Genomic DNA, 72,089 nt, shown 5'->3' on the forward strand with positions numbered 1-72,089 from the left:
CTACAGGAAATCGCAACAGGTAATCTGCTCTAAGATTCCTGCCTCCAAAGACATGAACAGCGTCAAACTGGTACTGTGTTAACCGAGATACCATTCGAAGGATCCTAGGGGAGCAACACTTCCCGTTCCAGCCCCAAGGATATTAATGAGAGGTTTATGATCTGTTCTCTACAAGAAACGCCTACCCCAGATATAAGGTTGAAACTTTTTGATGGACCACAAACAAGACAACAGCTCCTTCTCTATAACATAATACTGAAGTTCACCATTTCTCGAAACCCTGGAAGCAAAAGCGACCGTGTTTTCCCCACGGACGGGACTGGCGGGTGACCGGCCTGGACTGGCGGTGGGTGACCGGATGGGACTGGTGGTGGGTGACCGGCCTGGACTGGCGGTGGGTGCCCAGCCTGGACTGGCGGTTGGTGCCCGGACGGGACTGGCAGTGGTCGACACAATAACACTGTAAGGGGTTTTCTCAACTGCCATTCCAGATTGCATCATCAAATGTATGTGTTGGCCTGCACCGCCCCCGCGGAATGCGTTCACCGCCATAGCGGCGCCAGTGAGTGATTATTTTCAAATGATGCGCCGTCGTGGTAGCGCGCACATGCGCTTGCCGATGTGTGTAAGTGACGGTCCGTGCACATATAGCCAATGGGAACAGGTTACGCGTTGCGCGTAAGCGCATTCAAAAATTGCGGAAGACGTGCACCGCCACACCAATGCGAGTCATTGGCTCTTTTTGAATGATGCATCCAGGGAAAACCAATTGCTGCAGACGTGTGCCACTGATATGAGCTTTGGGCCCTATATTTGTGTCAAGATTTTCAGAACGCATTCACTGCTTCCAGCCACTGCTGCCTGCGAACCATCACCTCCACCTGCTGCTTCAGAGCTATCCAACAACTGCTGCCTGCGACCGTCACCTCCACCTGCTGCTCCAGAGCTATCCAACAACTGCTGCCTGCGACCGTCACCTCCACCTGCTGCTCCAGAGCTATCCAACAACTGCTGCCTGTGACCGTCACCTCCACCTGCTGCTCCAGAGCCATCCAACAACTGCTGCTGTAGTGCCACAGTCCTGGACCTTGTCATGTCGAGAGTGCGAGAGATCCGGTCTCGTCCCTTCACCGCAGTGGAGCTGGATGTCCTTGTGGACGGTGTGCTCAGCCACTATGAACGGCTCTACGGTGCCCCCGGACAGGTGGTAAGTGAAGTGGGTAACATGTTGGTGGGCATGAGGTGGTCACTGACTCCTTGCCTCTGCAAGCTTGGCGGTGTGCTGTGGGACCTTCACACGTGTTGTACTGTGTATGGCTGCATGTAGATACGTGTTTCTGCAATGTTTATGAATGTGAAACAGTCCACTGACGTTCCCCTCTTGTCTCCCATCCTGGTAGGTGAAGCTGCACCTTCGCAAGACCGTCTGGAGGACCATAGCACGTGATGTACGGGCAGTGGGGGTGTGCAATAGACGACACACACACTGCCACAAGCGCTGGGACGACATATCCAGGCTCAGCAAGAATGTTGCGGAGATGACACTGGGGATCATTCCAAGAACAGTCCGCCTTGCCCGACGCACCATGACACATCTAATGCACCGCATAATTGCTGTGACGCATCCTGACCTGTCCGCCCGGCTGAGAGGGGATCAACAGTAAACTAGCGGTAAGCAGACTGTATGTGTCTGTAACTTGTGAGTGCATGCATGTATTCGTGCTCAGGCACAGTAGTGACATCCGTGGTGCGTATCTTTTGCATATATTGCATGTTGGTGTCATTAGCGGAGTGAGCGGTAGCACCCATGTCCGCCAGGTGGACATACCACTTGCTACGTATTTGAGGGTTCCAGGACATGCCGTTGAGGTGTGGTGTCCCATGGCATGACATGTGTGGTGGTCTGCATGCACTTGCCCTGTTTGTATGATGTACATGTTTCACAGACACCCACAGATCTATGATGTGAGGATGTGTGGTAGGGGTGGTTCGTGTACAGGATGGGTGCTACATGTCAATCGACTGTAAGGAACGGTGTGACTTTGTAACCTTCAAAACGTGAGTGTGGCACTTAGGTTAACATCTCTTCCCTCTCTCTTCCAGCTTTGGCCGAGGGCACTGATACACAGACGACGGAGAATAGTGGTGGCAATGCATCCGGATCCGAGATGACACACACGCACACTGACACTGAAGAGGGCAGCCACGGAGAGGGGGACAAAACCGTCCCTGAGGACTCACATGTGGAGACACCATCGTCCTCATCCTCAGAAAGTGTTGGTGAGTCAGCACTGTTGCAAAAACAACAATTGATGGACAGAATGCAGAACAATGTCATACATTCACCCCAGTACAGAGATCTGGGCCTAAATCCATCGTTTTTTTGCACTCCACACCACCCCAGTTCAGACATGGCCATATGCAAATCAGCCTTGACCCTGTGCCTCATGGGAACAGTCTAGCCCGAACTGCCAAGCCATGTCTTCCCTGGACCGGAATCAAGCATCCTAGGACCGGTTTCTGGCTATCAGCCGTCTTCAGCCAGGATAGTTTGACTCCAGTGGTGTGGAGAGCACTGGACTCCCGTCTGAGCATACCCGTCCCACTCGGGGTGACAAATGCAAAAACAACAATTGATGGACTGAATGCAGAACAATGTCATATATTCACCCCAGTACAGAGATATGGGCCTAAATCCATCGTTTTTTGCACTCCACACCACCCCAGTTCAGACATGGCCATATGCAAATCAGCCTTGACCCTGTGCCTCATGGGAACAGTCCAGCCCGAACTGCCAAGGCATGTCTTCCCTGGACCGGAATCAGCACTGTTGTCACAGACAGGGATTGGGCAATCAACACCTTCAGTCGGGACACAGCACACAGGGCCCACACTGCCACCCACTGCAACATGTACTGCTCGTGCTCGCCAGAGGAGCGGGAGCAGAGTTGCCTTCGGTGCAGGCACCGCAGAGCCTGCCCCTGTGACACAAAGTGCACTTTGTGCGGAGGCAGTAGATCTGCTGCGACAGCTGTGTGTAGGGCAGACCAACATGGTCAATGCATTCCAAGACCACGATAGGAAGTTGGGGCAGGTGGTGGCATTCATGGAGGGGATGCATGGCGATGTTTCTGGTCTCCACAGAACAGTTCAGTCATTGGCAAACACTGTGTCTACAGCCATTGTACAGTCGTATAGACTGTGCTACTTCAGTACCACCATCCACACCACTTGATGTTTCAGTGGAGAGTGACTTATCAGACCAGGCCTCTCATTCAGGTTATTACACTAGGAGCAGCCACAGGCAGCAAGGCAGGGCACGGAGGGCACAGACACCATCCCCTAGGACTGGGATATCTTTCTCCGAAGACAACGTGAGCTACACTGGAGTTGACACACAGGATCATCACGGGGTGTTGGGGGAAATGGATTCACATACTACACAGGCATCCCCCACAAAAGTAACTCCCAAGGCAAGGGCACAGCCCAAGTCCAGGGACACTCCCAAGGACACTACCAAGGAAAGGGCACCTCCCAAGAGCAGGGACACTCCCAAGGACCAGGACACTACCAAGGAAAGGGCACCTCCCAAGAGCAGGGACACTCCCAAGGTCAAGGACACTACCAAGGAAAGGGCACCTCCCAAGAGCAGGGACACTCCCAAGGACAAGGACACTACCAAGGAAAGGGCACCTCCCAAGAGCAGGGACACTCCCAAGGGCAAGGTAGCTTCAAAGGAGAGGGACACTACAATGGACAGGTCTGCACCCAGGGACAGGGCACCGCCCAGGGATCATGGACAATCCAGAGACAGGACACCTCCTACGTCAAAGGCACATCCCATGGCCAAGGGTTCTCCCATGGACACGAGCACCATCAAGGACAGGCATATATCACCCTGGCTGCACTGAGGCTGATGTTTAAGGAACGTACAACACATGTGTCAGCGGTGGAGTCCCCCCATACCTCTACTCCCATCCAGGCCCCACAGAAGCAGAGGAAGGAGTACACGGTTGTTGCATCCCCCATTACACATGATGCAGAGGGCAGAAGGCAGGCCCACCGCAAACGGCAGGCAGGGTCCAGCACATCCCCAGAGAGCAGACCACCACAAGCACATGATGCACCTTTGATGTCTGATGATGCCACTACACTTACCAGTCCAGTCATGTCTGGGCAGCCCATACATTTCACAAAGAAACGGAGACACACAACAGTGAGACCTGACCACCCCAATGTCGCTCCACTACAGCTGTCCCCAGCTCCCAGAGCCACCCTGCCTCCTGGCCCATACAGCCCTGTGGCTCATCATTTCAGTGGTCCTAGTGGGTCAGCTGCAGTTCACTCTCATGTGTCAGATAGTGGCACTGTGTCTATTGTACGCTGTCATGCATCATGTAGTAGCACTGTGCCAGTTGTGCCCTCTCCTGTTGCAGGTACTGGCACTGTGTGTGTCCGCCACTCTCATGTGTCAGATGCAGGCATGGTATTTATCGGTCAGTGTACAGGGACATGTCCTGGCAGTGTGTCTGGTTCTATGGCTCATGTGTCAGTCAGTAGATCGGTGGCTGTGTCTCACACTCCTGTTTCTGGTGCTGGCGGTGTGTCTGGGTCTATGGCTCCTGTGTCAGTCACAACAGCTGTGGCTGTGTCTCACACTCCTGTTGCTGGTGCTGGCGGTGTGTCTGGGTCTATGGCTCATGTGTCAGTCAGTAGATCGGTGGCTCTGTCTCACACTCCTGCTTCTGGTGCTGGCGGTGTGTCTTGGTCTATGGCTCATGTGTCAGTCAGTAGATCGGTGGCTGTGTCTCAGACTCCTGGTGCTGGTGCTGGCAGTGTGTCTGGGTCTATGGCTCATGTGTCAGTCAGTAGATCAGTGGCTGTGTCTCACACTCCTGTTGCTGGTGCTGGCAGTGTGTCTGGGTCTATGGCTCATGTGTCAGTCAATAGATCGGTGGCTGTGTCTCACACTCCTGTTGCTGGTGCTGGCGGTGTGTCTGGGTCTATAGCTCATGTGTCAGTCAGTAGATCGGTGGCTGTGTCTCACACTCCAGTTTCTGGTGCTGGAAGTGTGTCCGAGGCGAGTAGTTCAGGCACTCCCCCAGATTCTGTGTTGTGAGGTTTAGTTGCCATCACCCACATGTAATTTTACTTTGTGTGTAGATTGACGAATGTAACCACCCTGACATTATTATTGTCCTTGTGCCGGGTCGCTTGACACATGTACTTGGGTAGCCAGTGATGTACCTGCTCTGTTGGCCACAATGCCCTGTTGCTGTTCTGAAACTGAATTCTGCCCTCTCACGTGCTGCCTGTGATGTACCTGCTCAGTTGGCCACAATGCCCTGTTGCTGTTCTGATACTGCATTGTGCCCTCTCATGTGCTGCCTCTGATGTACCTGTTCAGTGCAATGGACTGTTTTTGCACTTATCCCCTCTCACATGCTGCCTCTGATGTACCTGCTCTGTTGGCCACAATGCCCTGTTGCTGTTCTGATACTGCATTCTGACCTCTTATGTGCTGCCAGTGATGTAACTGTTCTGTGCAATGGACTGTTGATGCACTTAGCCCCTCTCATTTACTGCCTCTGATGTACCTGTTCAGTGCAATGGACTGTTGATACACTTAGCCCCTCTCATTTACTGCCTCTGATGTACCTGCTCTGTTGGCCACAATGCCCAGTTGCTGTTCTGAAACTGCATTCTGCCCTCTCATGTGCTGCCTGTGATGTACATGCTCTGTTGGCCACAATGCCCTGTTGCTGTTCTAATACTGCATTGTGCCCTCTCATGTGCTGCCTCTGATGTACCTGTTCAGTGCAATGGACTGTTGATGCACTTAGCCCCTCTCACGTGCTGCCTCTGATGTACCTGCTCTGTTGGCCACAATGCCCTGTTGCTGTTATGATACTGCATTCTGCCCTCTCATGTGCTGCCAGTGATGTGACTGTTCTGTGCAATGGACTGTTGATGCACTTAGCCCCTCTCATGTGCTGCCTCTGATGTACCTGTTCAGTGCAATGGACTGTTGATGCACTTAGCCCCTCTCATTTACTGCCTCTGATGTACCTGCTCTGTTGGCCACAATGCCCTGTTGCTGTTCTGATACTGCATTCTGCCCTCTCACGTGCTGCCTCTGATGTACCTGCTCTGTTGGCCACAATGCCCTGTTGCTGTTCTGATACTGCATTCTGCCCTCTCATGTGCTGCCAGTGATGTGACTGTTCTGTGCAATGGACTGTTGATGCAATTAGCCCCTCTCATTTACTGCCTCTGATGTACCTGCTCTGTTGGCCACAATGCCCTGTTGCTGTTCTGATACTGCATTCTGCCCTCTCACGTGCTGCCTCTGATGTACCTGCTCTGTTGGCCACAATGCCCTGTTGCTGTTCTGATACTGCATTCTGCCCTCTCATGTGCTGCCAGTGATGTGACTGTTCTGTGCAATGGACTGTTGATGCACTTAGCCCCTCTCATTTACTGCCTCTGATGTACCTGTTCAGTGCAATGGACTGTTGATACACTTAGCCCATCTCATTTACTGCCTCTGATGTACCTGCTCTGTTGGCCACAATGCCCTGTTGCTGTTCTGAAACTGCATTCTGCCCTCTCACGTGCTGCCTGTGATGTACATGCTCTGTTGGCCACAATGCCCTGTTGCTGTTCTAATACTGCATTGTGCCCTCTCATGTGCTGCCTCTGATGTACCTGTTCAGTGCAATGGACTGTTGATTCACTTAGCCCCTCTCACGTGCTGCCTCTGATGTACCTGCTCTGTTGGCCACAATGCCCTGTTGCTGTTATGATACTGCATTCTGCCCTCTCATGTGCTGCCAGTGATGTGACTGTTCTGTGCAATGGACTGTTGATGCACTTAGCCCCTCTCATGTGCTGCCTCTGATGTACCTGTTCAGTGCAATGGACTGTTGATGCACTTAGCCCCTCTCATTTACTGCCTCTGATGTACCTGCTCTGTTGGCCACAATGCCCTGTTGCTGTTCTGATACTGCATTCTGCCCTCTCACGTGCTGCCTCTGATGTACCTGCTCTGTTGGCCACAATGCCCTGTTGCTGTTCTGATACTGCATTCTGCCCTCTCATGTGCTGCCAGTGATGTGACTGTTCTGTGCAATGGACTGTTGATGCACTTAGCCCCTCTCATTTACTGCCTCTGATGTACCTGCTCTGTTGGCCACAATGCCCTGTTGCTGTTCTGATACTGCATTCTGCCCTCTCACGTGCTGCCTCTGATGTACCTGCTCTGTTGGCCACAATGCCCTGTTGCTGTTCTGATACTGCATTGTGCCCTCTCATGTGCTGCCTCTGATGTACCTGTTCAGTGCAATGGACTGTTGGTGCACTTAGCCCCTCTCACGTGCAGCCTCTGATGTACCTGCTCTGTTGGCCACAATGCCCTGTTGCTGTTCTGATACTGCATTCTGCCCTCTCATGTGCTGCCAGTGATGTGACTGTTCTGTGCAATGGACTGTTGATGCACTTAGCCCCTCTCATGTGCTGCCTCTGATGTACCTGTTCAGTGCAATGGACTGTTGATGCACTTAGCCCCTCTCATTTACTGCCTCTGATGTACCTGCTCTGTTGGCCACAATGCCCTGTTGCTGTTCTGATACTGCATTCTGCCCTCTCACGTGCTGCCTCTGATGTACCTGCTCTGTTGGCCACAATGCCCTGTTGCTGTTCTGATACTGCATTGTGCCCTCTCATGTGCTGCCTCTGATGTACCTGTTCAGTGCAATGGACTGTTGATGCACTTAGCCCCTCTCATGTACTGCCTCTGATGTACCTGCTCTGTTGGCCACAATGCCCTGTTGCTGTTCTGATACTGCATTGTGCCCTCTAATGTGCTGCCTCTGATGTACCTGTTCAGTGCAATGGACTGTTGATGCACTTAGCCCCTCTCATGTGCTGCCTCTGATGTACCTGCTCTGTTGGCCACAATGCCCTGTTGCTGTTCTGATACTGCATTCTGCCCTTTCATGTGCTGACAGTGATGTGACTGTTCTGTGCAATGGACTGTTGATGCACTTAGCCCCTCTCATGTGCTGCCTCTGATGTACCTGTTCAGTGCAATGGACTGTTGATGCACTTAGCCCCTCTCATGTGCTGCCAGTGATGTACCTGCTCTGTTGTACCCAGTGCCCATGCTCTTGAATACTCTGAGATTATACACCTATTATGTTAAATAAAGCTAGTAAATCATAATTTCTGATTTGTCGTTGTCATTCCTGGTTGTGTACTTCAATTGTGGATATATTTGTGCGATCGTCAATGTAGTTTCTCAGACATGACACTCCCCCTTCCAACGTCACAGCCATGACAGTTACTCCCCTTCCGACTGCAATTGGTGTGTCGGCGTACCTGCGTCGTCGGCGATGATGGTCCATGACTTGCTGGTGGTGGAGCACGAAGAGTATCGGAAATGCGTGTAGCGCTGGATCCATGACAGCGATCTTCTTGTGATGTGTATCTCCGCTGTGGTGATTCCGCCGTGTTCAGGCAGGTTGTTTTTCCGCAGCGATATTATGTGTGTTTACCGTCATCGTGATTTGGAGGACGCTAGGAGACGTCATTCCGTACGGCGGTGTATCTGGATTGGGTGCGTCCGCCGCGGCGTCGGGTGTACTTCCGCGGCGGTGCGTGCTCTTCTGCCGCATACGGAAATTTGACAGTGTTTCCCATCCTAATATGGCGGACGGAGTGTCCGCGGCAGGCGGACAGAAAAAAGGCTTTTTCCGCCTACTCCAGGACGGCGGTCGTCCTTCCGTCCGCCATCCTAATGAGCCCCCTAGTCTTAAGTTTGAGTATAGAGTCTTGGTAGTCATCAATAACATCGTATGGAAGATGATTAATCCCAGGAAGATGCTTAAAGATTGAACGAACTTCAAATACGAGAGAATGGAGGAGAAGGTATTTCTTATGCTTACAGGCACCAATGGCTCCCAAATACGTCTGGAAGGCATCAAACCAGATCTCCCCTCAAACAGGAGGTTCCCCTGGGGATTCTACAAAGGAAGGTGAAGGAGCTACAGATTGCATGACTAAACAGAAAGCGGAATAGAACACAACGTTGGGTGTGCGAATCACCGCGTCGTTATCCGCATGAGAAGTGTTTAACTGGTGTAGGATGGTGTGTGAATCACCGTGGTATAACATGTTCGCAGTTATGTAACTGATGTGAGTAGGTGTGCGAATCACCGTCGTTAGAAAAGATTCCCACCGAAAGCTCATAAAATGGTAATAAAAGGATCCCTGATCAAATATCGATAACAAAAACACCGACCTACAAAAACATCGCCGCAAAAATATCGTATACTAAAATATCGTCACCATATACTTAAACAAGAATTTACACAAATATCGATATTTTATTATCGACTAAAAAAATATTGTTTTAAATTATATCGACAACAAACATATCGACTACAAAAATATCGAAAAAACATAAATTAATATGAAACACTACAAAAATATCGACACCACTATTATCGACTAACACACAGCCTATTAACGAATGCAAAAAATATCGACAAGTTTATTTAACATTAAATACACACTCCTCTCAACAACATAACAATATAATTCTTAATACCTGTTAAATTAATACTAAATAAACATATATAAATATAGTATATATTTAAAATACGTATAAAGTAATTATTAATACACCAATAAATATAAACATACTTAATAATACAAAAAATGTTATTGAGTATATTTGAATTAACACACATTACATATATAAACAGTATTTAAATTATAAAGCTAACGTACACATTGTATTATAAAACACAAACAAAACATATTTCATTATATACTACTAAATAATACATAAAACACCCTCAATTAAAAATAACGGATACCAAATTCAAAGTAAACTTCTCAACCAATACATTTAAAACAAAAATCCATCAACCAATCAAAATTCAGAAGTACTTAAGTAGCTACTATAAAAACAATTACATAATTAACTACAAATTACCATTTTTGGAACAAACACGAAGAAAAACGGTTACTTTTCTGAAGAGAAAAGAAAACTTACCTAGACCAACTACTACAACATATTATACAACAACACAAGTAAGTAAATTCTCATTTTTTGTACTATTAAAAACTCAAGAACCTTAGCTAAACTCCCTAAAATATATAAATTCTTGTTTTTTTTAAAACAAAACTTCCTATCAACAACATCAAAAATGAAGAAATGTACAAAAAAAATGTCCAACCTTATCAATACCTACATAGAAATGTAACAAAAAAAAAGCTTTACCAAACTAAAGGTTAAAATGAAATTGTCTAAGCTGTAAATAAATACAAATATAATACACAACTAATACAAATACTTATTTTTTCAGCTTTAACAAACTTCATCTACCAAACTACATCTACAAAAACAAAAGCTTCTACCAAATCAAGTAAGTATACTCACAGTTTAAATAAATATTAACAAAAGAGAAATAACTAAATATCAAACAATATCATTAATTACAACTATTTTCTACCACAACTACAGGAATTACAACAGTGAAACTCCAATAAAAAGAAATAAAGACATCAGGAAAACAGAAAGAACAACATTGTAAGTATAATTTTAAAATTACTAATTAAAACCTACAAATTAGAATAAATGTATTGCATATTTACTAAAAACACATATATATGTCTTCACAGATATATCCTAGAAATGGCAGAAGGAGCTATTTTTATAACATCTCAAAAAGGAAAAATAATGCTCAGCTACATGGGTTATACCTACACCCAAGAAAAAGTAAAAGATAACAAAACAAATTGGAAATGTAGCAAATACTATTCAACTGCATGCTATGGTAGAGCGACAACTGTATATAACAATGTTGTAAATGTACGAGAGCATAACCACCCACCCAATGTGACTGAAGTAGAAGTAAGGGAAGCATTAGAAACACTGAAAGAAGCAAGTACAGGCTCCCAACAAACAAGCACTGTAATTTTGAAAAATGTACTAACCAAAATACCAGAACACGTAACAGGACAATTACCCTCAATCCCAAATTTGCAACGATTGATAGCTAAAACTAAAAGAGCATCTGATCCAACTCCACCTCCACCCCAAAGGTTTCAAGAAATTAAAATATATCCTGAATATACTATTACCCATAAAGAAGACAAATTCTTGATGTATGATAACGGAACTTTTGAAGTGTGTCCAAAACATTTTTATCAACTTTATACCATCCATGGTGAATACCAGGAAACTAATATCCCCTTAATTTATACAATGCTGCCAAATAAAACAAACGCAACCTACATAGAAATATTAACAACAATCAAAGAATTAACAGATAATTACTATCCACAAAGAATCATAATAGACTTTGAAATAGCTATGATACAAGCTATACTAAAAATATATCCACACACTGCCATACAAGGGTGTTATTATCATTACAATCAAAGTATATGGAGACACTTACAAAAATCTACCTTAAGTATAGAGTACTCTACAAACAGTAACTTTGCTTACCAGATCAAAAAATTAATAGCACTAGCATACGTCCCAACAACAGAAGTGGCAAATTACTACAATGTATTAATTGACAGTCCTTTATACCGCACTAATGAAAAAAAAATAACTTCCTTCTTAGACTATTTCGAAGACACCTGGGTAGGAAGATTACATCGTTCAGGTCACCGCAGACAACCTAAATTCCAAATTCCCTGGTGGAATGTCTACGCTAGCACAATAGCACAAAAATCCAAAACCAATAACGCGGTAGAAGGATGGCATAATGCCTTTCAAGCCACAATAGGGAGAGGACAACCAACACTTCACAAACTCATCCAATGCATCAAAAAAGAACAAAGCTACCAAGAGCTAAGAATAGAACAATCTTTATCAAAAATAGGACCAAAACTAAGCAAACAAACAATAAATATGTACGAATATCTCCAACAAAAAAACCCGAATGTACCCAACTATTCAAGGTCTAGAATACATAGACCTAATTGCAAAATCCATCCTTTAATAAAATACAAATAGCAAACCATAAGAACATATCTAACACATATCAATGTTTTTTTTTTTTAATATTAGTTAAATTATGTAATTTGAAGTAAAATATAAATTAATATCACAAGACATAATATAAATAATAAAAAAACAAATCCACAAATAAACATGACCCACCCCAAAAAAAGAATAAATAATAACTTACGGTTCTGTAGCTGTAGAATATGTCCGAAATAGATCCTTTAAAAAGTAATCCAAACAAAAAACAATCCACATAGTGATGACAAACCCCAAAAAATTTAAAAATACAACTGTTTAAAAAGATTCCAACGTAGCAATCCTCTCGATAACGAAACCATAAAAACCCGTAACTAAATCACTATAAAAAATGCAGCAAAATCCCGAAAAATAAAGAAATGTATGTAAACTAGTAAAAAACACTAGTAACAACAATTTCCTGTATTTTAAAAAAAAAAAGCGAGAGCAATTTCGTCCGTTCAACAAAACGGTGACCTGTAAATAAAGTACATACAAAACCCACCCATAACAAATAATAAACCCACAAATCGAATAAACAACATATAAAACGTATGAATATACATAAAATAATGATTTAAATCAAAACATTAATATTACATTCATATTAGCTACTAAACAAACTACGCTATCACTAACGTACTTAAACAACACGTACATTTTACATAATCAGTTAAATAACACACATAGCAACACATATAGACTACTACTAACTAAAAAATACCTTAAAAGTAATTTAAAACTAATTAAAATCAAACTTACATTAAGAAACACGAAGCAGCTCCCAACCGCGAGGTTCCGTCTTCACAAATGACCCAAACAACGATGTAGATAGTGTAAAAAGTGAACTAAGAAAAACAAAATGGAGGCATAATTAAAACAAAAATAGGACTACATCCCCATATAAATTAATAGAAACAAAATAAAAATTGTTTAAAATGTTGTTAAAAAATTGTTATTATTTTTGAAATGTGTAAAATAAACATATTAATATTGTAAAATATACATTACTTTATATAAAAATAAATATATTTTAAAAAGTAATGTATATTAAAAATGTTTATAACATTAACTCTTTATTTACTTATAATAAACATATTGTAAAAAATTATGTATCTACTTTTGTAATTGCAAATTGTTTATAAATTATTTAACATATTAAAATGTATTTAAATAAAATAAAATGTAATATGCTAATTAATAAAACATCATATTTAAAAATGTACAATGTATATATATAACAAATACTGCAATGTTATACATCATGAAATCCAAATGTTATTTTTTTTACATGTATAAATGTTTTCATTTACAAACATAAACAACACAATAAATACTGTTTATTCTTGAAAAAATGTTACTATGTTACTTTATAATGATACATTCATGTGAAATAAATAATAAAATGTTACAAAAATGTGTAATTCTTTTTTATGCATATGTTATTAAATATAATCTATTAAATACTTCAAAATACATTTCAGAATATTGAAAGAAAAGAATTAAAACAATAATAATTTCTAGCTATTTATAATATTGTAATTTAAAATATTCACAACATTTAAATCAGTATTATAATTCAAAATACCATTAAAGTAAAATAAAACACTATATAGTAACTCAAAAAAAATACTATTCTAATTCCAAACTCTAAATAAATCACTGACAATGCTAAACATTAAACCATAATAATTTACTATTCTAACTCCAAATCTAACATAACTCAGGGAAAGTGCTGGACAGTAAACCATAATAATTTACTATTCTAACTCCAAATTTAACATAACTCAGGGAAAGTGCAGGACAGTAAACCATAATAATTTACTATTCTAACTCCAAGTGCAACATATTTCAGGGGAAATGCTTGACAGTAAACCATAATAATTTACTATTCTAACTCCAAATGTAACATAACTCAGGGAAAGTGCTGGACAGTAAACCATAATAATTTACTATTCTAACTCCTAATCCAACATAACTCAGGGAAAGTGCTGGACAGTAAACCATAATAATTTACTATTCTAACTCCAAATCTAACATAACTCAGGGAAAGTGCTGGACAGTAAACCATAATAATGTACTATTCTAACTCCAAATCCAACATAACTCAGGGAAAGTGCTGGACAGTAAACCATAATAATTTACTATTCTAACTCCAAATCTAACATAACTCAGGGAAAGTGCTGGACAGTAAACATAATAATTTACTACTCTAACTCCAAATTTAACATAACTCAGGGAAAGTGCTGGACAGTAAACCATAATGAATTACTATTCTAACTCCAAATCCAACATCACTCAGGGAAAGTGCTGGACAGTAAACCATAATAATTAACTATTCTAACTCCAAATGTAACATAACTCAGGGAAAGTGCTGGACAGTAAACCATAATAATGTACTATTCTAAATCCAAGTCGAACATAACTCTGGAAAAGTGCTGGACAGTAAACCATAATAATTTACTATTGTAAATCCAAATCCAACATAATTCATGGAAAATGCTGGACATTAAAAATATTTAAATTTAAAAATTTAAATTTTTAAAATACAAATTTCAAATTTTGATATATAAATTTGATTAAGATATATTTTTTAAATTTAATATAACATTATTATCTACTTTTTAAAATTATTACCCACCCTAATCCCCTATAAATACAATAATCCACTCCCTAAATATATATACAATACTTAATAATATATAGCATTTGTAAATTGTTACACACAATTACCCACTATAAACACAAATAAGCAATTAAAAACTATTTACTAATTTTATAATATTAAATAAAATATGCAAATCAAATTTTAGAAAATTTTAGTTTTCGAATTTCAAATTCTGAAATGTATTTCCTATTAAATTTTAATTGTTGTAAAATATTGACACAACTTTTAAAATTTACTACCCACCCTTATCCACTATAAACACAACAACCCACTCCTAAAAAATGTACACAATCTGTAATATATAAAAATTTGAAATATAATAAATAATTTATCATTTCAAAAATCTAATTTCGCATTTATAAAATTTATTTCATTCATTTTTTACCTCTAAAAAAAATTCACTAATTTTTTTTAAATTACTACCCACCCTTATCCCCTATAAACCCAACAACCCGCTCCTAAAACATTTACACATTTTATAATAAATAAAAATTAAAAATATAATAAAAAAATTCTAATTCCAAATTTAACATTTCGTGTCTTAAAATGTATTTCATTAAAATTTTACCTCTTAAAAAAAATTCTAATTTCGAATTTGTGAATTTAATTCATTCAAATTTTGCCTTTTAAAAAAATATTTCACAATTTTTTTTTAATTACTACCCACCCTTATCCCCAATAAACCCAACAACTCGCTCCTAAAATATTTAGTAAAAAAATTAAAACATTTAATACAGTTACATTTATTATTCACATAAAACATTACAAATATCAAAAATATAACAGAACTATTAAACAAGTAAACAAATTATACCATTGAAAACATAATATCGATATTATTAACATCGATATTTATTTCAACTATATTTACTACAACAATATTTAACAATGTCGATATTTATGCTGTACTAAAAAAACGATATTTACTACATCGATATTTCATACTTCGATATTTAACTAAGACGATATTCTTACCTCGGTATTTCTGTTTGTCGATATTTCCCCGTCGATATTCCTGATGTATACCGTAATAAAAAAAGTGTGTGGATCACCTCAATGTGACCCACTGTAGCTGTATCTAAGCAGCGTGACTTGAAAATCGATCAGTAATGGAGAGAAGATGTGTCGGTCGTAGATCGGCAATGAAGAAAAGATGTGCTGGTCATCGCAGGAGCAGAGCAAGGCGTTGCTACAAGACACCGAGGAGGTTGTCAGGGGAACACAACGTCGTCTCGTTGCTAAGCAGCAGCTTCGAAACACCAGCTAGCTGCGTGAGTAAAGAATGGAACGTGAAGGGGTAACGTACAAAGTCAGGCAAGCCAGGCAGGTTGAGGCCTGGTACTGCACATGCGCGAGCATGCGCGAGACAGTTTTAAATGTCTGTGTCTGCGAATACACAATGAGGGCCACAATATAGTGTGTACATCAGCGGAAACCACAACAAGAGTCAGCAAACAAAGGCAGGGCACTGCGTGGTGCATGCGAAGCTAGTTCACAGAGAGTTCATGGTCAAAATGATGCTGAAGATTGAAAAGCGTGCTGGAGATGCAGGAAGCGTGGTGTGATCAGCGCTGAGTGAAGATGTCTGTGGGGTGAAGAAATAGAAACAGTCTCACCACCCGATGAGGACGTCTTCAGCAGGATCAGCACCAAAGGTGAGTAGAGTTGCACGCAGGACCCGATGTGTGGCTGTGTAGTTGAGAATCGTCGCCATAAATTGTGGTAGATAACTCGTAGTCATAGATAGAGTTTAACAGGAGTTTATTCCAAGATAACTACACAGCAGACAGTAGCAGCGAGGAAGAAACACATCTCACTCCAACTGCTCTCTACACCTTTGAATACAAGCACCCAGCAACAGGGTAACCAGGCAGCGCACCAACATTCTACCCGATTAACCCTGATGTGGAAGAACAATTTAAGAAGAAGAATTCAACACATGGGTTACCTAATGCGTCAACAGACTTAGAGACAGTACCTTTCTTGTTGACGCAATGGTACAATCCGGTCAGGGGCAACCGTTGCGGTTGCGATGTGGGATGGAAGCGTTGCAGCGTTCGGGTCATCATGGCTTGGTGCAGGCAATGGTTCGTTGACAGAATCGGTGAGACCAAGGCTTGAGTTGCAGGGTGAGGCAGTGCTCGATGCGGTGCTGGCAGGTCACAGTGCAGCAACACTATAGTATAAGGAAACGTAGAAACATTGTTCCTACGCACAGCGCACAGCAATGTGTCCCTAAGGTTTCAAATTGAATTATAAACAAATATTTAAATCATTACATCAATCATTAAACAAAATATACATGTATGATTTGAAAAAATTATTTCATTGAATATTTTCTGATTCAAAAGAATGTGTTAACCAAACTATTAGTGGTTGGTAATATAGAGATTTCGCTTCTTCTTTTAGACATCGCGAGTTCAATTGCTTTAGTAGGGTAAGTTTTTGTTTATTCACACATGTTTGAGGCACCCAGTAGCGTTATATCAGAACTTACGTTTAGTTTTTGTTGATTACAGACACGCCACTTCTGAGGCAGGAAGCCCATTTTGGTTCGTACTTATCAGTGCCTACATCTGGTAGGTAAACGGCAGCAGAGCATATCAACTCATGTTGTTGCACTCCACAAGCACATGAGAATAATCAATCTTTTCTCTCACTCACGATGCACAGAATTTCACCTCATCTATGAGCAGCACGTTTTAGCAGCAGGAGCAGATCAGACAGTAGGTTGCAGACAGGGACTGAACATTGACAAATGTGTGACTACAAGGCAGCCCTCTCATGCCCCAAGCCCTGTTTATGTGGGGTAATTCCTCTTAGAAGCAGCGGCAAGTATTAGGCTTGTTCCAAAATATTTTTGTTGTTCTAAAAATCACACATGCAAGTTGCATGCACACTCTCTCTCATGTTACACTCTTGTCTTTGGAGGAAGTGACTTCATCGCATCCCACCCTGAGGAAAGCCCCCGGACCTTTGTTAGGCCATTAAGAAGGGCTGAAACATGGTGGTGTCATATAACCATTACATCCTTTAGCCCTACAATTTTGTTTTTAACCTTCCCTCCCACTCCATCAATAAAGGATACTTTAAGAGTGGATGAGGAATTTTATCTTTAAAATTACGCCCCAATACACCAAGTCGTCATAAGTGCTCCCTGAAATATGGTTGAGCCCACCCCGACCTTTAGGAGTTGGGGTGAGCCATATGATGAAGCATGTCACTATTAGAGTAAGTGAGGGCTATACTAAGGAAAGGGCCCATTTCCGATCCCACCCATCAAAGCAGGTTGGAAAAAATCTGGCGTAAACTTCCTTGGTGCCCCCTGCAATTTTGATTTTCTTGAAGGAACCAGTCTGGTTCCGGAAGGGATACTTTTTTGTTTCCAGAATAGCTACAGACACCATTCACCACAACTCTTTTACCAAGATATTTTTGGTGGAACAAGGGCATAGATTGCTAGGGCCCTGACCACTGTCTGTGCTCACCTGCCCGGCAATTGTAGCTTGACTACCTAACTTCCGGGATCAAGATACAATTCTTCGCCTGACCTGGGAGAAGGACCTAGTGCACCACCATGGATTGGCTATATCCATCTACCCAAAATTCACGATTCCTATACAAGAAGCATGCGGAAAATTCATACATTTAAAATGCACACATTGTGAGAAAAATTTGAAATATGCAATACTGTAGCCATCAAAACTGAAAGTGGACTTCGATGCCAAGACATATGTTTTCCTGAAACCTACTGACGCAACTAAGAGCCAGATTTTTATCTTGGTAGTAATGATACTCTGTTACAACGCAGCAGAGTATCCTTACAGCCAAGATAATGGTCCAACCACCAGATTTATATTCGGGCACACCATTAGCAGGGGCAGCTGGTACCCTTTATAAGTGGTGTGGTGAGTGAAAGACCCCACCATTTCCCGAAAAACAAAATAAACACGCCCTCCCTTCAAAAAGCCAAAGTAAAACACCTCCCCTCCAAACGCTCAAAAGTAAAATAACCCCTCCCTCCAAAAGCCCAAAATAAAACAAACCCTCCCTCCAAAAGTCGACAAAACACCAGCAGAAAAACTCTATAAATAAATAAAAAATAATAAAAGGTACTTACCGTAGCTCCTCCACCATGGTGGAGGAGAGTCGTCACACTGCTTTCAAGAGGTGAAAGGGAAAGGAAATATAGAATTATAATACATTTATGTTATTATCATTTTATGTTTCCTTTGTGGGCGGGCGGGGATGCTCTGCTGACGGAGCAGGGATCACGGAGCAGGGCAGGGGAGAAGTAGTTTGCCCACTCCTAAGTGCGAAATGACTGTTTGGTCGGCCCGCTCAGGCAGCCCAAAACAGTCATGCGCACTTTCCTCTACTCCATGCAGGCTGCATTACAGCCTGCGTGGAGAACATGCCCACCTCTGCAGCCCCTGGCTAGGCCCCGTGTCACGGCGCTCAGGCCAATCACAATGCTGCACTGCAGTGTTGTGATTGGCTTAGGGTTGGGAGCCTGGCTGCCTGCTTCCTGTTCCTGAAGTCAGAAGCAGGACCAGAGACGCGGGACCCTGGGCCAGCGGAAATGTAAGTTATTTTATTTTTCTTCTGAAGCTTCTTCCTGCAATCGCGGGCCCCCACACACCTCCAGTGTGACACCCTGTGACTCTAGCGCCCACCCACGAGTGATGCTGTCCACCACTGGCTGCAGGTCCTCCTCACTGTTCCACTTCCACTTCTGAATCTTCTGTGGAAGTTGAGCTCCCCTAACCAATCCAGACTCTGCTCTCATGCTGTCAATCAGCATGAGAGAAGGGCCTGGCTTGGATGGAGTGGGCTGGCTTGTGAGTGTTTGATTGGTTCCTATGCTCCGTCCATCACCACCCCCTTTTGTACCGCTTTTGGATGCTCCTTCAAGCCCTGTAGGACTGTGCTTGATCTCCACCCAGCTGTCTAAGACAGCTGAGTGAAGAGCTTCAAAGTGTGCATGTCACTTTGGCCAGCACAAAACAGCTTTCAAAGTGACATGCGCTCTTTGGAGCATCCGGCAAGCCACTGCTCCTGTCCTCTGCTGCCAATCGGCAGCAAAGGACACGCCCAGCATGTCAAAACTTTTCCTTGACATTTTACGTTTTCCTGCACAGCTCACAGTGGGCCGGGGAAACTCTGACTCGCCCTCCTGAAGAAACCACCAATGACTATTAGTGTAACCATGGCAGAGACTACACCTTCTCCATTGTGGTTGCACCCCATCCAACGGCTTGACAAATTAAGTGCTGTCCGAGGCTGACCTCTATGTCCGCCCACCAAATTTAGATTTGTAGACACACAGGTCAGTTGAACTCCAATGTTGAGTTGAGTACTTTTCTATACTTTCAAAAGGAAAATTCCATTATGGGATTTTCTTTTCGGAAATAAATAAAATTACGTTTTACGGACAGCTCCATCATTCTGTCTGTCAATCTTAAATAAGCTTTGACAGGAACTGCTGTGAACATCTTGGTGATAGTTTCTAAATTTGGTGGGCAGAGCAGTCTCCACCTGGTGCATGTTAAGTCCTCTGCTAGACTGAGGGAGAATACTCCATCTGTAAAAAATTAAAATTTGACCATAAATTCTGTAAAATACATGCAAATCATAAAACTTAATGGAAACAAGCGACAGACTCCCCAGCTGGAAAGGTAACATATGCCTCTAAACATGACTCAGGAGGGGAGAGTGAAAAGGCTACAATGTGGATTCACATTCTTAAGGTTCAAGCAGTCATTTTGGATTAATGGACACTACAGCCCCCCGCTTTGAAATAAATGCTGAATGGCCCAACGATTCTAGACCGCTATGAACAGCAAAGCAAGTAGCCGGGGCAAGTTATAAGCCTAGCAAACCTAGAGGATAATATTTCACTGTAATATGCTGCAGGACACTGCCATACCCCACAGTGTAAAGCCCCAGTTATGTTTTCATTCTATTTGAGACAGTTTGAGAGGGTATTTTGACCTGGGGTTATCACACTGAGAGTTGGGGTGATCAGTGTGGTGGAGGGGGACTTTTTTGGAGAAGCTACTATTAATATTGTGTTTTATATATTGCAATATATATCTCTACAACTATAGATAATGCAAGTTATAAAAGGACACAGTATGACAACCTGCATGGCATGATGCCACAACAACTTCACGAGCGTCACATACACATACACAGGGTACTGACCTTCCTTGGCAGCAGGACGCTGGTATGTACAAAGACAATATCATGCCATTGATCAAAAAGCCCTGAAGAAAATGTTCTCCATTAATAAGAAAAATTGTTAGGTTTAGCCAATATTCCAGAATAATGAGTAATTGGGAAAAGAGAGTCTTGTTCCCAGTCACTGAAAACAGGCGTAGATGCGATCTATCAGATGTTTTGATTATTTAGCTAAATACTTGGTCATTGTTCTCCATATAGAGGCTGAATCCATTATAAGACTTAACTATGGCTGTGTCATTGACAAACTATCATGGCAAATCGGGACTTTAATTAAACTCTTGCTCTCTCTGGCAGGTCGTTTTGCAATAATTTAAAATGATAATACTACCGAAATTAATATATCTTTTTTAAACATCCCAATATCATTTCATTAAAAGCTCTTCCTCTCCTTTATTGCTTAAATTGCTTTGGGAGAACGAGCAAGCCAGAGTAAGCTGGGACAAGTTAACTTCCTCATGAACTAGGCAAATTTGAAAGTGCATTATGGGTGGATATATTCTCTATTGGCGCAGTGCCATTTGACAACTACAGGTACTTCCAGCACTCTCGCCTCCTGTTTCTTCCAAAAAGGAGCAGACTGAAGGAACCCCACTGGACTCTGTACTCCTGTGTGACCTGCCTCGACCATGAGAAGAGAATAAAACATTAGCAGGTACATATTGGGCTTAGAGATTCCAGTGACTTATACACAATCCACTCCTATCGCTGACAGCAGAACATACAGGGCACAAAACGCTGGTGAAGACAACAAGTCTGAGCCTGGCCATTTATATATAGACAGACAGTTTATCACATTGGATCAGTTCCATATAAAGAGTGATAAAAGAGAACTAGACACTTTCATATACTAGAATGCAACATACTGGCCTCCTAATTTTACACCACTGACACAACTGATTAAGTTACAGGATTTGGGTGTCCTGGCTATAGTTAACATGTCGGCATTCTAGACTAGTACTAAACAATCTAGACAGGCCTGGGAAACAGATTTGGGGATGGACAAGCAATGAACATACTGCTGCACCCAAACTGGGAAGTTCTTGCGCCGGCTATATATATCCCCAGCCAGACAACACATGATAGACCAGACCAAACCACACAATTGGTTACTCTTGCAACAAAGAGTTTGCTGCATTCCTTCATTTTATGCGCACTTGCCCCCTCATATTTAGCTACTGACAAGATATTATAAGGGCAGGTACAGATGTGACAGGCCATCAGCTTTACCTACAACCTATGCTAGCCCCTTTGTTATATGTTTAAAAAAATCCACGTCCAGAGTTAGGCAGCAGATTGTGATGGCGCTCATGAAGACTCAAAGTAGAGTGTCTACGAATTGGGGTAAATGCAGAATCCACACAGTAACTAAATGGCTAGGAGATATGGTTGGGTGTAACATCCACATAGAAGGATATGCTATTCTACAACCAATAACTTCTAGACCCAATGATATATGGAGCCAGTTTGAGAGAATATGATCAGAACGACTGTACTATATTTCAACTATGTAGAGGTTAATATATGTAGAATGTTCAGTCATGGTGTTCCATAGCTGTGTTTCTCGTGAGGAACATTCCACTGGTGCCAGTTGGAATGTCGCCTGAGAGAGCGCGGCAGCGATGGCTTTGTTAATGTACAGATTAACAGATAAACTGTTGTGATACTTACCTGAGTTCTGGATTACTACAGACATATTTTGGTGACAAGCCGAAACCCAGGCTGGAACCTACCTAAAATGTCAGTGTACCTGTGAATAGGATAATAGTAAGAAACAGCGAAGGTCACACCACGTAAGGTCAGATCCTGGTGATTTTTCATTGAAGGTGAGACTAGACTGTCTATCATTTTTGCGCAAAGTTAGAGGGATTAGCTTGAAGTTTTCAATCAGGCTCTCTGTGTGCATAAAGCTACAATCAGCCTCACAGCAATAACAGTGGTAAAGGCGTATTCTGGCCAGCACAGATATTTTTTGAAACTGTCTCCCTTTAATTCATTGCGCAGCCAAGTACTGAAAGTGTCAGAGCAGTGAGGGGGAAATGCTTGTTTGTATCAGTGCTGCTGCCCGCCCCAAGCAACACAGAAACTCATAGATATACCATTTTAATGCGCTGATCTGGACCGCTGAATTCAGCGCCACCATTTTGGAGCACAGACCCCTGTACTCTGCCACCATTTTGTAAGTGCAAAAAGCATAATTAATGGACAGTATGCTGAACAATGTCATACATTCACCCACGTACTGAGATTTGGGCCTAAATCCATCATTTGTTTTGCTCCCCATGCCATTCCAGTTTAGACCCGCCATGTGCAAATCAGTTTTGGCCCTCTTCCCCAGGCCGGGTCCTCCCTGAACTAGAAATAAGCATCCTAGGACCAGTTTCAGGGCAAATGTTTGCATTTTTCAGCATTCCGTCCATCATGTGTTGCTTTTGCTTTTGTCACCCTAAGTGGGAAGGGTATGCCCAGACATGGGTCCCGTGTTCACTGCGCCACTGGATTCAGACTAGCCTGGCTGATGAGAGGTGATGCCCGAACCCTGTCCCAGGATGCTTCTTTACGGTCTAGGGAGGACCTGGCTTGGCAGTTTGGGCTAGACTGTTCCGACGAGCAACAGGGTTAAGACTGATTTGCATATGGTTGAGTCCAAACTGGGATGGCATGGTGAGCAAAAGAACAATGGGTGAAACCCTGAGCTTTGTCACTGGGGTTGAATGTTAGCATTGTTCAGCATTCAGTCCATCATGTGTTTCTTTTACCATTTTGGAACCGTCAGTTGTCAACACATCGGAATCGCCATTTTTGAAGGTGCTAATATTAGCAACACATAGAAATCAGTGCATGAGCAGCCTATATGGAAACAAGGCTGTGTAATGTTTTTTTTTAAATCCTAACAAAGAAAAAAACAAGAGCATGTTCATCAAAGCAATTCAAGCTGCCAATTAACTATGAGTGCCACCTGGGAAGTTCATTGAATGTATAATGAATGTATGACTGCTTCAATTGGCGTGCACTGCATGAAGGAAGGAGAGTGTCCTGAATCGGTGGAACATTGGTGACACACATACCCAACATAGGTGATATGCACACCTGACTAGTCAAGTGATTATCCAACAGTATTGTCCATGAACATAGATTTTAACAGTATATTAGACATGCATTCAGCAAACTCACCGCTACCATTTCTGGAATCGCTAGGCCTCTTGGCCATCCCATGGAAGCAGTAGTTTGATGCTTCTGAGATGTTTCTCTGAGCTGCTGGGGCATCACACTTCAGGACTGAAAGGAAGAAATTCCTATTACTGCATTCCCATGGGTTTAAAGGAAGGGAGGTCTTAAAACATCTTCCTGAGCTGGCAGTAGTTGAGTGGGAGGAGTTAGACAAATACCAGGAAGTTGAAAGGGTTTGACATTCAACCTGATTTGGTTGAACTCAGACACAAGTTTTTTTAAGAGTACAAACACAGTCTGAAAATGTGGATGCATACATAAGCATGCTGAGAAAGTTGTGCTCACGTCAATTTGGGGAAATCACAGACCATTTAATTAGGGATCAGTCCATTGGCAATTGCTCAGACAAACACATTCATCAAAAATTACTCACTATGGGTAATCCAACTTTGGAAGAGGTGATTAAGGTAGTCAAGAGTGGAGAACTGGTGTAAATATCACTTAAATAACTGAATGCACAAACAGCATTGAAAGAAAGAGTGAACAAGGTCCAAGGCAGACTACCACTACAAAAAGAGGTGAAAAACAGTAAAAGGAATTCTTTCAAGCATTCTAACATGTGTTTTAGATGTGGGAGTAGCCCACATGGTACAGGAGGAAGATGATGTCCAGCAAGAAATGTTAGTTGCTGCAGATGTTCAAAAGTTGGGCAATTTGCTAAAGTGTGCCAAAGTAATCAGCCCAATGTCACCAAAGTGAGCAGTGTAGAGCAGGAGTTCCAAGTGGAGGCATATCAACAGATCATAAAATATAATTCCAGGATATGATATTGGTTGTCAAGGAGGATAATGTGGTAAGTAGGGATCCCAATATTTTTGTAGGTCCATACAAAAATCTCAGGTGCAAGAATTGTGATGATTATCTCCGAATTGTTCCACAAAATATGCGGTGATTGGAAGTTGTTTACTCTAGTTAGGTCACCTGTGTCATATGAAAGTCAGAAGATTGTCTTGGAAGGTTTTATTGAACATTTTTGGAGTTCAAAGGTCACAGAATCCAAAGAAAGGTGTATGTTGTCACAAAAGGTCTCAATATTTTGGGGTGGTACCATAAGAGTCTTTTTGGTTTGGGGCTTAAACCTGGCACTAGTGAAGTAGTATTTGTTTTTAAATAAAGAACTACCACTGATTCCATTGAACAAGAGTTTCCCTCTGTCTTTTCATCAGAGGTGGGAAGAATAGAAGGATTCATGCATAAGATAAATGTAAAACAGGGTGCTATCACTATCAAACATAAGATCAGATCAGTACCATTCAGTCTAAGGAATGATCTAGAAAAAGAGTTGACTAGTTTGCCAAACAGAGGGGTGATCAAACCTGTTCAATCAAGTTTGCGGTTATCTCCATTGGTGGTGTCCCAAAAACGCAATGTGGATACGTGACTTTGTGTAGATTTAAGGGGTCCTAACAAAGAAATAAGAGTATACTCACACCCATCACCAAAAATCAATGATTTATTAGAAGAACTGGGTGGAGCTGAATAGTATTCAAAAATCGATTTAGCCTCAGCTTATCATCAGGTGGTATTCAAAGAATCCTTCAGGCATTACACGGTGTTCTATTCACCTTTCAGCATGTACCAGGTCTGTTGCATGCCATTTGGTTAGGCATTTGCTGCCTCAGTGCATCATGCATCAGTTGTTGAGACACATTCACAGGGTCACGGTGTTTCAAGATGATGTTCTGATATATGCCAAGCAATTAGAGGATCACAACAAGATATTAAGGGTGGTTCTCTAGATTTCTGCAGGGAATGTTGTAGTTGTAAAGAAATGAAAGTGTTAGTTTTAAAAGAAAAAAGTGGAGTTTCAGGGTCACAGAATTTCTGATGAGGACATTTAACCAGGGCCTGGCTTGGTCAAAGCGGTGGTGGAAAGCCCAAAACCTCAAAATAAAGATGAGCTACTCTCTTTTATTGGACTATCCGCCTGATTCATCAAGCTAAATTGCACTCACCAAGGGCAAGATTCTCAGAATCTTGCCTTTTGCGAGTGCAATTTTTGCATTTGGGATTCATCATCCCAAATGCAAAATTCGCTATTTAAGAATTCGCACATTTGCGAAGAATTGAATTAAAGGAATCTCTATTTGAGATTCCTTGAATGCAATTCATGAAGCATTTTAAAATTGCGAAAATGCAATTTTGGGCCGCTATTTACCGAGAGGCCAGACCTCGTGGTAAATAGCAAAAACTTAGAAAAATGCTTTTAAAAGCATTTTTCTAAGTTGCATGTTGCACACACACATGTCCTTTGGACATGTGTGTGCGCAACACCTGTTTCAATTTGCATTTAAGGGGTGCTACAGGGTGTCCTTTGGACACCCCTGGCACCCTTTAAATCGCTATCTTATTTGCGAGTAGCAAATTGCTAATCGCAAATAAGGAATACTCCCCATTCATTCCTATGGGCCATGGGGAGTTATTCCTTATTTGCAATTAGCAATTTGCTACTCGCAAATAAGGAATGTGTAGGAATCGCTATTTATTTAGCAATTCCTACATGAATACCGTTTTGCGAGTCCTTAATAGCGATTCGCTATGAATCGCTATTAGGGGCTCGCAAAACGGCCCGTTGATGAATAAGGCTGAATGTGTGTTATATTCCAGGCTCATCCCTCAATAAACAACTAATATAAAAAGCCTCATGAATATGCTAAAACAAACGTGCTCTTTGCCTGGGATGAATATTGTTGAGAGACTTTTGAAGTGGTAAAATTAGAGATGACGATTGCTAGGGCATTGCACTCTTATGATCCTGACTTTCCTTGTACTATTACAGTAGAACCTAGTAAATATGGAATAAGGGCAATGTTGACTCAGAGCACTGTGAATGGTGTAGATACTATAAGCTATGCCTACTAGGATACTCTGTGAACCGTAGCTAAACTACTATGAATTAGAAAAGGAGGTATTTATTAGCTTGTTACTCGGCCAATGAAAAATTCAGATTGTATGCTTGGGGTAGGAAGTTTGACCTCCAGACTGATCACAGTGCCTTGTTTACATTCTGAGTGGTAAAAGGGTCAAATACATTACACCACATATAGCTTGTCATACTAGAAAACTGTTAGAGTGTGATTTCAATATTAAACTTATACCAGGTAAAGACTATGTTATGTCTGACTTATTGTCCAGCCTGCTGGTGTGTCACCAAGAAGAGGAAGAGCCTGAAGACAACAATGATAGTTGCTTTGTTGCCCTGGTGGATGTGTCAGTTAATGAGGCTTGTTCAGAAGCCGAGTGGAAAAGTGCATGTGAAGATGGCGATGGGCTGGTGCAGGAATACATAGTAAATGGGTGGCTCAGAGAAAGGTAAGTGTGCCCAGAAATTCAACTTTTTTGTAAAATTGCTGAAGAATTTTCTAAAGAAGATGGAGTTATTGTAAGGGGTGATAATTGTGTTCTTCCTGGAACTGTACTTCTGAAGCTCTTTAAGATGGCGTATGAGGGGCACTTGAGTTCCACCATGACAAAAAGGAGAGCTAGAGCCTATTATTGGTGGCCTTCAATGGACACATACATTCATGCTGTTGTGAAGGAGTGTGTGATTGTGCAGTAAGGCAGAGAAAGGCTTTAGGGTGGTAACTCCACCATTAGAACCCATTCAGTTCCCGGGCAGACCCTGGGCCAAAGTAGGTAATGATATTGTGGGCTGTTCAAATTTTTTTACCTCAACACCAACGCTAAACATTTGTGTTGATGGATTAACACAGTAAGTGGCCAGAAGTGTGTTTTGTTTCCACACTGACAGCTGACAATGCTGTGTTATTTCTGAGGGATATTTTCTCGAGAGAAGGATTCCCAGAACATCTCATTTTAGATAATGGGGTTCAATTTGTGAATGCAGAGATGGAGGAATGCCTACATGAGTCAAGTGTCAAACATCTTAAGAGTTCTCTCTATTTTTTTTAACATATCAGTCTTTTATATAGCGTGAACAAGACCCTAACAGGTGGCAGAGCACTTTACAGGAAACAAAGAGAGCATTTTACAGCAACGGTTGGAAATAAACAAAAACATGGCATAGGTCCTGAGAGGGGAATTTACAAGAGCAAGCAAAATAAGAACACATATCAATCATCAGTGCTACCAAGAACAGGGTCAAATTGGTGAAAAAGAGGTGTGAAGATGTGATGCAAAACGATAAGCATTGAACAAAAACATAGTGTAGGTCAAGAGTCAAGAGCTTACATGAACAAATTGTAAGAGGGAGGATAGGAACACATGGACAATCAAATATACTAGCATGAGCAGAGCCTGATGGGTGTTAGAATGGTGCGAAGATGGTCGGAAAAGCAGGAGCGCATCATGGTTGTTGGGGAAATGGGTGAAAACGGAAAGTAACAACAATCCAGCAGCAAGTAGTTGCTCATGAGGAGAGGGGGGTATGATTAGGGGTGGGCAGTAAACTCGGCTCCGCATGCAGAGTTTGGAGTTTGGCAAAAACTCCTCCAACCGCCATGGAGCAGAGTTTAATGGTGCCATCCATATGTTAGACTGTCAACATGTTTCTGCCTATTGGCTCACAGGACTCTGTGGCATTCATCAGGACAGAACACAGGATCATTGTAGCATGCATCTCTGTTAGTGCCACATTTAAGTTGGGCTCCCACACTTTCTTTGGTCCCTAGACTCCCTAACTGTGGGTCATTTGTGCCCCCTGAAGTAAGGGCTAAGGAAACCCTGTAGTCACACATACACCAATGTGTGTCCCTTATGGGTCACCTAATGCTGCTCACTCCTTTCTCCGTTACCATTGGAAAATGAGAAAATGGAATCAGTTCTCTCCAAAAACCCTTATGTGGCATCCTCTGACTCCCTGCTTATGTTCGATTGCAGCTCTCTACTTGTGGTGAGAGAGTAACAGCTGAGCACATGACTTTAAAAAGTAAAATGCTACAGTGCCCACACTGCACTATAATTCTGCATTGGTAACTTGGCGTTGCTTGGAATGCTTTGCACACTTCCTACTAGGCTCCAACATATTACATTAGCGTGTAGTGCCAGGTTATAAGTGGTATCAGCTAAGTTAGGGGTTGGCGGAACTCCACAGAATTTTACAGAGTTTTTATGTAAGTCTACGGAATTTCACAGAGTAAAATTCCGCAATTTCCACCCACCCCTGTGTATGACCTCAATGTGAGAGGAATTTCTGGATAGTAGATTTTTTACCTCTTTCCTGAAGATGGTGTGGATGGGTTGCATCTGATCTTCGGCTGGTGAGAATTCAAGTTTTTGGGAGCAATTCCGGAGAATGTTTTCTTTCACTGCACTATTACTCTGTATTGGTAATTTGGCATTGCTTGAGATTGCTTTGCACATTTCCTACTAGGCTCCAACAATTCACATTAGCACGTAGTACCAGGTCACAAGTGTTATCAGCTAAGTTAGGAGTGGGTTGAATTCCACAGCATTTCACAGAGTTTTTATGTAACTCCACGGAATTCCACAGAGTAAAATTCCACCCACCCCTATGTATGACCTCAAGGACAGAAGAATTAGTTGATTAGTACATTTTTTACTTCTTTCCTGAAAATGGTTGTGGATGGGTTGCATCTGATCTTCAGCTGGTGAGAATTCCAGATTTTGAGAGCAATTCCAGAGAATGTTTTCTTTCTGTTGATCTTTTGTGGTTTAAGTACTAGGGTACTTGTGCTTCTAGAAGATCTGTTTCCACCTGAGAGGGTCAATTTCCATGGTCTAGTAAGAGGGGGTATTACGGTGCAGTGCTTAATTGGTCATATATGCAATTTTCAAGGGGACCCTAGGCGGCTAGGGTCCATTTCAAAACAAGGAGGTCGGGCGATATGATCACTTTTTTTAGATCCGGTGATGAGCCTAGCAGCTACATTCAGCATAACGTTCAGTGGTGACAGTGTGCTTTTTGGGAGACCCACTAGGGTAGCGCTACCATAATCTAATTTAAGCTTGAATCACTTTTTTATGGTCTGTCAAAGGGAGGAAAGGTTTTAGTTCCCTTAGTACGTGCAATTGAATGTTGACTCCTCTGATGGCAGAACTGAGGTGCTTTTCATGGAGAGGGTATTGTCCAAGATTATACCTAGGGATTTCGCAGAGTCAATGAAGTGTGAGGTACAGTTCAAGGCAGTAAGATGTGGGAGCCAGTCTTTGATGCTTGTGTTTTGAGGGCATTAAATTGAGGTGATTAAAAGTCAGCTAATGATGCCTTTTAGTCAAGGTTATTGAGGATGTAGCTGTCCTCAGGAGAAAGATTTTATGTAAAGTTGAGTGCCATCTACACACGTGTTGTAGGAGATGTGAGCGAGTTTAAGGATTTCAGTTAAGGGTTCCATGTATAGGTTGAATAGTGTCGGTGAGAGAGTAGAGCCTTGAAGTATGCCAAGGGACACTGGAAACTGATCAGAGAAGGCATGGCTGATTAGTATGCGGTGAGATCTGTTGTGAAGGAAAGAGAAGGACTATTTGAGCAAGGTACCAAAAAGACCCATCCTATGTTCTAGTAGGTTCAAAGTATATCATATTGACCATGTTAAATGCCGCTGACAGGTCAAGTAGGATTAAAAAGTAAGATACATTTGGAAATGTAGGGCATTGTTAACTATGTGAACTAGTGCAGTTTCTGTGCTATGACCCGGTCAGAAACCTAATTAATATTGGTTGAGGAGTTGGAAGTGCTCAATGTGATCGCGAAGCTGTGAGTCCACACACTTTTCTAAGAATTTGGATAAGGTTGGAATGTTGGAGATAGGGCTATAGTTATTGGGGTCTGACTGGTCAGAGTTGGGGTTTCTTATGATAGGAGTAAACTGACCACTTTTGAGGCAATCGGGAATGGGCCGTTGGGTGAGTGAAGTATTGATTATCATAGTCCATAATGGGAGTATGAGGGGAATGGCCTCACTGAGGAGTTTAGAGGGGAGAGGATCGTTAAAGTGGTTGGGAGGTCCATAATTTTAAGATGTCATTTTCATTGAAGGTATTAAAACTAGACCTGGTGGTGTTGCTTTTAGTAGTGAGCAGAGTGTTTCTCTGGCAATTTCCTGATCTAGTGTGGAGGGGTGATGGAGGAGGGGGTCTGCAAGGAAGGAGTTTCAAGGCATTCTGTATCTTGGTGGGAATGAGCATGGTTTTCTCAGAAAAGGTAGTGTTGTCTGAGGATGGGGGATCGCTTTTGCGGATCATCTAGTTTTGAACAATTTCCAACAATTTATTTGGTAGGTTGGTTGCTGTGCCGAGTTGATTTTGGAACAATGATCCTTTGGAGATCCTGAGGTGTTTATTATAGGTGTTTATTATAGGTGCTCCGTCTTAGTCGTTGCAGTTTGAGGTTGGAAAATAGCGGGTATGTGTAGGAAAGTAGGATCTGCTTCTTATGGTTACCCCCACTTTTTGCATGATGTTACACTGTTTTTGACTAGTCTGACTGAGATCCTGCTAATCAGGACCCCAGCGTATCTGCTTTCTCCTTAAAATGATAGGCATGTACTTAGGCACACTCCAGATTGGATACTGGGGTACCCTTGTCAGTACCTAGTATTTGGTACACATGTACCCAGGGCATACGTATCCCAGAGGCCTTCCATGGGCTGAAGCATGTATTATGCCACTCATGGAAGCCCATGCAAAAATGGAACTACAGGCCTGCCACTGTAGCCTGTGTAAGCTGGTGCTTGCACCACTTAAGTTATATATAGGTTTACCATATCTATAGGTCACTACACTTAAAACCTATAAGTCACCCCTTGTAGCCGGCCTTGACAATCCTGAAGGCAGAGTGTTGGGTTTTGCATGAGAGGGTGCCCCTGCAATTAGGAAAGCCCCTATACAGCCTTTGCAGACCATTCTCCTGGGTTGTCAAAGATGCAGCCAGACATATAGGTAGAGGTGCATGATATGCTCGCTTAAAAGGCTATCTCGAAAATGGCTGCAGCAAAACATGTTGTGTTTGGCATCAAACACCTTGGAATCATACATCCACACCGGTAACTGGTGTGGGAGGTATGACTCTACCCTTCTGAAGCAAGCTTTGTGGGGTCACTGGTCTTTCTGGCACCAGCCTTCTCCACCTGGGAGCACAAAATCGTTGCTGCCGAGCAGAGCCACATTTCTGCCCTCCTGATGCTGAACTAAGCTCAAGCAGGGGAAGGCAGGACAATAGGAATCTTGTCACAGGGCGGTGTGACAACTTCCCAGACAGTATTTAGTGTATTGGGGCTGGGTGGGTGCACTTCCAAAGTGCCTGAAAGTCTGAATCTGGGGCACACTTGGTGTCCCTGTGCATAGTCCAGTTCAAAACAGTCCTGGGAGCCGTTGGCTCCTGCTCTGCTGTGAAAATGGACAAAGGACAGGGAAGTATCCTCCCCACTGTCTTGACCCTTCCCTGGGAATGCCCCCATAATTTGTCCAACCCTCTCCCGTGGGTACAAAAGAGCTTACCTGGCTGTAGGTCCCTAGATTCGACGTGGACAACATTCTGATAAAAAAATACTGAACTTCAACCGTCTGGACACTCTGGACTTTGCTAGACTTCTACTGGGCCCAACTTTGTCTCCCTCTCCATCCAAAGCATCGTCTGTGCCCATGCACCATACAGACTCAGTGCAAGACCTGTGGAGCATCAGGGACATCCAAAGTATCTCCCTTGGGGTGAAGGAGTCACTCCACTGCATTAGCAGTTACCATAATGCAACTGACTGGTCTTTTGATCCTAAGCTCCTGCGTACTCCAAAGGTTCCACAACACAGGAGGTGGGTTCCTACTTTCCTTGAGGTTGAGCTGCCCTCTCACTGAGTTTGAGGCCAGTATCCCTCTTGGGGACTGCATTACCCCAACCCCTGTGCACCATGTACTTTTCTTTTGCAATTTCAAATGCTTGCAACTATGTGTATTGGGCTATTGATAGCCCCAACCTCTGTGCACATTTCGTACAAAGATAGTGTTGCCTCCTCGCACTCTGTGATCTGCAAGCTGTGACTATGTGAAACTGCTAGAGGTCCCCTCAAAACTCCTGTGCCTTCGGCCTGTGGGTCCATTTGAAGGACAACACTGGTTTTCTTGGGCTCCCCTGTTTGCTCCAGGCCTGCCTTGACTCCCCTTGCTGTGGTGAGTCTCCTGGTACTTGCTGGGCAGACAACGACCTTCTTTGACCTTCTTCATGGGCTGCCGCTGCCAAGGCTTGTTGGTGCTCCAGCTGAACACCAACCTCTCAGCACTCAACATCCTTCATGGGACAGCTCATATCTGGCTCCTGGTCATCCTCAACATCTCCTGGTCCCCACGGCTGCAGAGTCAAGGTCTCCATCCTCATACCTGAGGCACTTGACATCGGTGGGCATTCGTCTACTGAGCCCCTGGTCACTCTTGAGTGACCCAGACTCTTCCCCCTCTGCTTTCAGGTTCCTTTCTTCAAGAATCCACCAGTGGGTTCCACTGGACACTTTTCTTCTTTCCAGCAGTGGCATTTCTTTGAAGACTCCCATTGAGAACCACGGTGGTTTCCAACACCACTTCAATCCTATGTACCCGGCTTCCCTGGGATAGGTAACTCTGATACTTCAGTATCCAGGGGTGTGGTGGCTCTCCAACCTTCTATGTTCTAAAGATTTTCTTCGTAAGCCACTGGGTAGGGTCCTTAAACACTAAAACTGCAACCATGACTCTCTCATTGAATTGTATGTAGCATGCAGTCGTTTTCTCACACTGCACCCATCCTCCGTGGGGTCCCTACTTACTCACCTTGGGTGGTTCCTTGGGGTCCCAGCAATTCTACAACCTCTAGACACTGTCTAGACTCAAGTCGTAAATGGGGGTGGGGTCGCACACTACTCACACACCGGCGGTGTCGCCCCTAAGGACTCTGGTCAATGTAGTAAAGTGTTCGCGATGCATCATCTTTCGATCTTCTGCTATCTTCGCTGTCTTCGCCATCCCTGGACACGTGTTTCGGGGTATTACCCCTCATCAGCAGGGATAGGCCGTGTACTGGGGTTGCCGATGGCTGCCAATATCTGCCAGGTATAGTACCACTCAGGCGCGTAGGTGCGGGATCCCAGGCTCGTCAGCCCGCTGCTCAAGGGAGCTTTAAAGTTACAAATGGGGGTGGGGTCGCACACTACTCACACACCGGCGGTGTCGCCCCTAAGGACTCTGGTCAATGTAGTAAAGTGTTCGCGATGCATCATCTTTCGATCTTCTGCTATCTTCGCTGTCTTCGCCATCCCTGGACACGTGTTTCGGGGTATTACCCCTCATCAGCAGGGATAGGCCGTGTACTGGGGTTGCCGATGGCTGCCAATATCTGCCAGGTATAGTACCACTCAGGCGCGTAGGTGCGGGATCCCAGGCTCGTCAGCCCGCTGCTCAAGGGAGCTTTAAAGTTACAAATGGGGGTGGGGTCGCACACTGCTCACACACCGGCGGTGTCGCCCCTAAGGACTCTGGTCAATGTAGTAAAGTGTTCGCGATGCATCATCTTTCGATCTTCTGCTATCTTCGCTGTCTTCGCCATCCCTGGACACGTGTTTCGGGGTATTAGCCCTCATCAGCAGGGATAGGCCGTGTACTGGGGTTGCCGATGGCTGCCAATATCTGCCAGGTATAGTACCACTCAGGCGCGTAGGTGCGGGATCCCAGGCTCGTCAGCCCGCTGCTCAAGGGAGCTTTAAAGTTACAAATGGGGGTGGGGTCGCACACTACTCACACACCGGCGGTGTCGCGCCTAAGGACTCTAGTCAATGTAGTAAAGTGTTCGCGATGCATCATCTTTCGATCTTCTGCTATCTTCGCTGTCTTCGCCATCCCTGGACACGTGTTTCGGGGTATTACCCCTCATCAGCAGGGATAGGCCGTGTACTGGGGTTGCAGATGGCTGCCAATATCTGGCAGGTATAGTACCACTCAGGCGCGTAGGTGCGGGATCCCAGGCTCATCAGCCCGCTGCTCAAGGGAGCTTTAAAGTTACAAATGGGGGTGGGGTCGCACACTACTCACACACCAGTGGTGTCGCCCCTAAGGACTCTGGTCAATGTAGTAAAGTGTTCGCGATGCATCATCTTTCGATCTTCTGCTATCTTCGCTGTCTTCGCCATCCCTGGACACGTGTTTCGGGGTATTACCCCTCATCAGCAGGGATAGGCCGTGTACTGGGGTTGCCGATGGCTGCCAATATCTGCCAGGTATAGTACCACTCAGGCACGTAGGTGCGGGATCCCAGGCTCGTCAGCCCGCTGCTCAAGGGAGCTTTAAAGTTACAAATGGGGGTGGGGTCGCACACTACTCACACACCGGCGGTGTCGCCCCTAAGGACTCTGGTCAATGTAGTAAAGTGTTCGCGATGCATCATCTTTCGATCTTCTGCTATCTTCGCTGTCTTCGCCATCCCTGGACACGTGTTTCGGGGTATTACCCCTCATCAGCAGGGATAGGCCGTGTACTGGGGTTGCCGATGGCTGCCAATATCTGCCAGGTATAGTACCACTCAGGCACGTAGGTGCGGGATCCCAGGCTCGTCAGCCCGCTGCTCAAGGGAGCTTTAAAGTTACAAATGGGGGTGGGGTCGCACACTACTCACACACCGGCGGTGTCGCCCCTAAGGACTCTGGTCAATGTAGTAAAGTGTTCGCGATGCATCATCTTTCGATCTTCTGCTATCTTCGCTGTCTTCGCCATCCCTGGACACGTGTTTCGGGGTATTACCCCTCATCAGCAGGGATAGGCCGTGTACTGGGGTTGCAGATGGCTGCCAATATCTGGCAGGTATAGTACCACTCAGGCGCGTAGGTGCGGGATCCCAGGCTCATCAGCCCGCTGCTCAAGGGAGCTTTAAAGTTACAAATGGGGGTGGGGTCGCACACTACTCACACACCAGTGGTGTCGCCCCTAAGGACTCTGGTCAATGTAGTAAAGTGTTCGCGATGCATCATCTTTCGATCTTCTGCTATCTTCGCTGTCTTCGCCATCCCTGGACACGTGTTTCGGGGTATTACCCCTCATCAGCAGGGATAGGCCGTGTACTGGGGTTGCCGATGGCTGCCAATATCTGCCAGGTATAGTACCACTCAGGCACGTAGGTGCGGGATCCCAGGCTCGTCAGCCCGCTGCTCAAGGGAGCTTTAAAGTTACAAATGGGGGTGGGGTCGCACACTACTCACACACCGGCGGTGTCGCCCCTAAGGACTCTGGTCAATGTAGTAAAGTGTTCGCGATGCATCATCTTTCGATCTTCTGCTATCTTCGCTGTCTTCGCCATCCCTGGACACCTGTTTCGGGGTATTACCCCTCATCAGCAGGGATAGGCCGTGTACTGGGGTTGCCGATGGCTGCCAATATCTGCCAGGTATAGTACCACTCAGGCACGTAGGTGCGGGATCCCAGGCTCGTCAGCCCGCTGCTCAAGGGAGCTTTAAAGTTACAAATGGGGGTGGGGTCGCACACTACTCACACACCAGTGGTGTCGCCCCTAAGGACTCTGGTCAATGTAGTAAAGTGTTTGCGATGCATCATCTTTCGATCTTCTGCTATCTTCGCTGTTTTCGCCATCCCTGGACACGTGTTTCGGGGTATTACCCCTCATCAGCAGGGATAGGCCGTGTACTGGGGTTGCCGATGGCTGCCAATATCTGGCAGGTATAGTACCACTCAGGCACGTAGGTGCGGGATCCCAGGCTCGTCAGCCCGCTGCTCAAGGGAGCTTTAAAGTTACAAATGGGGGTGGGGTCGCACACTACTCACACACCGGCGGTGTCGCCCCTAAGGACTCTGGTCAATGTAGTAAAGTGTTCGCGATGCATCATCTTTCGATCTTCTGCTATCTTCGCTGTCTTCGCCATGCCTGGACACGTGTTTCGGGGTATTACCCCTCATCAGCAGGGATAGGCCGTGTACTGGGGTTGCAGATGGCTGCCAATATCTGGCAGGTATAGTACCACTCAGGCGCGTAGGTGCGGGATCCCAGGCTCGTCAGCCCGCTGCTCAAGGGAGCTTTAAAGTTACAAATGGGGGTGGGGTCGCACACTACTCACACACCAGTGGTGTCGCCCCTAAGGACTCTGGTCAATGTAGTAAAGTGTTCGCGATGCATCATCTTTCGATCTTCTGCTATCTTCGCTGTCTTTGCCATCCCTGGACACGTGTTTCGGGGTATTACCCCTCATCAGCAGGGATAGGCCGTGTACTGGGGCTGCCGATGGCTGCCAATATCTGCCAGGTATAGTACCACTCAGGCGCGTAGGTGCGGGATCCCAGGCTCGTCAGCCCACTGCTCAAGGGAGCTTTAAAGTTACAAATGGGGGTGGGGTCGCACACTACTCACACACCGGCGGTGTCGCCCCTAAGGACTCTGGTCAATGTAGTAAAGTGTTCGCGATGCATCATCTTTCGATCTTCTGCTATCTTCGCTGTCTTCGCCATCCCTGGACACGTGTTTCGGGGTATTACCCCTCATCAGCAGGGATAGGCCGTGTACTGGGGTTGCCGATGGCTGCCAATATCTGCCAGGTATAGTACCACTCAGGCGCGTAGGTGCGGGATCCCAGGCTCGTCAGCCCGCTGCTCAAGGGAGCTTTAAAGTTACAAATGGGGGTGGGGTCTCACACTACTCACACACCGGCGGTGTCGCCCCTAAGGACTCTGGTCAATGTAGTAAAGTGTTTGCGATGCATCATCTTTCGATCTTCTGCTATCTTCGCTGTCTTCGCCATCCCTGGACACGTTTTTCGGGGTATTACCCCTCATCAGCAGGGATAGGCCGTGTACTGGGGTTGCCGATGGCTGCCAATATCTGCCAGGTATAGTACCACTCAGGCGCGTAGGTGCGGGATCCCAGGCTCGTCAGCCCGCTGCTCAAGGGAGCTTTAAAGTTACAAATGGGGGTGGGGTCGCACACTACTCACACACCGGCGGTGTCGCCCCTAAGGACTCTGGTCAATGTAGTAAAGTGTTCGCGACTCAAGTCGTAGTTCTTATAGCACTATTTTAGTATATGTTTTGGTCTCCCCCTGGAGCCCACTGTATATTAGTGTTACTTACGTCTGTTTCTGTGCTTTGTGTTTATGTGTGTAGCAGATACTGTGAGGTATTTAAGGTGTGTTATGGTAACAGCTACATATTTTTATAACTACAATGTGGTTTTCCTTTCATGTAACCAATACATAAAGGTTGCATTCTGGTAATACAAGCTGCTTAACATTCCTTCAAGACTAAGCCTAAAGGCTGCTCTCCACAGCTACCACTTGAATAGCTTTCTAAGGTTATCTTTGACCTCTTAAATCACCATAAGGGTTGTTTGGACTGGTGCAAGGTGCCCACTTTGATTAGTGAAACACACAAGATGATGGACGGAATGTTGCACAATGGCAAAACATTCACCCCAGTCACAGATCTGGGTTTAATCCATCGTTATTTTGCTCACCAAGCCACCCCAGTTCAGACATGGCCATATGCAAATCAGTCTTGACCCTGTGCCTCATGGGAACAGTCCAGCCCGAACTGCCAAGCCATGTCTTCCCTGGACCCGAATCAAGCATCCTAAGATCGGTTTCTGGCTATCAGCCGTTTTCAGCCAGGATAGCTTGACTCCAGTGGCTTAGTGAGCACGGGACCCACGTCTGGGCATACCCTTCCCACATAGGGTGAACAGCAAAACAAACAAGATGATGGACGGAATGTTGCACAATGGCAAAACATTCACCCCCAGTCACAGATCTGGGTTTAATCCATCGTTATTTTGATCACCAAGCCACCCCAGTTCAGACATGGCCATATGCAAATCAGTCTTTACCCTGTGCCTCATGGGAACAGTCCAGGCCGAACTGCCAAGCCATGTCTTCCCTGGACCGGAATCAAGCATCCTATGACCGATTTATGGCTATCAGCCATCTTCAGCCATGATAGCTTGACTCCAGTGGCTTAGTGAGCACGGGACCCACGTCTTGTGCACATAATAAATAAATGACAATAGATAACAATAATCTCTAATAAAAACACCCAAGTAACAGGCTACAAAATTAAAAATTTTGCAATAATTAGGATATAATAATGTGCACCGAGGCTTAAACCAAACTTAGGGACAGAAGTTAGGGGGGGTGGCCCGGCCCGACCTTACACCGTCTCCAACGGCCTCAAACGGCCCGCCCTTTGCCCGGGCTTCGCCCCGGTCTTCGTCCCGCGCGCGTCCCGCGTTCGCGGGGATGGAAGGAATCAAGTAGGGAGAGGAAGAGGCGGGGCGGGGAAGAGGCTCCAGCTGCGGTGCGTGCCTAGCCGCTCGGAATGCTGGGCCTCGCAGTCCCGGCCCCGACCTCGCTGACCAACTGTACCCGCGATGTCTTTGGACTTTCTCATCCTCGGTGAAGCGCTGAGCAGTAGGCTCCTTCAGGCGGCACACAGGGCTCCAGGGCTCTAGGGCTCTCCAGGGCTCTACGGCTTGCGAGCGGATCCCGCGAAGCGGGGGCCGCAAGCCGTTTTCTGGAACTGCTGAGATGCGGGGCGGGGAAGAGGCTCGAGCTGCGGCGAGTGCCTAGCCGCTCAGAATGCTGGGCCTCGCAGTCCCGGCCCGACCTCGCTGACCAACTGTACCCGCGATGTACTTGGACTTTCTCAGCCTCGGTGAAGCGCTGAGCAGTAGGCTCCTTCAGGCGGCAAACAGGGCTCCAGGGAGAGCAGGGCAAGAGAGTCCACAAGTGTCTACGGCTTGCGAGCAGCTCCCGCGAAGCGGGGGCCGCAAGCCATTTTCTGGAACTGCTGAGAGGCGGGGCGGGGAAGAGGCTCCAGCTGCGGCGCGTGCCTAGCCACTTGGAATGCTGGGCCTCGCAGTCCCGGCCCGACCTCGGTGACCAACTGTACCCGCGATGTCCTTGGACTTTCTCAGCCTCGGTGAAGCACTGAGCAGTAGGCTCCTTCAGGCGGCTAACAGGGCTCCAGGGAGAGCAGGGCAAGAGAGTCCACAAGTGTCTACGGCTTGCGAGCGGCTCCCGCGAAGCGGGCGCCGCAATCCGTTTTCTGGAACTGCTGAGAGGCGGGGCGGGGAAGAGGCTCCAGCTGCGGCACTTGCCTAGCCGCTCGGAATGCTGGGCCTCTCAGTCCCGGCCCCGACCTCGCTGACCAACTGTACCCGCGATGTCCTTGGACTTTCTCAGCCTCGGTGAAGCGCTGAGCAGTAGGCTCCTTCAGGCGGCAAACAGGGCTCCAGGGAGAGCAGGGCAAAAGAGTCCACAAGTGTCTACGGCTTGCGAGCGGCACTTTTAATTGGGATTATCTTTACTTGTTTGGGGGCAAGGGTGTCCATGAAATCCCAGAAATCGGTCCTAGGAAGCTTGATTCCGATCCAGGAAAGGCTTAGCTTGGCAGTTCGGGCTGGACTGTTCCCATGAGGCACAGGGTCAGGCTGATTTGCATATGGCCATGTCTAAACTGGGGTGGCAGAGTGGGCTAAAGAACGGTGATGGATTAAACCCAGATCTGTTGACTGGGTGTGAGTGTTTGATTGGTTCAGATGCTCCGTCCATCACCACCCCCTTTTGTACCGCTTTGTCGCCATAAGTTGGCAGGGTATGCTCAGACCTTGAGTCCCTTGCTCACTTTGCCACTGGATTCAAGCAAGCCTGGCTGAAGACGGCTGAAATGCCAGACACCTGTCCTAGGAAGCTTGATTCCGCTCCAGGGAAGGCATGGCTTGGCAGATCGGGCTGGACTGTTCCCATGAGGCACAGGGTCAGACTGATTTGCATATGGCCATGTCTGAACTGGGGTGGCAGAGTGGGCTAAAGAACGGTGATGGATTTAACTCAGATCTGTTGACTGGGTGTGAGTGTTTGATTGGTTCAGCATCCTAGGACCGGTTTCTGGCTATCAGACGGCTGAGGAAAGGAGTCTTCCAAGCCCGTGACATTCATGAAATCTTCCAAGGATCAAGGGATATCCTCATTTTAGCAGTACCCGGCGACCTTGTTGAAACCGGAGCGGCCGATATGAGTAACTTCACTGTCTCTTGCATTTTACAGAACTAGTGTCCAAAAGAGTGAAGTGGCAGCATTTGAGTGCAGCCTTGATGAAACTGCTGAATGAAACATAGCAGTGAAACATTTCGGCACTGGCAGTAGGTAATGGTGGGCATGATTAGCTACCAGCCTTTTTAGTTTTCAACAGCACACGATCACCGCCCTATGAATAAAATTGGTTAAGGGACGGGTGTGTTGTGTGTGGTTTTAAGCACTCAGTTATACTTGTGTTTGTTTGTCACTAGCAGATTTTTCTGCACTTCACTATTTGTCACTTTAAATGTTGTTTGTTTTTGGACACATCTTTTTCTTTTCTCTCACTTTTCTTTGAGAAGCAAGTGACCACCGATGATGAGACAGGGGCCTGTCTGGAAATTGTATACCAGTTACCCCGATGGTGGTGTTTCCGTGAGGGGTCATTTGCTTCTCACTTTTTTTCCTCTATGAAGAGGTATGTTTAATGTTTGTGGCGGACTTGTGTGACCAATCCCGGGTTGGCTCACTTTGAGTGGGTGTTCTGTGGTGTTACCAGAGAGAACAGGTCTTTTATTGTGAGCGGAGCACAGTGCACTACCTCCTCATAATGTGTATAAGAGTGTAGTGGGGAGTAGGATTTTTCAAAAAAACAAACCCCTGGTTGTCACTGCTACATATGCACGCTATTGGACTGGGTCTTTATTTGAAGTATATCAGCCGTCTTCAGCCAGGATAGCTTGACTCCAGTGGTTTAGTGAGCACAGGACCCACGTCTTGTGCACGTAATTAATAAATGACAATAGATAACAATAATCTCTAATAAAAACACCCAAGTAACAGGCTACAAAATTTAAAATTTAGCAATAATTAGGATATAATAATGTGCACCTAGGCTTAAAACAAACTTAAGGCCAGAAGTTAGGGGGGTGGCCCGGCCCGGCCTTACACTGTCTCTAACGGCCTCCAACGGCCCGCCCTTTGCCCAGGCTTCGCCCCGGTCTTCGTCCCCCGCGCGTCCCGCGTTCGCGGGGATGGAAGGAATCAAGTAGGGAGAGGAAGAGGCGGTGCGGGGAAGAGGCTCCAACTGCGAAGCGTGCCTAGCCGCTCGGAATGCTGGGCCTCGCAGTCCCGGCCCCGACCTCGCTGACCAACTGTACCCGCGATGTCCTTGGAATTTCTCAGCCTCGGTGAAGCGCTGAGCAGCAGGCTCCTTCAGGCGGCAAACAGGGCTCCAGGGAGAGCAGGGCAAAAGAGTCCACAAGTTTCTATGGCTTGCGAGCAGCTCCCGCGAAGCGGGTGCCGCGAGCCGTTTTCTGGAACTGCTGAGAGGCGGGGCGGGGAAGAGGCTCCAGGTGCGGCGCGTGCCTAGCCGCTCGGAATGCTGGGCCTCGCAGTCCCGGCCCCGACCTCGCTGACCAACTGTACCCGCGATGTCCTTGGACATTCTCAGCCTCGGTGAAGCGCTGAGCAGTTGGCTCCTTCAGGCTGCAAACAGGGCTCCAGGGAGAGCAGGACAAAAGAGTCCACAAGTTTCTACGGCTTGCGAGCAGCTCCCGCGAAGCGGGGGCCGCGAGCCATTTTCTGGAACTGCTGAGAGGCGGGGCGGGGAAGAGGCTCCAGCTGCGGCGCGTGCCTAGCCGCTCGAAATGCTGGGCCTCGCAGTCCCGGCCCCGACCTCGCTGACCAACTGTACCCGCGATGTCCTTGGACTTTCTCAGCATCGGTGAAGCGCTGAGCAGTAGGCTCCTTCAGGCGGCAAACAGGGCTCCAGGGAGAGCAGGGCAAAAGAGTCCACAAGTGTCTACGGCTTGCAAACGGCTCCCGCGAAGCGGGGGCCGCGAGCCGTTTTCTGGAACTGCTGAGAGGCGGGTCGGGGAAGAGGCTCCAGCTGCAGCGCGTGTCTAGCCGCTCGGAATGCTGGGCCTTGCAGTCCCGGCCCGACTTCGCTGACCAACTGTACCCGCGATGTCCTTGGACATTCTCAGCCTCGGTGAAGCGCTGAGCAGTAGGCTCCTTCAGGCGGCAAACAGGGCTCCAGGGAGAGCAGGGTAAAAGAGTCCACAAGTGTCTACGGATTGCGAGCGGCTCCCGCGAAACGGGGCCCGCGAGCCGTTTTCTGGAACTGCTGAGAGGCGGGGCGGGGAAGAGGCTCCTGCTGCGGCGCGTGCCTAGCCGCTCGGAATGCTGGGCCTTGCAGTCCCGGCCCGACCTCGCTGACCAACTGTACCCGCGATGTCCTTGGACATTCTCAGCCTCGGTGAAGCACTGAGCAGTAGGCTCCTTCAGGTGGCAAACAGGGCTCCAGGGAGAGCAGGGCAAGAGAGTCCACAAGTGTCTACGGCTTGCGAGCAGCTCCCGCGAAGCGGGGGCCGCAAGCCGTTTTCTGAAACTGCTGAGAGGCGGGGCAGGGAAGAGGCTCCAGCAGCGGCGCGTGCCTAGCCGCTCGGAATGCTGGGCCTCGCAGTCCCGGCCCCGACCTCGCTGACCAACTGTACCCGCGATGTCTTTGGACTTTCTCATCCTCGGTGAAGCGCTGAGCAGTAGGCTCCTTCAGGCGGCAAACAGGGCTCCAGGGAGAGCAGGGCAAACGAGTCCACAAGTGTCTATGGCTTGCAAGCGGCTCCCGCAAAGCGGGGGCCGCGAGCCGTTTTCTGGAACTGCTGAGAGGCAGGGCGGGGAAGAGGCTCCAGCTGCGGCGCGTGCCTAGCCACTCGGAATGCTGGGCCTCGCAGTCCCGGCCCCGATCTCGGTGACCAACTGTACCCGCGATGTCCTTGGACTTTCTCAGCCTCGGTGAAGCGCTGAGCAGTAGGCTCCTTCAGGCAGCAAACAGGGCTCCAGGGAGAGCAGGGCAAGAGAGTCCTCAAGTGTCTACGGCTTGCGAGCGGCTCCCGCGAAGCGGGGGCCGCAAGCTGTTTTCTGGAACTGCTGAGAGGCGGGGCGGGGAAGAGGCTCCAGCTGCGGCACTTGCCTAGCCGCTCGGAATACTGGGCCTCGCAGTCCCGGCCCCGACCTCGCTGACCAACTGTACCCGCGATGTCCTTGGACTTTCTCAGCCTCGGTGAAGCGCTGAGCAGTAGGCTCCTTCAGGCGGCAAACAGGGCTCCAGGGAGAGCAGGGCAAAAGAGTCCACAAGTGTCTACGGCTTGCGAGCGGCACTTTTAATTGGGATTATCTTTACTTGTTTGGGGGCAAGGGTGTCCATGAAATCCCAGAAATCGGTCCTAGGAAGCTTGATTCCGATCCAGGAAAGGCATAGCTTGGCAGTTCGGGCTGGACTGTTCCCATGAGGCACAGGGTCAGACTGATTTGCATATGGCCATGTCTGAACTAGGGTGGCAGAGTGGGCTAAAGAACGGTGATGGATTAAACCCAGATCTGTTGACTGGGTGTGAGTGTTTGATTGGTTCAGATGCTCCGTCCATCACCACCCCCTTTTGTACCGCTTTGTCGCCATAAGTAGGCAGGGTATGCTCAGACGTTGAGTCCCTTGCTCACTTTGCCACTGGATTCAAGCAAGCCTGGCTGAAGACGGCTGAAATGCCAGAAACCGGTCCTAGGAAGCTTGATTCCGGTCCAGGGAAGGCATGGCTTGGCAGTTCGGGTTGGATTGTTCCCATGAGGCACAGGGTCAGACTGATTTGCATATGGCCATGTCTGAACTGGGGTGGCAGAGTGGGCTAAAGAACGGTGATGGATTAAACCCAGATCTGTTGACTGGGTGTGAGTGTTTGATTGGTTCAGATGCTCCGTCCATCACCACCCCCTTTTGTACTGCTTTGTCGCCATAAGTTGGCAGGGTATGCTCAGACGGTGAGTCCCTTGCTCACTTTGCCACTGGATTCAAGCAAGCCTGGCTGAAGACGGCTGAAATGCAGACACCTGTCCTAGGAAGCTTGATTCCGGTCCAGGGAAGGCATGGCTTGGCAGATCGGGCTGGACTGTTCCCATGAGGCACAGGGTCAGACTGATTTACATTTGGCCATGTCTGAACTGGGGTGGCAGAGTGGGCTAAAGAACGGTGATGGATTTAACTCAGATCTGTTGACTGGGTGTGAGTGTTTGATTGGTTCAGCATCCTAGGACCGGTTTCTGGCTATCAGCCGTCTTCAGCCAGGATTGCTTGACTCCAGTGGTATAGTGAGCACGGGACCCACGTCTTGTGCACATAATTAATAAATGACAATAGATAACAATAATCTCTAATAAAAACACCCAAGTAACAGGCTACAAAATTTAAAATTTTGCAATAATTAGGATATAATAATGTGAACGTAGGCTTAAACCAAACTTAGGGACAGAAGTTAGAGGGGTGGCCCGGCCCGGCCTTACACGGTCTCTAACGGCCTCCAACGGCCCGCCCTTTGCCCGGGCTTCGCCCCGGTCTTCGTCCCCCGCGCGTCCCGCGTTCGCGGGGATGGAAGGAATCAAGTAGGGAGAGGAAGAGGCGGTGCGGGGAAGAGGCTCCAACTGCGGCACGTGCCTAGCCGCTCGGAATGCTGGGCCTCCCAGTCCCGGCCCCGACCTCGCTGACCAACTGTACCTGCGATGTCCTTGGTCTTTCTCAGCCTCGGTGAAGCGCTGAGCAGTAGGCTCCTTCAGGCGGCAAACAGGGCTCCAGGGAGAGCAGGGCAAAAGAGTCCACAAGTTTCTACGGCTTGCGAGCAGCTCCCGCGAAGCGGGGGCCGCGAGCCGTTTTCTAGAACTGCTGAGAGGCGGGTCGGGGAAGAGGCTCCAGCTGCGGCGCGTGCCTAGCTGCTCGGAATGCTGGGCCTTGCAGTCCCGGCCCGACTTCGCTGACCAAACTGTACCCGCGATGTCCTTGGACATTCTCAGCCTCGGTGAAGCGCTGAGCAGTAGGCTCCTTCAGGCGGCAAACAGGGTTCCAGGGAGAGCAGGGTAAAAGAGTCCACAAGTGTCTACTGCTTGCGAGCGGCTCCCGAGAAACGGGGCCCGCGAGCCGTTTTCTGGAACTGCTGAGAGGCGGGGCGGGGAAGAGGCTCCAGCTGCGGCGTGTGCCTAGCTGCTCGGAATGCTGGGCCTCGCAGTCCCGGCCCCGACCTCGCTGACCAACTGTACCCGCGATGTCCTTGGACTTTCTCAGCCTCGGTGAAGCACTGAGCAGTATGCTCCTTCAGGGGGCAAACAGGGCTCCAGGGAGAGCAGGGCAAGAGAGTCCACAAGTGTCTACGGCTTGCGAGCGGCTCCCGCGAAGCAGGGGCCGCAAGCTGTTTTCTGGAACTGCTGAGAGGCGGGGCGGGTAAGAGGCTCCAGCTGCGGCGCATGCCTAGTCGTTCGGAATGCTGGGCCTCGCAGTCCCGGCCCCGACCTCGCTGACCAACTGTACCCGCGATGTCTTTGGACATTCTCAGCCTCGGTGAAGCGCTGAGCAGTAGGCTCCTTCAGGCGGCAAACAGGGCTCCAGGGAGAGCAGGGCAAAAGAGTCCACAAGTGTCTATGGCTTGCAAGCGGCACTTTTAATTGGGATTATCTTTACTTGTTTGGGGGCAAGGGTGTCCATGAAATGCCAGAAACCGGTCCTAGGAAGCTTGATTCCAATCCAGGGAAGGCATAGCTTGGCAGTTCGGGCTGGACTGTTCCCATGAGGCACAGGGTCAGACTGATTTGTATATGGCCATGTCTGAACTGGGGTGGCAGAGTGGGCTAAAGAACGGTGATGGATTAAACCCAGATCTGTTGACTGGGTGTGAGTGTTTGATTTGTTCAGATGCTCTGTCCATCACCACCCCCTTTTGTACCACTTTGTCGCCATAAATTGGCAGGGTATGCTCAGACGTTGAGTCCCTTGCTCACTTTGCCACAGGATTCAAGCAGGCCTGGCTGAAGACGGCTGAAATGGCAGAAACCGGTTGTAGGAAGCTTGATTCCGGTCCAGGGAAGGCATGGCTTGGCAGATCGGGCTAGACTGTTCCCATGAGGCACAGGGTCAGACTGATTTGCATATGGCCATGTCTGAACTGGGGTGGCAGAGTGGGCTAAAGAACGGTGATGGATTAAACCCAGATCTGTTGACTGGGTGTGAGTGTTTGATTGGTTCAGATGCTCCATCCATCACCACCCCCTTTTGTACCGCTTTGTCGCCATAAGTTGGCAGGGTATGCTCAGACGTTGAGTCCCTTGCTCACTTTGCCACTGGATTCGAGCAAGCCTGGCTGAACACGGCTGAAATGCCAGAAACCGGTCCTAGGAAGCTTGATTCCGGTCCAGGGAAGGCATGGCTTGGCAGATCGGGCTCGACTGTTCCCATGAGGCACAGGGTCAGACTGATTTGCATATGGCCATGTCTGAACTGGGGTGGCAGAGTGGGCTAAAGAACGGTGATGGATTAAACCCAGATCTGTTCACTGGGTGTGAGTGTTTGATTGGTTCAGATGCTCCATCCATCACTACCCCCTTTTGTACCGCTTTGTTTATGATTTTTTCACATGGAATTGATGTAGTGATCAATGAGGTTGTGAGTGCCATGAATGGAAGTGCACAAACAGAATATTGAGTTTAAAATGTCGTGATACAGAAATATCGACAGGAAGAATATCGTGATCAAGAATATCGACTTGCAGGTAAGAAATATCATTTTTGGAAATAACGAAGTTGTTAATATCGTTTGCAAAAACATAGGGCCCTATTATGATTGCGGGCGGATCGCCACCGCCCGTATGGCGGTGGTGATCCACCCGCACGAAACCTCGGCCCGCACTGTAATCTCTCCCCGCCACACTACCATGGCGGGGGGGAGCCCGGCGGACGGAAAGACCGTCCACCTGTTTTCCGCCCGGTCAGAGAGTCGACCGGGCAGAAAAGCTGCTAACATGGTGGCGGTGTCTCCCAGACTCTGCCAAAAATATTAGCATAATGGCGGGGAAATGCCTTGTTGCCGCCACGGAAAGGCAGGCGGAAATCACTTGCGGGCCCCCAGGGATTGGGGGGGGGTGGGGGGTGCACATGGAGGGGTACCTTCAAAATACAACGTGGCAGGCACCGCGCGGTGCCTGTCATGTTGTGCATTGAAATGCATGATGTGCATTTTTAGCATTGCAGCGGGCGGTGCTTTCAGCACCGCCCGCCACAATGCTAAAAATGCGGGTTGCGCCCACCAGTGTGGCAGACGCATTGAAATGGCCCCCACGGGACTCCCGCTCTTATGGCGGGTGGTCCCGTTTTGCGTCGGGATGGCGGGTGGACTATGTCCGCCCGCCATCCTAAAGTGCCCCATAGTTGTTTAAAATATTGATGTTTTAATTAGTGTTATGAACTTTAGTATGTATTTTAAAAGTATGTGATCTATTTTTTGAATAAGAATTTGTTTTGCTTTTTAGTATGTGTTATATTTTTAGAAGTTATTCATTTTATCTTAATTAAAATTTGCGTTTTTAAGTTCTGCAGCAGGTTGTGGGTTTATAGGGGAATAGGGTGGGAAGTATTTTAATTATGATACGTTTTTATGCATTAGTATTTATTTTATTTAGATTTTATAGTGTTAATTGTGGGAATTAATGTATCATTAATTATTTATTAATTAGTTGTTAATTATTTTTAATTAATTAATTGGCAATTATGTTAGGTATGTCATTTATTTAGGAGCGGGTTGTGGGTTTATAAGGAAATAGGGGAAGTAATGTAATTATAATAAATCTTTTAATAATTTTAATTTATTAATATGTATTTAAATAGTTTATTGTGTTAAGTGTCGGAGTAATTTTATTATATATATATTATTTGGTTATTCATTATTATTAATTAATTCATGTGTAATTAATTATGTTAATTTTGTAGGGTAGGAGTGGGTGGTGGGGTTTATAGGAGAATAGGGTGGGAAGTAATTTTTTCATAATTAATTAAAATTGTTTGCTAATTAATGCTAATTAATTATTTAAAATTAAAACATGGCAATTGTGTACGTCATTTTTTATGTAAGTTGTAGGGCTTATGGTGTTAAAGGGTGGGAAGTAAATTATTTTAAATTAATTAATAAGTTGTTGTTAACTGATATTAATTTAATAATGTAAATTTAGTTATGGAAATTGTGTAATGATTTTTAGGTGTGGGTTGTGGTGTTTATTGGGTTATAGGGTGGAAAGTAATTTATGTTTAATTAATTAATAATTAGTTGATTATTAATATTAATTTATCAATTGATAAATATTTATGGTAAGTGTTTATTTTGTGTGTGTGTTTTGTTCTTATAGGGGTAACATTTGGGGAGCAAATTAATTTATATGTCTTAAAAAAAAATTACATTAATAATATTTGTTTTTTATAAAATGTAATTGTGGGTTGTGAATTATGTGGTGTTAAGGGTAGTAAATAAAAAATATTACATTTATGCAATAAATAATGTTTTTGTTTATAACATTTTATTTAAAAAAGCGCTTTTGGTTTTAAAATTATTTTAGATTTTTTTAAAATAATCTTTTTAGGTATTTGTTAGATCTTTTGAACATTCTAATCTGTTTCTATCTTTTGAAATATTTAAAACTTTTATAGATGTTTTATTTTTTTGTTTTTTAAAATGTTTTGTTTTGTTGTTAATTTGTATATTTTTAATTCTGAACTGAGACCAATGGCAGTGAAAATATTAATTGTTACCCCTCTGCTATCCAACACTTTCCCTACTGTTGCAGTCACTAGAGTGGGAGTAGTAATTTTTACACTGCCGCAATCCAACACTTTCCCTCCTGTTGCACCCACTGGAGTAGAAATAGTAACTTTTACCCCTCCGCTATCCAACTCTTTCCGTACTGTTGCACTCACTGGAGTGGGAATAGTCATTTTTACCTCTCTGCTATCCATAACTTTCCCTACTGTTGCACTCAATGAAGTGCAAACTTAAAATTTAAAGGCTATTAAATATATTAATGTTTTAATTTATAATATCATGTTTTTTATTAGATTTTATGTTATAAGTGTAAGTAAATTTATATATATTTATTTGAAAATTGTTATATATTTATAAAATTATAAAATAAATTAAAATTAGGGTTTATTAATTGTTTTAAAGGAAATAGTTATATATATATATTTATATTACATGGTATTTATGTATGTTTAAATCTTTTTTAATATTTTTAAAATGTATATTAAATCTAAATATTTTTTTAAGTTAATTTTATTATTTGATATATTTAACATTAATTTTTATTTAAATAAAGAAATCGATATTTTGTACATCTATATTTTTTATATCAATATTTTTGTGTCGATATTTGTGTATGGGGATATGTTGGAAATCAATATTCTATCAGTGAACCATGAATGGAGGAGGGCTGGAGTAAGCTGGTGTTACTAAAAGCCATGTGCATTAATATTGTGATTGTCTCAAACCCAATGTTTGGCTTTCACTGTTTGGCCCTGAATGATAGTTGCCCTTTCTGAGATTAGGAAAGTGATGCAATGGAGGTTGGTACAGTCACAAGTTGGGGCAGATTCAATGTGTATCGTGTTTACTCTCGCAGTGATTAAAACTAGGATGGCCCCTTTATTATTGGTTAGACTGATGCAAGCCTGGATACGGTTGAGGTATTGGAGGAAGGCTTTAAAACTGTTCACAAGAGGGTCACTGGAATTCTTCCAATGAATGTTGAAATCTCTAAGGTAAATCTGGTTGTTATATTCTGCATTGTTAGAGGAGATACTCTCCATGTTCTATTCAATGAACATGTAGTTATCTCCTGGAGGGTGGTTGAAAGTGTGAAGAGAGAACGTAGAGTTGTCATTGGTGGTGTTATTGATCTTTAGATATTCAAAGGAGGTTAGTTACAGAGTGTTTTATTGTTTCAAAGAAAGTATGGACCTATTTATGCAGGTTAGTCCACCCCTGAGCAGGCTGAACGATCTAGTCTGATAATGTCGTGACTGAGAGGGACTAATAGGTCAAGAATTGTGTATAATGATTTGTTCAATCCGATTTCAGTAAATATAAGGATGTCAAGGTTAAGTATGAGATAGGCTGTGCCCAGTGGCTTGTTTCACAGTAGAATGACAGTTGAGTAAGGAGCATTTAAGGTATGTTATGGGAGTATTCATAGACATATGTAAGATTGGAACTTGTTTGAGGTTTGCTTTATTTAAAGACCTAATGCTGGGGTGGGATGTCTTGAAAGGGTGAGTGATAATAGTCTTAATTTTTGTAGTAGGTATAGCTTGGTTGACCAGAGCATGTGTATATGTGTCTAGGAGGGAGAGTATATCGTGATTCAACAACTGTCTGAGTAGCCAATTGAGATAAGATGATTGGTTGAGATTAGGTGTAGCTCTCCAGCAAGGTTGAGTGACCCAGCTGTAGGCAGGTATAGATTGGATAGAAGCTGGTTGACAACCAGGAGTTAGAGTGTTGTTAGTTTGGATGTGAGTCGTGTGTGCTGATAGCTTGTGATCAAGGTTGGATGTGATGTGAGCTAGTTTCCGGATGTCACCCCTAATCAGCCGCAGTTCACGTTTTTATTGTGTTGTACCTGGAGTAAGTGGGGGGACCCTTCAGGGGTTCCTGGCTAGTGAAGGTATAGTGGAGTAGCAAGCTGGATACATCTTTGCAGATGGTGAAACTAGCATTGTTAGGGTCTGCAGTCAGAGTTTTGGTTATAGTTTGTTGAGAGTGGGCAGTGGATGTAATGATCCTATACCTGGGAGAGTAGGTGTAGGGGACTGTAGCATGGTGGGAAGAACAGATGTGGAATTGCTTTAGTAGTGCCCACATTGTTGCTGAATGAGGGGGTGTGTTGGGTTGCAAGGGTGCCAGTTGATAGGTAGGTGTCCGGCAGGTGGGAAAGTTGGGAAGAGGGTTAAGGTGGGGTTGAAGATAAAGGGTTGTCAACAGGTGAGGAGTCAGGTGGGAGATGCTAGGGGGCAGGCAGGGGAGTGGCCGTGTCTAATTTGGTCTTGTGGTAGGAGAAGAGATCGACAAAGAGTTCCAAATAGGATAAGCACAGTGACGTGTTATAGATGGAGATCATGGCAGCTGCATTGTACAATATGGAGGGCGCTATAGGAAGTTTATGACCATGTGGAATTTTTTGGTGATGATGGGGTTGAGTGAGGAAGATTGAACTTTTTGTCATAGAGTATGTCTTTTTGTAGAGAAGATGAGGTAATTCAGTAGAGTACCCTTGTTTAGGCAGACGTATGAGTTGGTGATGAGTTTCTTTTTTAAGGTTGAGGATTTTGTGTTTGAGTTTTCCCATTACATTTTTAGTTAGATTGGGAGGGTAGTTTATTAGGTGAGAGTTATGAACTGCAGGTGATAGTACAATGCTGGCATGGGGAGGATCCATGCTGGGTGACACAAACAGAAGAAGGCTGTGAAGAGAAGATGAGGACTCATTAAGGTTTATGCCCTTGAGGGAACAGGAGTGAAATGCCACTCCAAATGAGAGGAAAGGAGGAACTTTTACTTATCTAGCAACTGGACCTCATTTGCTGTGGCCTTGCAGTTCGTTTTCTGTTCCTAGCTCAGGTAGAAGTTGCAGAGCAATTGTAGCAGAAAGGAATGAAAGATGGGACACAATAAAGAAGTATAGTATGATCACAGCAAGATACTCCTTGCAATGAGAACAACAGCAAATGTTTGGGGTAGGGATTGCAGAGGATAGGGAGAAGCTGACGGGCCTCAGCTAAACAAGAAGCCAGACCCCATGTAGACCAGCCCGATTGGCACAGTGTGGGAAAGTCACAAAGAGGAGGGGGCATCGGGGCGGGCACGGTTGAGTGGGTGGGAGGACGCAAAAGTAAAGTGGTCGTTCACCTCTCACTGAGTGCAGGCCGGAGACTGCTCCTTAGAGAGGCTGACTGGTAAACTGTTACAGGTCAAAGTTAAGCAACACGTGGTAGAGGACAAGATGATAGGGAAACTGGCAACAGCAGTGTTGTTGGCTCATCTGGATGTTGTGGTGTATTTTTCAGCTTCCCTGGGGTTGATGAAGGGCCAATATTAATCTTGTTATGGCCGTCATTAATCAGAAAAGGCTAAGTAAAGCCTGATGTGAAAGTTGCAGTAGAGCTGAGTAAAGAATTGAAGGGGTGCATAACTTTTTCCTGTCACTTTTAGCAGATCAAGTTCAGATTGATTGTGATTTTTCTGCAAGGTAGACTGTCTGATGCCATCTTGGCTGGTATTTGAAGCTAGCTTTTTTTTTTAAATTATCTAAGGATGTCAATGGTACTTTAAACATATAAATACAGATTGAGCACTGTGTTCAGCTCCTCAGGTAACATTAGATGGATTTAGGGGTGGTTTTGCTAAAAAAGGTAGCATTTGGTGTGGGATTCACATCTCGCTGCGTGAAATGCAGAACCTGGCGAGCTGGGCTGAGAGGCAGTGACGATCGGCTGCTTCCTCCACCACCAATTAGTCAGTGCAAGAATGAGGAGAAAATGTCATTAGAAGTGTTGCAGAAGTGTTGCAGGATATCTGCAATACGGCGGAGCTCGGGAGTAGTCAATCAGTACCTCAAGCAAAACAAAATGGCGGGATCCCCTCTTGGAGAGTAAGGCCAGCCCAGAACTTGGGCGCTCAAGGGGGTGGATGAGAGCGGTAGCAGTGCCCTGTTGGAAAGGCGGTGGTAGCCCTGGAGGGATTAAGGGGAGATAGAAATAAAGGCAGTAATGAGATGGGGTGATAGGCGGTTCCATTACTTGGTGAGGGAGGGTTGGACCCCCTCACCCACATAATCCAAGATGGTGGGCTCCTTCCTTCCAATAAGGTAGACTCACCTGGCTGATATTGTGTAACCGCAAAACAAACAAGGTGATGGATGGAATATTGCACATTGGCAGAACATTCACCCCCAGTCACAGATCTGGGTATAATCCATCGTTATTTTGCTCACCACGCCACCCCAGTTCAGACATGGTCATATGCAAATCAGTCTTGACCCAGTGCCTCATGGGAACAGTCCAGCCTGAACTGCCAAGCCATGTCATCCCTGGACCGAAATCAAGCATCCTAGGACCGGTTTCTGGCTATCAGCCGTCATCAGCCAGGATAGCTTGACTCCAGTGGCGTAGTGAGCACGGGACCCACGTCTGGGCATACCCTTCCCACATGAGGCGAACAGCAAAACAAACAAGGTGATGGACGGAATGTTGCACACTGGCAGAACATTCACCCCCAGTCACAGATCTGGGTTTAATCCATCGTTATTTTGCTCACCATGCCACCCCAATTCAGACATGGCCATATGCAAATTAGTCTTGTCCCTGTGCCTCATGGGAACAGTCCAGCCCGAACTGCAAAGCCATGTCTTCCCTGGACCGGAATCGAGCATCCTAGGACTGGTTTCTGGCTATCAGCCGTCATCCGTCAGGGTAGCTTGACTCCAGTTGCGTAGTGAGCACGGGACCCACGTCGGGGCATACCCTTCCCACATAGAGCGAACAGCAAAACAAACAAGGTGATAGAGGGATTGTTGCACATTGGCAGAACATTCACCCCCAGTCACAGATCTGGGTTTAATCCATCGTTATTTTGCTCACCACACCACCCCAGTTCAGACATGGCCATTTGCAAATCAGTCTTGACCCTGTGCCTCATGGGAACAGTCCAGCCCGAACTGCCAAGCCATGTCTTCCCTAGACCGGAATCAAGCATCCTAGGACCGGTTTCTGGCTATCAGCCGTCATCAGCCAGGATAGCTTGACTCCAGTGGCGTAGTGAGCACGGGACCCACTTCTGGGCATACCCTTTCCACTTAGGGCAAGCAGCAAAACAAACAAGGTGATGGACGGAATGGTGCACATTGGCAGAACATTCACCCTCAGTCACAGATCTGGGTTTAATCCATCGTTATTTTACTCACCACGCCACCCCAGTTCAGACATGTTCATATGCAAATCAGTCATGACCCTGTGCCTTATGGGAACAGTCCAGCCCGAACTGCCAAGCCATGTCTTCCCTGGACCGGAATCAAACATCCTAGGACCGGTTTCTGGCTATCAGCCATCATCAGCCAGGATAGCTTGACTCCAGTGGCGTGGTGAGCACGGGACCCACGTCTGGGCAAACCCTTCCCACATAGGCCGAACAGCAAAACAAACAAGGTGATGGACGGAATGTTGCACATTGGCAGAACATTCACCCCCAGTCACAAATCTGGGTTTAATTCATTTACTTAATTGATGTGAATGAAGGGCCATTACAATCAAGCAGTTTTTACATGCCTATGCTTGCATACGCAAAATCAACAGTTGATGGATAGAATACAGAACAATGTCAAACATTCACCCCAGTACAGAGATCTGGGCCTAAATCTATCTTTTTTTGCACACCACACCACCCCAGTTCAGACATGGCCATATGCAAATCAGCCTTGACCCTGTGCCTCATGGGAACAGTCCAGCCAGAACTGCCAAGCCATGTGTTTCCTGGACCGGAATCACGCATCCTAGGACCGGTTTCTGGCTATCAGCTGTCTTCAGCCAGGATAGCTTGACTCCAGTGGTGTGGAGAGCATGGGACTCACGTCTGACCATACCCATCCCACTAGGGGTGACAAATGCAAAAACAACAGTTGATGGACAGAATGCAGAACAATGTCATACATTCACCCCAGTACAGAGATCTGGGCCTAAATCCATCTTTTTTTGCACTCCACACCACCCCAGTTCAGACATGGCCATATGCAAATCAGCCTTGACCCTGTGCCTCATGCGAACAGTCCAGCCCGAACTGCCAAGCCATGTCTTTCCTGGACCGGAATCAAGCATCCTAGGACCGGTTTCTGGCTATCAGCTGTCTTCAGCCAGGATAGCTTGACTCCAGTGGTGTGGAGAGCATGGGACTCACGTCTGACCATACCCATCCCACTCGGGGTGACAAATGCAAAAACAACAGTTGATGGACAGAATGCAGAACAATGTCATACATTCACCCCAGTACAGAGATCTGGGCCTAAATCCATCTTTTTTTGCACTCCACACCACCCCAGTTCAGACATGGCCATATGCAAATCAGCCTTGACCCTGTGCCTCATGGAAACAGTCCAGCCCAAACTGCCAAGCCATATCTTTTCTGGACCGGAATCCAGCATCCTAGGACCGTTTCTGGCTATCAGCCGTCTTCAGCCAGGATAGCTTGACTCGAGTGGTGCATACAGCATGCCAAGGGAGTTGAGGTGGCATTATGGCGGCTACGCATCATTGGGCAGAACCAGGTAGGCTGGGCTGAGAGTCAGTGAATGAATCAGGTGAGAGGTGAATGGGACCCTGCACCCAATCCAATCATGACAGAGATGGAGGACTCCTTCCTTCTCTTGTGAGCTGGGCAGGGGCAAGGCAAACGTATGGACCAGAGCCAGCGGTGAAGAGGGAGATCGGTGGCACTGCAGGCTTCGTAGATGTCTGCATTTCAGCTCATTGGATTAGGAATGATCCAGTGTGGGGAGCGGGATGGATAGAACCAGTCACCCACTTCTTACATGATGGAAGGCTCTTCCCCCAGTCCAGATCAGAACCAGACTCGGACAAGCAGAGGGATGCAGCAACAGTGACCCAGCAGTCGACCCCTCAAACTGTCGGCCACAGAAATGGCAAAAGAGGGTGAGACCCATCAGCCGCTATCATGACCCTCTTTGAGCTCTCACCTCGTGCTCGGCTTAGATCAGAGACAAGACTAGTGTTGAGAAGGAATTCAGTCTGGTAGCATGAAAATGTGCACTGCTTGAACCCCAGGCTGCTCAAGAGAATGCAGTGGTAAGTGTACGAGGCATCAGAGACTGGCTTCTGCATGGATTTATACTGTGAAGTGATCCCAAGTCCGAGGGCCTCTATCATACCAAATCAATGGGTTGGTAGTGAAAATGAACAGGGTGGTAGCTGATTGCATCAAGTAGCCAAAGGGTAAGGTTACAACTTTGAAGAAACCATGAAATAAATGAAATGAAATGAAATGAAATATACATTTATAGAGCACATAGCTACTCTAAGGCATTCCAGCGCTGTTTGCAGATGCAAACCAAGTGAACACCTTTACTGAACAGTGACTTTTAAGACCCTCGGTTTAAGTAATTCCCGGAAAGACAGATGATGAGATTCTTGATGTATATGGGTGGAAGGGCATGCCACAGCCTAGCCGCATTATAAGAGAAAGAGCGGCCACCGCTTCTTGCCCTCTTTATTTTTGGCACTGTGGGAGCAACATGTTCGCCAAGCGGAGGCTTCTATTTGAGTGGTAAGGGATGATCAGAGAATGATTTACCGCCAATCCTTTTCCCCAGAAAGACTTACGGGTAATACAGAGTGCCTTAAATTTGACTCTTTCCAATATTGGAAGCCAGTGTAGGGTTTTCAGAGCAGGTTTGGCTGATTGCCAATAAGGGACGTCTAGGAGTAGACAGGCTGCACAATTCTGAATAATCTGAAGTTTGGCTGTAGTGGTTTTAGGTGCTCCTAGATAGAGTGCATTTTTTTAGTCCATGGGTGAGAGAATAAATGCCTGGACCATAATCCTTTGTGCCAGGAATGGGAGGAGAGGGAGAACTTTCCAAAGCGTCCTCATGATGCCGTAGCATGTTGTAGACATTTTTGCTGTTTTGGTGCCCAAAACCATAAACCATAATATCCATGCTGTGGTTTTACCACAAAGCGCCACGTTCTGTGACCCATGTGACTCTGTTCATGTTACTCAGGGAATGACAACCTATGCCAGTGCTATATCCTGCCTGGTTAGTTAGATTCATTAGGGAAAAGGGGGATGATCATGATGCCATGCTTCATAGAGTACAAGAAAAAGGAAACAAAAAGAAATGTATGATGTCAGAAAATGTGCCAGACACCAAGGGGCCCATTAGGATGTCGGGCGGATCGCCGCCGCCATGCAGGTGGTGGCGATCCGCCCGACATCCTTGTCCGCCCGCCACCCGCCTGCCAACCATTTCCCCCGCCATATTAGTATGGTGAGGGGACAGACCGTCCGCCGCTTTTTCACCCCGGTCGCCTTGCGACCGGGGCGGAAAAGGTTTAATATGGTGGCGGTGTCTATCAGACACTGCCAGCCATATTAGTATGGGCTTTGAGAGATGTCTTTCCGTGGCGGCAATGCCGACACGGAAAGGCAGGCAGTCTTCACTTCGGGGGCACCCTGCGGGCCCCCTGGAGTGAAGGCGAGGTGGGGTGTGCCCATGGGGGGTACCTGTGGTACCCCCCAGCATTTACATACACAAAGAGGCAGGCACCGCCAGTGCCTGCCACTTTGTGTATACAAATGCATACATGCATTTTTAGCATTATGGTGGGCGGTGCTGAGAACACCGCCCACCACAATGTTAAAAATGCAGGATGCGCCCCCTACTGTGGCGGGCGCATCCTAATACCCCCCACGGGACCCCCTCCCCCTTATGGCGGGCGGTCCCAAAATCCGGTAGGATGGCGGGCGGACTAAGTCCGCCCGTCATCCTAATGACCCCCCAAGTGTTTCAGGTGGGTAATCTGGTGAAAGTGAAAAAAAACAAATTTTGCAAAGAAAGGAGATGATAGTAATGGTGAACCAATGACGGCTGAAAAGGTGTTGTTCAAGTGGAGGTCAGACATTGGTAGAATGTTGGATAAATTGTTAAAGTATTTCCAGGGCAGACATCAATTCCAGGTTTGGATTTGTCTCCAGAGACTTTTGTGAGACAAAGGTATACAAAGAATTCTGGCTAGGGATGTCCTGCAGACGTTGTCCTGGGAAAAGATTCATGCCATGGAAGTTGAGATAAGGAATGGTGGATGGTTGCTTAGCCCTATATTCAGTACAATTCTATTTTTTATTGGCTAAAGTGGATGTGTTTTTTGTTTAGTTTATTTATTTATTTTGTCTTCATGTTTTTTTATAAAAAGGATATATTTTGTGCTTCAATTATGTAGCTCTTAATCTATGTTGAATGTTTAGTCATAATGTTCTACAGCTGTGTATCTCGTGAGGAACATTCCACTGGTGTCTTATGGAGTGTCTCCTGAAAGATCATGACAGCAGTGGCTTTGTTTATGCACAGCTTAATAAATAAGCTGGAACTGACCCCGCCAACAGAGTGGGCTTTTCCACATCCTTTCCTCTGAAATCAAGAAACACTGACAAAGGAATGCCTGCTGCACCTTGCCTTTTAGCTAGAGGGGGAATTGTGAGGAAATACCGCTTTTGACTTTGTCACCCCCATCTTCTGCAGAAGTTGGTTACTGATGTTTTCATTGTGGGCACTGGAACACTGCTAACCTGGCCCCAGTGCACGTGCTCTGACCAGTAAAACTGGTGAAATTGGCTAACCCCTAATTGGCATATTTCACCCCCCTTTAAGTTCATAGTATATGTCTTCCAAAGAACACCCATAGCATGGAAAGTTAATTGTGAACACAACACGAGGTGGGAAGAGATAAGAATCATCAATTGGCCTCACAACTGTCATATATCACTCTCAGATATCGACGAAGGTTATGCACATCATTATAACCATCTGATGGGATTCCATCTGTTTGTACACCATGCCCTCACCTACTTTTGTGGCATGCTTCATCATAGGGCATGCTACAATACCACGTGTACTGCTGTGCATACAGTGATGGAGCTCCTTTTGATATCGGCTGTATATAAACTTAGGGATAGAATAATGAACAGAGAGTAAAGCTGTCTGAAGTGATATCCGTTTTACTCAATTTTATTTTGGGGTTCCCTTTAACAGGGTTAAAAGAGCAAATAGAAAAGCATGGATTGTCTCTGGGCCTTCATCATCGTACAGTATCTTGGTAAACATGTTTCAGCCGGTCTTTCAATGGCCAAAAAGATTGACAGCCTTCATCAGGATCTACTAATCCCTACTGTTTTTGGACTATGGAGTATGTCTTTCTATTTGTTTTCACACCTTGTCAACACAAACATATTTTTTCTATACTAGCAGTTATTAGACACTGGAGTTGAGGAATCAAGTGAATAAAGAACATAATCATTAAGAAGGTAACTTTAAAAGCAACATTACATAATATTTAGGCTACACATATAGCCAATTACTAAACAATTTAGGTGTAAAAACTTTTTTTGTAAAGCATAAAGCACTGTACACAGATACACAGTGCACAAAGTGAAAAACACATGGTGATCATGGGTTTACTTATATCAGTTTATGTCAAATGTCCTACACAGTCATCACCATAGGCTTTCTCAAACCAGGGAAGGCACGTAGGCATAGCCCTGTAGTCTTACACTGATGTCATATAAACTGTTTGGTAAATCTTGGCCAAAGTCCGAAGGTAGAACTCTTTTTTTTTTGTCCTCATTTATGTGATCTTGTTTGAAAGCAACAGGGTCACCTCTTAGTAGATGCTCTCAGAGATGAGGTGGGAGCCATGCCTTGATACCAACAGTTACCATTCTACATGAGTTAATATTTCGCTGTTCCAGCCCCTATAAAACTCATGAGGTTCATGATCGTGTTAGTTTGAATCATTGGACATCCCTTCCTATCCTACCGTCTATATGTGTCCCACAGACCCCAGTACTTTGTGCGTTTACCTTCCCCTCTAACTCTGTCCAAGATCCTAAATTTATCTACTGATCAAACCCAATCTTCTACCTTCGGGGGAGAGGGAAGAATCCAATTTATACAAATCTCGCGACTAGCAATTAACATAAGTGCAAACAAAAGATATTTCTGACTCTTTGGTAAAATAATATTGGTTTCATCAGTATCCCATATACCAAAAATACCATTAAAGGTTCTCACCTTGATAGTCGTGTTTAGACTTTCATCAATATTCTTACCAATTTCACTCCAAAGTATGTCTAGGTAATGGCATAAATGAAACATGTGGATATCATTTGCTTCCCTGTCGCCACATTTTGGACATTTCGTAATCGCCTGGGAGTTCATTTTTGATAACTTTTCGGGGGTCCAGTAAGATCTGTGCAAAGTAAACAAATGATTTTTCCTAAGAGGCGTAGAAATTATAATATACCATAAGAAAATGCAGGATACTTGCCATGCTTGTTGCAAATCTTGGGCAGGAAAAATCTTTTTCCATTTAAGATCTAGAGTATAATTTTCGACTTCCTTCTTCTCCACCAAGTGCCAATACCACTTTGTCGCCACATTTTGGACAATTCTTAATCGCCTGGGAGTTCATCTTTGATAACTTTTCGGGGGTCCAGTAAGATCTGTGAAAAGTAAACAAATGATTTTTCCTAAGAGGCGTAGAAATTATAATATGCCATAAGAAAATGCAGGATACTTGCCATGCTTGTTGCAAATCTTGGGCAGGAAAAATCTTTTTCCATTTAAGATCTAGAGTATAATTTTCGACTTCCTTCTTCTCCACCAAGTGCCAATACCACTTTGTCGCCACATTTTGGACAATTCTTAATCGCCTGGGAGTTCATTTTTGATAACTTTTCGGGGGTCCAGTAAGATCTGTGAAAAGTAAACAAATGATTTTTCCTAAGAGGCGTAGAAATTATAATATGCCATAAGAAAATGCAGGATACTTGCCATGCTTGTTGCAAATCTTGGGCAGGAAAAATCTTTTTCCATTTAAGATCTAGAGTATAATTTTCGACTTCCTTCTTCTCCACCAAGTGCCAATACCACTTTGTCGCCACATTTTGGACATTTCTTAATCGCCTGGGAGTTCATTTTTGATAACTTTCCGGGGGTCCAGTAAGATCTGTGCAAAGTAAACAAATGATTTTTCCTAAGAGGCGTAGAAATTATAATATGCCATAAGAAAATGCAGGATACTTGCCATGCTTGTTGCAAATCTTGGGCAGGAAAAATCTTTTTCCATTTAAGATCTAGAGTATAATTTTCGACTTCCTTCTTCTCCACCAAGTGCCAATACCACTTTGAAACTTCTTTCTTCCTTGGAACCTTATGAAGTTAGCCATCTAGAATCCCAATATAGTCTGGCCAAGTCGCTTGATCTTTAACCCAGCTGGCCAGCTGGTAAAATTTAAACCTGGATATCTCGTCCTTCATCTTCTCAACTAATACGTCCCATGATTTTAAGTCGCCATTTTCCAGCAACTCCCACTACTTGATGATTCCATCCCTTTTCAGTGGAAGTGCTAACAAGTCTTTCAGACATTCAGGTGTTTCTGGAGAGTTCCATACCAGTGCTTGGGGACTATGATATGGATACTGCCAAAGTTTCCTTATATCTGAACATAATTTAAATGCTGCTCCTGGGATCTTGAATCTGATTTTTTTAAAGAACTTTTGATGGCCGAACTTATATAAGCAATGACCATGTTTTGTCACTGCTTTCCAGTAGGGAGGGTATGATTCATAGTCTCCGAAGAGATGTCTAATGTTTTTAAAATGAAAAGCTTTATAGTAAGACAAGATGTCCGGGCTAACTAAGCCGCCTTGGTTTTTCTTCTGGGTCAGTTTTTTCCATGCTATCCTAACACTTTTAGAAGCCCAAATGAAAGAATTTATTTTGCCTTGTATTGTTTTCAAACATCGTGAATCAAACTCCAAGGGAATTGTATTAAAAACAAAAGTGAATTTCGGAAGGATAGCCATTTTAATTACATTAGCTCTCCCCATAAAAGTAAGAGACAAACAACTCCATGACTTCAATAATTTCCTCATCTCTTTGGCTTTTATTTCCAAGTTTGCCTGGGCTATGTCATCAATATTCTTTAGGACTTGGATCCCAAGATATTTTATTTTTCTTTTGGAGTCAATTCGAGGAGTCAGTATGTTCCAGTGCATTACCTCAGTTTTAAGGTAGAACTCTTGACTGGGTGAAAGCGCAAAAGTATTTTGATGTTGAGAGAACTTTCCGGGGTATGGAATTTGAATTTCTCTTGATCTGAGGTTTTCCTGCCAAAACCAATAGCTTCACCAGGACCTCGTTCTACAACTACCTGACATCGATGAGCCCTCCTCAAATACCACCTGCTGCCTTGTCCTTCTAAAGAATTTTGACTTCCAGAATAAAGGCTAAGTCCCAAGGTAAAACCTCCAACCAGATGCAACCTGGTTGGTGTATCCGGCCCATGCTCCATTGCAGTCAGCCTGAAATCATGCTTATGTCCCAGTCTATCGTGACTATTGACTACCATTGTCGCAGGGATTCTAGCCCATACCAGCAATGCTCTGCGCCGCCTAGTGATGGAATATACCCAATTTATGAACAAACTGGACATGAAAATTAACTACTTAAAGTAATTTGTCCTAGTGGCAGGCACGAAGCAGAGGCATCAACCCCAAATCACTGTTGAAGGAAGCACTCTGGGAGTTGTGAACTCTTTTAATTTTTTAGGGATTATATTCGGTCGCCAAAACAATTGGCTAAGTATGGTCATAAACTGGGAGGTTCAGATGGAAAAGAATATTGGGGCACTTTTTAAATGTAAAAAAAACTGCCTTAAAACCCATTGAAGCAAGAAAGACAGTCTATGCGGCAAAAACGGTATCTGCTGCAACTTATGGAGCGGCTGTCTGGGGCATTAGAGACTGCTCTCAACTGCAATGTACAGAATATAACTTTCTAAAAAAAGTTAGTCTCATTACCAAAGTCATGCTCCAATTTTAATTGTCATATGGAATTAAATGTTCTGTATATAACTGACAACATATGGTGCCAATCTTAATGTGCCACTTGGCATGGCGGAAGGAGACTCTCTCACAAGAGATATTATAAATAATGTTCTGAAACTAGATGGTGTGGGTAATATTAGTTGGCTTCGTTATGTTGAATCTACATTAAAAGCATCAGGGTAACACTATATCTTTGTTGACCCTATATCGTGCCGGTCTATTTCTAAAAAAGGTCTAAAAACTCACTTGTTGTCTAGTTTGCAAGCAAGAAGGAATTTTACAAATAGTAAGTTATCTACAGTTAGAGCATTCCTGACTGCCCGATTATCTTGCAAATAGATATGAATTCAGCGAATTTATCGTTCATCACTAATTTACAACACAGGTATATATTGGTGAGATTTCGGCTAAATTACATCCCTTTGATGTTGGGGCTTCCACAAAACATCTATGCAGCCTCCGATCTCCCATTTTTTACATCGGATGATCGATCTATACAAAATGATTTGCACTTTCTGTTTTTCTGCAAATACTACTGCGATGAAAGAAGGAGGTTTATAATCCCTCTGTTGCATAAAATGAATTTTAAACATTGTTGTGTGGCCCTTTTGTTTTTACAGTCATTATCTGACCCCTTTTCATGTTTTTCAGTAGCGTATTTCTTTTTATCAGCTTTAAAAAAGAGTAGTTTAATTCGATGAACTCTTCACTCAATATAAAAACGGATTTATTGATTTGTCACAATAACTGCATGTGTTATGAAATATATATATTTCGCTGAAGTAGCAGTGTCTCTCCATGTAGTCATGGACAAGTGTGATAGCGGAGATACTGTGCCTCTGTGATGCAAGGCCGTCCAGGTACGTGCCAATTTCCCCAGACGCTTCAGAAAGGGCCACCCTTGCGCGGTATGGCTCCACGCTAATATGCCACAATCCGTCTTCCTTCCAACAAAGTAGACTAGGGGGCACAATGCATGAAAACCAGGATTCTTTTTATTGTTGAAGGGATCAGCATGACGCGTTTCAGCTTTCGCTTTCCTCAGATGCACTCCCTTCCAGGTTACCACTGCGATTCTGAGTGTTGTAGTATGCTGGCTTATCTAAAGTAGAATGTTGCACACCTGGGCTTAGTTTGGGAGGGGTCGCTTCGGTAGTCCAGCACGTGAAAACTGCAACTCCCAGAGTGCAGTTTGTTTTCCTCAGCGTGTTGCGATAGGTGATCCAGTCAGCCAGGTTTTCTTGATGCCTCTGGTAGAGGCTGGCTGGGAACGAAGTCAGGTAAAAGGATCGAAGTGTATTTCTGGGCATCCATGAAGCTTTAAATTCCGCGCTTTCAGCCTTAACATCACAGCAGTTCGCAGGTCCTGGACATCGCTGAAGTAGCAGTGTCTCTCCATGTAGTCAAGGACTATCAGTGATAGCGGAGATACTGTGCCTCTGTGATGCAAGGCGGTCCAGGTACGTGCCAATTTCCCAAGATGCTTCAGAAAGGGCCACCCTTGCGTGGTATGGCTCCGCGCTAATATGCCACAGTTAGTCTTCCTTCCAACAAAGTAGACTAGGGGGCACAACGGATTAAAACCAGGATTCTTTTTATTGTTGAAGGGATCAGCATGACGCGTTTCAGCTTTCGCTTTCCTCAGATGCACTCCCTTCCAGGTTACCATTGCCACTGCGATCCTGAGTGTTGTTGTATGCTGGCTTATCTATATATATAATATATATATTTATTGAGACCATTGTATTTTATCATGCATTTTATGGTGGAAATCTGTAATTTTTGTATGTTAAGCCTATTGCAATATTGAAATGTTTTATGTGTAGTATACTTTTTATGCCTTCATTGTGATGGCATAATAAAGTTATTCTGACTGACTACCATTGTCAATTTGAACTTTTAAAAAATGCTTTTATTGTTGTCAACAAGAAAGAAAAATAAAACACATTTTAAAACAATGCCACCACAGTACAGCCATTGATGTTAAAACAGAAGTCACCATATAGATACATCAATCCAGAGTTGTGTCGATTTGCCCAGCATCAAGGTCCCTCCCGGTTTTCATTTACAGTGATTTCACCAAGCATGACACATTGTATCGTATTTGTGTGGCAAGCTACGTGCAGTAAAAACCATTTGCTCAGGTGCAACACACCTGTACATTCCTTGCATCCACTCCTTATTAGTGGGGGGTGGGGGGGGGAGTTAGATGCAATAAAGTGTCTGGTAACTTCACGTTTGACCAGCAACAGGCCCTTAGTCACAAGGCAGCGAACACCTGCATCATCTATCCCATCCTACCTGAGACAGGATGGTTCATAAAAAGTGTGGTGCAAGTATTTAAATTGCATGAGCTGTAGTTTCACAGATATCCCCAGACACCTGTCTGCCATCTTAGCCTCGAACCATTTGTCATCCTCCATGCAATCAGCATCCATTTCTCATATCTCTCTCAGATGCAACAGGGAGTCTGGTGGGTTTATCACTAGGAATTTATATATGCACAATATCCCCTTTTGTCCTAGTGGTGCCATGATTGCCACACAAAGGTTTAAGCGGCATTATGCCGGTTAATTTAAGGAAGCCGACAGGCAGATTGCCACATGACAGATCAGGTGACACACTGAACTCTGAAAGACATATAGCTAATGATGATTTGTACCCTATGACCCTGATGAAGCAATGATGGCCTGTTCAAACTACGATTGTGGATTAAATAAATGAGCTTCAACTATGAATAGTGCCCCTTGTGTGTTCACTTAGATTGTTTGGACATTGATATCAGTTGTGCAAATTGGTATTGATTGAAGAGGGAGCACATGCCGGTCTAGGGAACGATTGTGCCCAAGAGTGCTTTTTGGTCCCGTGATTAATTTGTGTTAAAGTAGGTTGATTTCTGGGCTGTCCTGCATCAGGTGCTGCTGATATAATGAAGTGCGTAATGAAGTGAGGGGTGCAGTTGATGTTCTTCCGTAAGGTGAGGAAATTTAACAAGCACCCCCCTTTACCAAACATTTTTTACCTACAAGATGCTGATCAAATCGCATGGCACAATCCCAGTAATGCCTCAGATTTGGGGCAGCCAAGTGGCCTTTTTAAACCATTTAATCTGTTACAGGACTTGCTACCAACAGATTAAGGGAGCTCTGGTGGGCTCCGGAAACCCTTTGGGGACAGAGGTACCATATAGAATTGTGTCCAGGTGCTTGGTGTGAAGAGAGTTCTTTTACCTGGTTTGTATTTCGGATCGTGAGAGTCCCCATATATCCAAGCATTTATGACCACCAGTTGTGATGTCCAATAGTACAATAGTAGATCAGGTATCCTTAGTCCACCATAGTATAAAGCTTAAAAACACTTAACAAGGTATATCCGTGGTTAGGACCCTGCCTATGGAAACCTACGGAACCTAGCATTAATATCATTGAATGGCGTGTCTGGCAGTATGAATGGATAGCTCTAAAGTACAAAAGGAACCTAGGCAATATTGCCATCTTTAGGGGACTCTGCTGCCCACAATCAAAAGGGGAAGTTGGTTCCTAGTAGACAAGTCCTGATTAGTTTGCAGCATTAGCGGGACAACACTAAGGACCCATTTTGTTCTGAGTCAGTAGTTATGTGGTTACCCAAGTAACTAAAATGTGTATCTGCCTTCCCAAATTACACACTTGCAGAAATTCCGGAACGATCAATTATAGGGGCCCAACACCGGGCAGATGTGGTTATAACAGCTGTAGGAACTGCAAGGGTTTGTCTAGGCCTTGGGTGGGGCCACATCTTGGATCAGTTGTAATAGCTGTAAATAGACCGGGCAGGCTAAATCCCAGACTTCAGAAGAAATAATCTGGATAAAGGTGGCCCACAGGCCTGAGTAGGAGGTGTGACCTGGGAGTGTTGCTAAGAAAAAGTTCTACATCCCCAGGAGAAACCACAATTTATGCAACCAGGAGATCTGGTCTGGAGTCCTGTCTGTGCTCAGGGAGAGAGAGAGTGTAACCTGTTGGTCTGCTCTTAAAGCGAGGGCCATTTGCCTCCCCCTGTTAGAGTGCAATGCATAAGTCAGGGGGTTTAAAAGACCCAGAATGGAAAGTGTTGAAAGCAGAATCAATATATATTCTAAAACCTGGTTCCAGTATTGAGTGAGCTTTGGACAGTGCCATAGGAGATGGAGTAGAGTCCCTGTACCTCCACAACCCTGCCAACAATTCACTGAGTACCCAGCATTCCACTTCTAGAGTCTCATCGGATTGAGATACCAATAGGAAGCCATTTTATATGCAGGTTCAGTACTGATCATGGTATGTGCTGAGTTATGTACTCTATAGAATATGTCTTCACATTCCTTAGTAGAGAGAGATCTGCCCAATGCGGTATCCAATATAAGCTGACCCCTGGATTTATTATGGGGCGTCCCACCTCCCAATATGGTGTAAAGTTCTGTTATAAGATGTTTGTTGTCCACCTTAAGAAGCAGCCACTACTCAAAGGAGGTCATCGGTCAACTCCGCACCCTGTCACATCTCAGAAGCTGTTACCCAATGTCACAGTTGAAGGTATTAGATGCGGTCTGAATCAGTTAAGGAGTAATCAGATTGGAGTTGATCAAAAGGGATGAGCCTGTGTGTGTCAAAAATGCTTCCCACATGTTTACAGCCCCCTTTAAACTGGCATCAGTACTGCTCTGGACGCATTCCAGGAGTAAAATCAGGATTAGCGAAGATTGGGGTCATCGGAGAAGGAAAGGTGGTCAGGCCTACTTTTACCGCCACAGAGTCCCAGACTTTGAGTGTGGCACTTGTTACCGGGGATGAGTAGAGGCCCCAGGGTCTGTGTTTATGGGGAAGCCAAACCTCCTTCCATATATTAGTACCCACAATGTTCTGATCCATAAAGGACCAGAGCTGGCAGTTCCGTTCTACCAAGAATCTAAGTTGGGCAGCTTGGTAACAGCGGAGTAGATGGGGTACCGCCAGACCTCTGTCTCATTTAAAGCAATAGATAAGGTGTTTATGAAGGTGGGGTTTCTTCCAATCCCAGATCAATGTATTGATATCCAATTGAAGGGAGCGGATAGCATTTGGCGGTGGGGACCGGGGTACCGTGTGAGTTAGATATAAGATGAGTGGAAGAATAAATATCTTAACCTCTGCGATGCTTCCGAACCATAAGAGGCAAAGATGGCCCCAAGTCAACAGATCTTTACGCATTGAGTGGCAAGGGGCACATAGTTAGTGGCTAATGTATTAGGGATAGTCGAGGTCAATGAAATACCTAGATATTGAATGGCTTTGGCTGTCCATTCAAAAGGAAGCGGTCTCATGTGCAGCCGTAAAAGAGAGGTTGAGGATCTGGGACTTTTGCGTGTTTGCCTTAAATCCCAAGACCTTTCTGAAGCCCTGAAATTTAGTGACTAGGGCCAGAAGCAACGCCATGGGCTCTTTGATGGCTAAAATTACTTCATCAGCATATAAGCTAAACAGATGCAGGTTGTCACCAAGCCAAATCCCTGTGATGGTCGGGTTGTCCCTCAACCTTTTGCGCCATGAGCTCTATGTATAGAGCACACAAAAGTGGGGACAAGGGACACCCCTGGCGCATATCCCACTGGATGAAGAATGGAGGGGATGATACGCCATTAACCCTGACCAAAGGAATATTTCTTAAGGAACTCAGCCAGAACTCCATTTGGACCCGGAGTTCTACCACTGTTCAAAGCAGTGAGCAGTCCTCAAACTTCTTCAAGGATCAGAGTGCCATCAAGCTCGCCCCTCTGTAGGGAATCTAGCAACTACATTGGAAGGTCAAGAGCTATCAGGTGGAGCTATTCAGCTTGGGGGAAGACATGTGGCATATAGAGTGGAGTATTACTCAGCGAAAATATTGGAGACAGATGTGCCGCTGTTTCAACGTATTTCTGGGATATATGGAGTTCTAAGTGAAGCATCACTAGCCACAATTGTAACTTGCCTGATTTATCAGCCCAATCATACATCTTGTGCCTGGTAGCCAGCCAAGAAAATATGTCCAACCCCAGCCTCCATTGTTTCAGTTCTTCCAATAAGGTGTTCAGTGGCCTAAGAGCATGCTTCCCGCTTGAACTAGGGATCTCTGTCTCCAGTTCTTAATTTTTTTTCTATATCCCCTGATCAGTATTATTCTTTTGCCCCTTGGCCCAATTTATTAAGACCTTAATGTGGGCCCTAGCCACCATCTTGATGGCTTCCCAAATGGTATCCTTTGAATCTACCAACCCGACATTTGTATCAAAGTAGAGTGACACTACTTCTCGGAATCACAAACCCTCAATTAATCAGCAACGTCATGTTAAGACTCCATCCACCTGATTCTATCAATGGGACAGCTCTGTAGGATAGCTGCTTGTGAGAGAAAATGTGCCCCCCCCAAAATCCCATCACAACAGAAGCAAGATTAAAATAAAAGTCTAGATGGGTGAAGTAGGAGTGTGAGTGTGAAAAGAAAAGTGTATTGCCTCTTGGCTAAATGCCTTCACCTCCAGAAATCGCAAACCCAGGGAGTGAGCCCATGCTGCAAGGGGGGACAACATAGATGTCCATCAACCACTAAGAGTGTTGAGAACCGGGTCCATGATATTGTTGAAATCCCCAGCCACCACTAGTCTGCCTAGCCAAATCAATGTTAGTTGGTTGGAGTGTTTGGTCAGGAATTAGTACACCAAATCTAGGGGAATGTAGGAGCTTACAAAATGACAAGGTAAGGCTGCCTATTGCGCCTGAAAGTATCACAAAGTGCCCAATACGATCAGCATGGACCCTGGACACAGTCAAGTGAAAAGACCTCCAAAGGAGGATAACCATACCCCATGCCCCCTTTATTATACCCAGCATGATAGATCTGTGTATAACCGTGTCTGTTAAGGAACAGTTATTACCCATGAAATGGGTCTCCTGAAACAGGAGGATTTGGGAGCTAATTGTTTTGCATAAAGGGGACCACATCCCTCTTAATTTGGTAATTGAGCCCATTAACGTTACAGGAAAGGAACCTACAATGTTTCTCTAGTGGGGTGTGAGCCATTGTGAGAGTAGGTGTGATGTGGATGGTCTTTGTGTGGGCTGTTGTGTAGTGCAGACAAAAATATAAATCATAGCCCCCAGCATAGGTTGCAACCAGAAAACCCAGCTTAACAAACCCCTTCCCTACATTTCAATGGTTGAAGTACTTTGTCGCCCATAAACATAACTACAGTAACTAAGGCCCTCCTTTTAAACAGATCCAACAAAAAAGTTCAAGAGAACAATAAACAGTGACTCCAAATGAGGGGTGGGGACAAAAGTAGGGAAGCCCTGTCCTACTGATTGAACAAACCAATTGCCCTCACCTTCTGTCACTCCACCGTGCCCCCTTTATGAGAATGCCAAGCGCAGAATTTCTGTATGTAGGACTGTGAAACAGTGGGGCATGTATTCGGAGACCACTGTTGGACTCTGATCCATCAGCGGTGCTAGTGTGGTATTCTGTAGGGAAGTAAACTGACCACTGCGGGAGAGTCAGTCATACCAGCTCATGGGCCCATATGGGAGGATGAGCCCCCTGGCAATGTTCATGAGGCCAGTTCACCAGGTTGGGGTAGCCTCCGGAATCCTAAATCTTGGCTCTCCTAGCCAGAGGTGTCCCCCACTGTCCAACCCTGGTCTTCTATTTGGGGCGGATTTAGCCCATCCGCATCATCTTCATCTCTTGGGTTTAGAGATGGACGCTACCTCTTAAGTGTCAGGCCCTGGGGCGACATGTGAGTCTTGAGGTCAGAAGCAGCCGTTCCTCCATCTAGGCCCATGCTTCAACAGCTTTATCAAAGAAGTACATCTTGCCTTGGTGGATGGCTTTGAGGTTTGCTGTGTACAGGAGCATGTATCTAATTTGCATCACTCACATCTTGGCCTTGACTTATGTGAATGTTCTCCGTTGTTGGTCCCACACCATATAATCGGGCAACATCATAACCTTCGTCACTTTGAGGAGGGCACTCAATGGAGATCAGGCCACTTGGAGTATAGCATCCCAAGTTAGGTAGTTTAGAAGTCTCAGATTGAATGGGCAGGGTGGGACCACCAGTGGTGGTTTCAAAGTGAGGGGTCTGTGTGCCCTGTCAATTACAAAGCATTATGAGAGGTCTTCCTGTGAGACACAATGATTTAAACCATTCAGTGTAGAAGTGTTCTGCTCTCAATCCTTCCTTGTCCTCCAGTACCCCTACCCAGTGCAGAATATTGCACCTGTACCATCCAGCTGCATCTGTAGCTCTCTTTTCCAAAGGAGTGCCAGATTGTATAGCTTAATCAAATCCTGGTTAAGTGCAAATCGTCCGTAGAAGAAACGTAAAACTGCAACACCGTTGTTCACTATGCCATGCTCCAAAGGTTCTACCACTGGAGATATATCTCTGTACTTAT

The sequence above is a fragment of the Lissotriton helveticus genome, chromosome 10, assembly GCF_964261635.1.
Source record: "Lissotriton helveticus chromosome 10, aLisHel1.1, whole genome shotgun sequence".
Lineage (NCBI taxonomy): Eukaryota > Metazoa > Chordata > Amphibia > Caudata > Salamandridae > Lissotriton > Lissotriton helveticus.